This window comes from Quercus robur, chromosome 8 (assembly GCF_932294415.1).
Source record: "Quercus robur chromosome 8, dhQueRobu3.1, whole genome shotgun sequence".
In the NCBI taxonomy this organism is placed as follows: Eukaryota; Viridiplantae; Streptophyta; class Magnoliopsida; order Fagales; family Fagaceae; genus Quercus; species Quercus robur.
Window position 1 is genome coordinate 54327357 of NC_065541.1, and position 63251 is coordinate 54390607.

The following is a 63251-nucleotide window of genomic DNA, read 5'->3' on the forward strand; positions in this document are numbered from 1 at the left end:
AAAATTAAAGTGCGAAACAGTAAAGAGTTGTTTATATAGCAAAATATGCGTAATGTTGAAAGTAACAATAAAACTCTCTTTTATTGAGGACTTCTTTTTGTATTCTACTTGAGTTTTTATTGTTATGCGTCTAATTCCATATATAGCTTTATTTCTGTTCGTCCCAATTGCCCAGGAATGCTTGAGGGTTAAACGATCACTACATATAGTAATTAGCTTTAACATTAATATATAAAAATAAAAATAAAAACAGTTGCATCTAAGAACATTGACATTAATCGAATAAACATAGTTGCATGTCCACCTTAGCTTAATGTTCTTATTCTTCCTTTTCCTTTCTGGGTACCATTGTTCCAGCCTCTTCTTTTGGCGCTTAAGCCCTTACATTATATAGGCCTTCTCAGTTGATCCTGACCTTCTATTTGTTGATCAGGCAGATAACTATTCGAGTACTTGTCCCATCAGCCGCCTCCCCCTACTTTCTGTTAGTTGCAATAACTGAAGCCACACTGTTCAGGAGTCTTTTCCCATCAATGTGGCTAGGACGTTTGTTGGCGCATTCAATGCAGATGTGACGTCTTCTCCTTGAACCACTCCCACACTGTACCCCCGTGCGAGTCTCATTCTACTCGCATTTTCTTCTGGGAGCGCTTTGAAGGCTACCTTTGATGACATGTCGTTCTTCCCTTTTAGGCCTTGGGATGCCGAGGACAGGGTCATCCTCGGCTGCATCTCTAGGCTATTTGGTCTTTCACTACTTGCTCACAGCAACCACTCTCCTCGGCGCGGGCCTTGGGCCCTAATGGAAAGTGGGCCGGGACCACAAATTCTCTAGCCCCACAGGAACAAATGATGTAAATTAGTACAACGAACTGAAAATAAATGTATAATTAAATATAGTCATATACCGAATGTGTACAAAATGGGTGTAATCTTATACATCTAATTTAGCGCCCTAGCTACTAGAAGATTTATCATCGACTTTTGCAATTGGATGGTGATTTGTTTAAAACATTTTGCACGTTTTCTTTGCAAAACACGGAAGTGGAAGAGTTAACATTAAGAGAAGTTGCCTTTCTTGACTTTTCATCTTCCATGTTGATGTAACATTTTTTTTTTTTTTTTTTGGAGAAGGTTGATGTAACATTTTCGACTTGTAGCTAAGCTAGAATGAAAATGCAACTGTAAGGAAATAAAAAATTAAAGTGCGAAACAGTAAAGAGTTGTTTATATAGCAAAATATGCGTAATGTTGAAAGTAACAATAAAACTCTCTTTTATTGAGGACTTCTTTTTGTATTCTACTTGAGTTTTTATTGTTATGCGTCTAATTCCATATATAGCTTTATTTCTGTTCGTCCCAATTGCCCAGGAATGCTTGAGGGTTAAACGATCACTACATATAGTAATTAGCTTTAACATTAATATATAAAAATAAAAATAAAAACAGTTGCATCTAAGAACATTGACATTAATCGAATAAACATAGTTGCATGTCCACCTTGTTTCTCAACAATTATTATATTATTTTTAAATTTATTGTAACACATAACATGACGATTCAAGAAGATTACTACCAACGGTGAACAATAATGCTTGTGGAAAATCCTATCATTAAACGATTCTACTCAGGTACAAACACTTGCCTAAAAAACAGAAATAACAGAAGTTACGCTCTAGTTGGAATAACCCGGAGAGGCTTAGCCCTGCGTAAGGTGAGTCCAAAGGTCTCACTCTCACTCATATCCATATCTTCTGGCTTCATCTCATCTGCAAGCTTCCATTTAAAGAAATGTACAAGAGATGCCAACATTAAGGGCACCATCCGATTAGCAAATGGCATTCCAGGACAGATTCTTCTTCCAGCTCCAAAGGGAATTAGCTCGAAGTTTTTTCCTTTAAAGTCAATGTCTTGTTCTATGAACCTTTCAGGCATAAATAAATTTGGGTTTGTCCATATGCTTGAGTCTCGTCCCATTGCCCACACGTTTACTAGTATTTGTGCATTTTTGGGCACAATAAAGCCACGCATTTCTACATTAGTCTCAGCCTTGTGAGGAACTAGAAAAGGTGCTGGTGGGTGCAAACGAAGGGTTTCTTTCACTATTGCTCGTAGAAAAGGGAACTTTGAGATGTCCACTTCTTGAACTAGCCGATCCTTGCCAAGAACTTCTTTAAGCTCGTCTCGGGCTTTAGCCATTTTTTCAGGGTTATGTATTAACTCAGACAGTGCCCATTCAACAGTGCTTGATGTTGTGTCAATCCCTGCAATAAATAAATCCTGATACAAAATAGTGTGAGAGCTAGACTTATAGAGCACTGCCCAAGTTTATTAATGAAGACAAAAAATAATGCTCTTAATTAGTATTTTTTCTGCGGCTAAAAATTAATGCTAAGTTGCTAAGAGCACTCATCGGTGCTTGTATAATAAATAAATAAAAAGTACCACATTAATGCATTTTACTCCAAAAAACTAATATAATTAAGTGTTTTGAAGCAAAGTTAAGAAAGGTATTTAATTACCAGAAGCAGACGTTTGAAATCGTCGCAGCTTAATTCTGAATTATCTTCTTCAGTGAGATTAAGGAAGGAATCTAGTACATCGTTGCTTGCCTTAGAACTCTCTGATGAAGCTCTTAATTGTACTCGTTCCTTGATGATACCATCAAAAATTCCGATCAATTTTGTAAAATAACTCTTCATCCTTTTCCGTATACCTTGCGGGTCAACTAAACGAAGTGCTGGGAAATAGTCTACAATGTTGGACTTTCCAAGAAGTTCCATGATACCAAATATAAGGTCCTGGAACTCTTGGGACTGTAAATTTGAACTATACTGTGCCAAATCAATGGAAAAAAAAGTGTTTGATATGGTATTAAGTACTGTAATGAAGGCTACTCGACCAATATCAACCACTTCCCCACCACTGCAACATTGGTCAAGATGGTCAAATAATTCTTTCACCTTTTTCTGTCGAAGGGCTTGTGTGCCATCGAGTTGTTGTGGAGCAAATATTTTCGTGGCAGAAAGTTTCCTGAGGTTCCTCCAACGAGCCAACGCGGGCAACCATGCCATTGAATTTTTGGGGTGGTTAAATACTTGGATAGAGTCCGGGATAGTTCGGCTGGAGAGGGCTTGGTCATTTTTTTGCAGTGCTTCTTTGGCTATGTCTGGAGAGGATATGACTATGGTTGTTATGCTCCCAAGCTTGAGAGACATAAGGGATCCATAGGTTTTGGAGAGCTTGGCAAAATCTTGATGGGGTTTGTTGCCCAGCTCCAGGATGTTTCCGATGATCGGAAAAGGGCGGGGACCTGGGGGAAGTGTTGAAGAGCCAGACTTCCGGCCTCCTAGAGCGGCAGTGAGCACATGAATGCATGCCCACACGATGGGAAGTATTAGCCAAAATGCTAGGTGGTCCATTAACTCAACTTTGCTTTGTGTTTCTTGTCGTTGTATTTTGTGAGGTAACACAAAGTAATGGGTGTTGGCTCAAAAGTTCTATTAGAATTGTGAATATTGTATTCAATGTGTAAAAATTACATGGGGTTAGCCTTTATATAGACAAACATATGATGAGTGCAGTATAAACGTGCGTATTACATTATGTATTAGTTTAATACAAGACATACATGTACGATAGATATGAGAAAGCAATGGTTGTGCTGTCTCAAAAACTACCGGCTAGATTTTCAAAGAAACACCACATCCTTTAAGAGGCAGTGGAATCCATCAGGTGGACTTCATATATAATTTCCTAAAGATTTAATATATAAGGTTTACAAACTAACTTATTTTTAATTACAAAAAATTATTTTAAACATTTGTTCATTATGTTCTTTATAAGAAGTAATAAAATTATATTCTTACTACATCAGTTTGTAAGTTTTTTATATTGAAACTTGTAGTAACTTTAATATTTTTCTTACAAAAAATTATTATATACTCCTTAAAGTCTAGGGCAGGCATAATAATTTCTCAACGTTTGCAAGCTGCACAACAATCACAACTTGGCTTTACTAGCCATTCTATCTTTTTAAGCATACCCTTAACTACTAATTAGGTCACTTCTAGCTATATTGAAGTCTTTCATCTTTGAGAAATTAGTTGGGAAGTGAGAAAGTTACCAATAAGGATTTTTTTTTTTCCAGATTTATCATTAGAAGGAAAATGTGTTAAGTGTGATCTGGTAATTGGTAAATGACTTGTTTTAGGGTTTGTGTATATATATAGGTGCAGTTTGGATAGGGCGTTTGCCCGTCTGCGTTTTTTTTTTTTTTTTTTTTTTTATTCTCCCCAGCTGCAACTGTTGACCCGGTTTACTGTGAACAGTGCACTTGTGCACTGTTCACGGGTCCCACAAACTCCACTTTTTATCAACTTTTTCATTAAAAATGAGTCCCACAGTACTATTCACACATTTAAAAATTATTTTGCTACAGTGTTTTCAGTTTTCAGTTTTCAGTTTCAGTAAAATAAGTTATATCCAAACAGACCCATAGTAGACAAAATTGATGTACAGTACAAAATAATTTACTTTTATGATTATGTAAACAAAAAACAACAACTAGATTTTATAAATAAATGATGTAAACAAATACAGTAAACTGAAATAAGTATATAATTAAATATACTCATGGACCGAATGTGTACAAAATGCGTGTGATTTTATACATCTAATTTAGAGCTGTACTACTAGAAAGCCAACTAGCTTGGAGTTTGACACGGAGTTTGGTTAGTAAGATTTATCATCGACTTTTCAATTGGACGGTGATTTGTTTAAAACATTTTGCACGATTTTGGTAGGTTGTCTTTCAAATTCAAACTGTGAAGATAACTTAAAAGTAAAAACATGGAGATGCAAAAGTTCCTTTCAATTTCTTTACGTTTTGTCTTCCATCCGTACAACATTTTCAACTTGTCGCTTATAGGCTTATATGAAGAGTCCAAATCGTGGGTCTAATTTGATCCGCCCAACCAACATGGGTTGGATAAGTTTGATTGAGTGTGAGTTTGTTTAGTAACGCGTCTGTTTGAAGTTACATTTGCTTTTTTGGTTGGTCCCATGGCACTGTTCATGGACCAAGCAAAGCACAAAAACACGTGAACAGTAGCAAATAAATAGTGTTTTACCTTTTAAAAAGTATTTTGCTATAGTGTTTTCAGTAATAAGTTTTTAGTTTTCAGCAAATAAGCGGTATTCAAACAAATTCTGAATTGACATCATATCATATCATCTATACTACTCTATTTACGGGTTTTCCCCTGTTTGAACTGGTTTTTTTTTTTTTTTTTTCAAAATACCCCTACACCCTACGTTTAAGTAGGGTCAAACTTGGTAAAAATGCTTCTTTAACTCCCACTTAAAACACTATCTACAAAATAAGACCACACTCCCACTACACTCACGTTGGTTTTTAAACTCAAATGGCTTCTTCTTCAGTTCTCCAATTCTCTCAATTTTATGTTAATCTTCTTTTCACCATTATCATCATTTTTTCTATTTGCTCCTGCTCAACAGTATGTGTATGTCAATGTACATTGGTCTTTTCTATTTTGGTTTTCTAATTCATTAACAAATTCTTATATTCTAGAAACAAATCAAATATTTCAATCTCACCTTTAATTTCTTTCACATATTTCTTCAAGGAACGTGCACTGGGGTGTCTATCTTCAAGAATTTCGTATCTAAACTTCAAGGAACGTGCATTGAGGTGTTGATCTTCAAGATTTTTGCGTGCTCTATCCTCCAACTCCAACAGACTGTTTGGACTTTGGACTTGAAGTGTAGTCAACGGCCAAAATGCAAGTATCTTTGATCACCTCATGCTTGTTGGGTTCTATGTGTTATGTTTGCTTTTATGAGTTGTTATTCAGTATTTACTTTCATGTATTTGGTTTATATTTGGTTTCCTTACTTTGTTATTATTATCCTTTCCACATCATTATCTTATCTTAAAAAAAATAATAAAAAAAATTAAAAGTCTAACGGCCACTCACGTTTTCTTATATTTCTAATGTTTTGTTCACAACTCATATTTGAACTCTCTCAACGTGAATATAAGAAAACATTATCAACTCATATTAGAACTCTTTCAACTTGAATATAAGAAAACATTTTCAACTCATATTAGTTGCAAACATGAATATGAGTTCTTGTATTCACGTTTCAAACATGAGTTATATTTGAACTCAATCTTATATTCACGTTTCTATTTGAACTAAATCTTATATTCACATTTTTAAATATGAATTATATTTGAACTCAAATTACTTTTTTAAAACTCAAATTGATTTTTTTTAGAAAAAAAATTAGTTGAACGCTGACTTAAAGTTTAGAAAGAAAAAAAAAATCTTATTCTTTTATTGTGATTTAAAAGAAAAAAAAAAATCTTTTAACTCCCATGTAAAATACTGCCTACAAAATAGGTCCGTACTTTTCTCTTTTAATCTTTTCTTTTATTTGGTCGGTTTGATGAGTGTTTAATATTTTCTCTAATTAATGACTTTTTTTAAAAGAGTGGGAATAATGTATATTTTTGTCTCTCTTTTTTTTTTTTTTTTTTTTTTTTTTTTTTTTTTTTTTTTTTCTTTTTGTGGTTACCAAGTTTGACTAATCATTTTAGTATATGTGTTTTAAGTGGTGCTCTCTCTTCCTCAATATATTTTTTTTTTTTTTTCTGTTGCTTTTCTTACATTTAAGCCTTACTCTCTATTTTTTTGTATATTTTTTTTTAGGGTGACATATCAACAATTTTATTATATTGCATAGCAGGCACATTAGATGAATTCAGGTGAGCGAAGTGATAGTAAATCTATCAAGTAGTTGTTAATAATCATTTTTTGTAAATATCCTACCGTATGAAATTTAATATTGTCCTTTGTTTTTTCTATACTACCATTTAAGGGGCTTTTCCTGTTTGGACCAGATTTTTTTTTTTTTTTTTTTTTTTTTTTTTGCTCCAAAATATCCCTACAACCTACATTTAAGTAGGGGCAACTCAATAAAAATACATTTTTAACTCCCACTAAAACATTGCCTATAAAACAGAAACACTCTTCTGATATTTTTCAAATTACTTTATCTATTTATAAAAAAAAAAATTTAAAAATTAAAACAAACACACATTTGTTTGTAAAAATACATCTGCCGATTAAAAAAAAAAAAACACATATGCCGATATTGCAAAAAAAAAAAAAATTCCTTGCACCCACATTTTAGGGGGTGTTTGGTAGGGGTATTTAAACAACAATTTTTGTTGTTTAAATAACACAACACATATTTGCACAACATTTTTTTACTCGCACGTATTTTCAAAAAACTTAAACAACGTTACTAGAACAACATTACCAAACACTCTTTAGTCACGCACACAAGTGCGAAACACACACAGACTCTCTCTCACTAAGTTTCAGTACTGCTTTTGCCTTTGTCAGTGCATCATTGTATGGCAGCCAATTTAAATAGCTGAGGGGTCGCTTTAAGCTTGGGCAAGCGTGTTGTCAATCGGATCCGAACTTCAAACTCTAACTCTCGCGATCCACCTCTTACTACCTGCGTGATTTGCTTTGATTTATTTTTGGTATGTTATCTCTTTGTATCAGTGTTTGAAAAGTTAGAAAATATTTTTTTTAACTATTTTTTATCATGAGAGGTAACATGTTATTAACTGTCATAGAGTTAATCTTCTAATACTATCCTGCCATTTCCTAATTACTTTCTTGCTACAAGTATTTTGTAGTTAAAAACAATAAATACTAATAATGATTATAAGAAAAAAAGCCCATTTAGAATTTTTGTGCATGAGATATTTGGGTAGTCAATAATTTTGGGAATTTATGCAAAGGGAGTCGATTTCTAACGTTTTACGGTTTTAGTTAGAAATTAAGATATTAAATAAAGTATGGATTTCTCCTATCTCTTCCAATCCTGACACACCTAGCCCTGAATCTAGCCCAGACACAGTGCTTCATCACCTGAATGCAACATCAGCCCAAACATCACCTTTGCCTTACCAACCTGATTCCAATCAAGGCAACATAACAAGCTCTGATATGGGTAGAGGAGAGGAACCTTTTTTGACCAATGGTCTCCTACAAGAGAGCCCCAATTCCAGTGATACCACAAAGAGTGAATCACTAACTGCTACTATGTTTAACCTGGAAAGTTTGAATGAAGGTCGCCCTGACTGGACACGTGGGCATGCAGTTTTAACGAATAGCCAATCTCATCACTCCTTTAATTCTTACAATAACTTCTTGGTCCGGAACACTGACAGAGCTGGATTTAATTTTGAAGATGGTAGCCCAAGTGAAGGACCACAGATCAGAAGGGCTCAATCAGAGGATAATACTGTGCATATGGCCCATTACAATTATGGCTCACGGTTGGTGAGAGCCCAAAGTCTGGATACAGGATTGGAAAATACAGGTCAACATGGACCTCAAAGGCAAAACCCAATTTCAACATCTCCTGTGACCTATAATTCTGATCCAGGACAGACCTCTAACCTTCTGGGCGATGAAAGTATAGGTAATAGCAGAGGATTATCAAGGAAAAGGCTTGGCATGGAGATAGGAAGTTTGGGGAGGAACATCCGTCAAAAATTAGCCTGTCTTTGCCTCGACAATGAAAGTAACCCTGCTTTCCTTAAGGGTTATAAATGTTGTATTGTTTCACACTATGCTTATCCTGTTGATGACCATATCCCTTTTAATCCAAATGGGTGTTGGGAAGCTGGCCCTTCACAGCTTCCCCCATAGCCATGAGGATTCTAAGTTGGAATTGTAGAGGTTTGGGCAAATCTTTTGCAATTCTGCAAGTTCAAAAAATTGCCCATGATTTTAATCCTGATGTCTTATTCTTAATGGAAACTCGTCTAGCTAGTAATAAGGGTAAGGATATTTGGAATAAATGTGGTTTTTTTATTTATTTATTTTTTTTTTATGGCTGTGAGGTTCCTAGATTGGGTTTGGGTGGAGGTCTTATTCTTCCTTGGATGCAAAGGAGTTTTCTCAGGGTGGTTTATGAATCCCCTCACCTTATTCATATTGACGTTACAAATAACAAGGGCAAACCTTTATCTATTACTTTTGTTTATGGCCATCCTGAACTAGCCAAGAGGAATGAGGTTTGGCAACAATTAAAAACTCTAAAAGATATAGCTCAACCTAGTTGGCTTTGTATTGGAGACTTCAACCAAGTGCTCTCAAGAGAGGAAAAATTCTCTTTTAACCAAAACCCCATTGCTGGTGCTGAGTTATTTCAGCAAGTGTTGAGTGATCTTCAGCTTTGTGACTTGATGACCTCTAGGCAACAATTCACCTGGATGAATAAAAGGGAGGAGGAATATTTTGTTATGGAGAGATTAGATAGAGCTTTTGCCAGTACTGAGTGGATCAACCAATATCATTTATATTATCTAAGGAATCTCCCCATTATTTGTCTGATCATGGACCTATAATCCTGGATTTTGAACATCAAACACCCTTTAGAAATCGACCTTTTAGATTTGAGCAAATGTGGATCACCCACCCTAGTTGTAGAGATATGGTCAGTAAGGCCTGGGAATGGTAGTCTAGTGGGTCTAGAGCTGCAAAATTGCGAAATAAACTTAACAACACCAAAACTATAGCCAGAAAATGGAATAGAGAAGTGTTTGGTAGAGTGGAGATTAATATTAAATAAAAAATGGATCAACTTTAGCAATTGCAAGACTCTATTACTTCTCTTGAGGACATTAGAAAGGAGAGGCAGCTGAGGGAAGAGATAGAGGACTTACTTGATAAGGAGGAACTTAAGTGGGCTCAAAAAGCTAGGACTAATTGGACCCTTTATGGTGATAGAAACACAAAGTATTTTCAAACTATAGTAAAACAAAGAAGAGCAAAAAACAGAATTCTTCAATTAAAAGATGGGGATGGCAATTTTACTGACAATCTTAATGAGATTGAAAACATTCTTCTCTCTCACTTTAAGTCAAATTATGAAGATTGTAGTTCTAGAAGTGTGGATAACATCCTAGCGGAGCTCCAACCTCTCAACATCCCTACTTTAACAGATGAGCAACACTTTTCACTTAACAAACCAATATTAGACTTTGAAATTGAGTGTGCTGTGTTTCAATTAGGAGCCCATAAAGCACAAGGTCCTAATGGCATCCCTGCTTTCTTTTTCCATGCCTTTTGGGACATTGTGAAAGAGGATGTTACAAGAGCTGTCCAAGCTTTCTTTCACTCAGGTTCCTTATTCAAGCCTCTAAACCACTCTTACATTGTTCTTATCCCCAAAAAACCCTTCCCTGATGAAATTTCTCACTTCAGGCCTATTAGCCTATGTAATGTGATCTATAAGGTGATATCCAAAGTGATAGTTAATAGGTTGAAACTTGTAATGGATAGTTTGATAACTCCATACCAGAATGCTTTTATACAAGGGAGAAACATTTCAGATAATATTCTTTTGGCTCATGAGATCATGGACACCCTAAAGAAAAAGAAAGGAAGGAAATCCTCTTTTGGTGCTCTAAAAATAGACATGTCAAAAGCTTATGACAGAATCAACTGGAATTTCTTGAAAGCTGTTCTAACAGCCATGAAGTTTGATCCCAAATGGATTAGATGGATTATGGAATGTGTGTCTTCTGTGTCATTCACTCTTCTAGTCAATGGGAGTTTAACTTCAACCTTTCATCCAACACAGCGCCTTAGGCAAGGAGATCCTTTATCTCCTTATCTCTTTCTTTTGTGTGCTAACATTCTCTCTATTTCTTTGCTACAGGCTGAATACTCTAATAAGATCAAAGGAGTGAAAGTAGGTAGGAGTGGTTTTTCTTTCACTCATCTCTTTTTTGCAGATGACTCTCTTCTTTTCTTCAAGAATGACAGGAACTCTCTTGGTAATATCCAATCCATCCTAAACTGGTACTGCTCTATCTCGGGCCAAAAAATAAATTTAACCAAATCTGACCTTTTTTGCTCCCCAAACATGGCCAAGGAATGTCATGTATCCATAGCTAGAAGTTTGAATGTGAACCTTGTCCAACATCCCAGCAAATACCTTGGTATCAATTTTAAGTGGAGAGGGAATCGTATTGCTGATTTCCATTTTCTGATTGACAAGCTTCATTCCAAGCTGCAGGGCTGGAAATCTAGGCTTCTTTCACAGGCTGGCAGAACCACCCTCATCTCTTCTGTACTACAATCTCTTCTTTTATACACATTCTCTTGTTTTAAGGTTCCTGAATCTATTTGCAACAAGATGGATTCTATTGTAAGGTCTTTTTGGTGGGGTCATGAAACTGGAGAGAAAAAACGTCATTTGCTCAATTGGAATAAAATCTACAAGCCTAAAAGATGAGGGGGTCTTGGCATTAAGAAGTTCAGCCCTATGAATCAAGCTTTGTTGGCAAAACAATATTGGAGGCTTATTAAATGTCCCCAATCCCTCTTAGCTAGAACTTTTAAGGCTAAGTACCATCCTGATGAATCATTGCAAGGCCACACACCTAAAGCACACCATTCCTGGGTTTGGACAAACATTGTTCAGCAAGGTGATCCTATTCTTCGAGAAGACAGATGGTTGGTTGGAGATGGTTTTGATATACCCCTTACTCATCCTGACTGGTCGCCAAACTTAAGAGATTGTTCTTTGCTTCCCTTTTTGTAAACCGGCATAGTAGGAGATCTTATTGATCATAATTCTAGAAGTTGGAAAGTGGATTTAATTAGGAGCTTATACCATCACCCTAAAGCGGTCAACATTTTGCAAATGCCCATTTCCAAAATCAATGATTCTAAGGATAGGCTTATGTGGAAATACTCAAGGGATGGGAATTATAGTACCAAGAGAGCTTTTGAGTTGTTAACTGAAGACTCTTTAGAGTCACAACAATTCCAGCAGGAAAGGAAGATATGGACTGCAATTTGGAAAGCCCATGTTCCCTTAAGAATTATCAATTTTGTGTGGAAACTTCTCCATGACAGCCTACCTACTGTGACCACCCTACATAGCAGAGGCATTAGTAATGATGTCACTTGCCCCTTATGTAATGTTGAAAAAGAGACTCCTACACATCTATTTCTCTTTTGTAGCTTTTCTAGAGCTTGTTGGTTTGGTTCAGATCTTGGTCTGCATACTTCTGATATCACCAATGTGTTTGTTCAGTCTTGGTTAAAAGACTATATCAACTCTTACTTAAATAATGAAGATCAAAGCTCGGTCATCCTTCAATCAATGTTTACAGTTTTGTGGTTAATTTGGAATCACAAAAACAAAGTGCTTCACCAAGGCTTGAACCCGAATCCCCTAGAGGTTATTCTAACAGCCAAAACTTTATCTTGCAGGTACAGGAAAGCTTATGCAGGCCCATACCATCCTACCAGAGAGCTTAGAACAGCCAAGTCAAGACATCTCACAGCTGCAGGGCAATATCAACTCATTATCAAATTAGCTGAAGCAAGAAGAACAAAGCCATAAAGGAGAGCATATGCTTTTGTAGCTGTAAATATGCAGGGAGCAGAAGTCTTTTCAGGGGTTAATTGCAGTCTTGCCAACACAGCAATAGGAGCTCTATTTGAAGCAATGGTGGAAGCTGGTATCATAGCTAAAAACTATGGATTTCAGCATGTTTTGTTCTTAACTGACAGGGTCAATCTCCATCAAGTTTTCAAATTGAGAAAAAGCACAGATTAGTTGGATAGTAGTAGGATAGCTGATCTGAACTTTCTTTCTCAAAATGGTTTATTTTGTAATACTTTGGTTGTCCCTCATGTAGTAGTTAAGGCTGTGTGGTGTTTTGCTAAACAGGCTATGAACACACCCTTGTATTACAGGTGGTATAATCTTGCTCTATGTTACATTGTATGAACTCTTCCTTTGTTTGGTATCAAAATAAATAAATAAATAAATAAAGTATGGATTTATAATATTAATATGAAATATTATTAATAAATTATGTGGACTTTGATGGACAAAGATAGAAATAAATAATTATATACTAGAACGCGTGCTCAGATGCTTTTCTTTTTTTCTTTTTCTTTTTTGTGGTAAAAGTTAATAATTTGAATTCATTATAATTTGGAATTACTACATTTTTCAATCACAAAATACCTAGGGGTGTGATGAAATAAATATTTCATCCACAACGCATAACACTAATCACACCCCTAGGTGTGTTTTTTTCATTACATCCCTAGATATTTTGTGATTAGAAAATGTAGTAATCTCAAATTATAATGGATTAAAATTATTAACTTTTTTCCAAAATAATAGAAGAGCCTGTGCTTAGAGGCTAATTTTTTTTAATGTGAAAAATTTGTGTCTTAGCTTAATGAAAGAGATTAATTATAATAGTACCGGAATAATAAAAATTACTTATAGTATATATTTTTCTTTTTTTTATTATTAAAAATTGTTCTTTAAAAAATGGATGCTTGTCTACAATGTCAAGTGTGTAGTATTAAAGAAATAGTTAATTCTACAGTACCCTCCCTTTTTTTTGGGGGTACGATACCTACTAGTAGACAACATACTATATCAGGTTACCAAAACATCACATTTAATGGTATCATCCTCATATTGTGTAGTACTAACATCACATGTGATTGTACTTTTGTCACATTTGTTCCTTTATTTTTTCTCACATTTGATGGTACCACCCTCACATTGTGCAGTACCAACATCATATGTGACTGTACTTTTATCACATTCGGTGGTTCATTTATTTTTTTCCTTACATTTAATGGTACTATCCTCATATTATGTAATATTAACATCACATGTGATTGTACTTTTATCACATTCAGTGGTTCCCTTATTTTTTCTCACATTTGATGGTATCATTATCACATTGCGTAGTACCAACATCACATGTAACTGTACTTTTGTCACATTCGATGGTTCTTTTATTTTTTTTCTCACATTTGATAGTATTATCTTCACATTGTGCAGTACCAACATCACATGTGACTGTGTTTTATCACATTTGATGGTTCCTTTATTTTTTTTTCTCACATTTGATGGTACAATCCTCACATTGCGCAGTACCAACATCATATGTGACTGTACTTTTGTCACATTCGGTAATTTCCTTATTTTTTCTCACATTTTATGGTACTATCCTCACATTGTGCAGTACCAACATCACATGTAATTGTACTTTTGTCACATTCGGTGGTTCCCTAATTTTTTTTCCTCACATTTTATGGTACCAGTCTTATAAAGCGCAGTACTAACATCACATGTGACTGTACTTTTATCACATTCGGTGGTTCTCTTTTTTTTTTTCTCACATTTTATGGTATCAGCTTCACATTGTGCAGTACTAACATCACATGTGACTGTACTTTTGTCACATTCGGTGGTTCTCTTATTTTTTTTCCTCATATTTTATGGTACCAGCCTTACAAAGCGTAGTTCTAACATCACAAATGACTGTACTTTTGTCACATTCGATGATTCCCTTATTTTTTTTTCCCTCACATTTTATGGTACTAGCCTCAAATTACACAGTACCAACATCACATATAACAGTTTTTTTGTCATATTTAGTGGTTCCCTTATTTTTTTTCTCACATTTAAAGATTCTATCCTCACATTGTACAGTTCCAACATCACATTCTTTTGTCACATTTGGTGGTTTTTTTTTTCCTCACATTTGACGACTCCATCCTCACATTGTGCAGTTTCAACACTACATGTGACAGTTTTTTTTGTCACATTTGGTGGTTCCCTTATTTTTTCTCATATTTGACGATTCCATCCACATTATGCAGTTCCAACATCACATTTGACAATATTTTTGTTACATTTGGTGGTTCCTTTATTTTTATTTTCTCACATTTGATGTTCCATTTTCACATGAAATAGTACCAATATCATTTCTAGGATACCCTTAAAACCTAAAAAATGACTGAAATACCCTTAGAACATAAAAAATGACTGAAATACCCTTAGAACCTATATAATGACTGAAATAACCCTAAAACCTAAAAAATGATCAAAATACCCTTGAAACCTAGAAAATTACCGAAATACCCTTAGAACCTAAAAAAAGACATAAATGATCCTGAAACCTAAAAAATAACTGAAATAACGCTATAATTTAAAAAGTGACTTAAATACCCTTAGAATCTGAAAAATGACTGTAAAGCACCTGAAACCTAAAAAAATGACTTAAATGACCTTGTAATGTAAAAAGTAACTGAAATACCCTTAGGGAGCATTTGGTTTGCTATGATGTGTCCTATGATGTGATTCACATTACAATGATTTAACATTGAGGTTTTTGGTGTATTTTATTTTTTCTAATATTACCAAATTTAAAATTACAAAATTTATCACATCATCTAAATCTCATCACCTTGATAATCAATGTAATGTTGTATTATTGTATTGAGATTATAATAACATAATATTACGGTGTAATATAACGTAATATTACCGTAATGCACTTGAAACCTAAAAAATGACCGAAATACCCTCGAACCTAAAAAATGACCGAAATACCCACAAACCCTCTAAAAAGGCTGGAATACCCTTAGAACTTAAAAAATGATCAAAATACCTTTAAAGCATTAAAAAAATGACCAAAATGACCCTGAAATCTAAAAAATGACCGAAAATACCTTGAAACATAACATTCGATGGCATACTTTTTTTTTTTTCCTTACATTTGACAATTCCGTTGTCATATTAGGTAGTATTAACAACACATGTGACTATACTTTTACCACATTTGATGGCTCCCTTATCTTTTTTCTCACATTTGACTCACATTTGACGGTTCCATTATCATATTAAGTAGTACCAACATCACATCTGACTAAAAAGGAAAATTGAAGAACTCAGCATAAAAATTGAAATACTTTGTTTCTTCTTTTGTGGGTCTTGCTTAGGGTTTTGTTTAGTAGTCGTGGCTTTGGAAGAGAAGAAGCTTACAGAGAGAATAAGCGTAGACACCAAAGAGACAGAAGTGTAGAGAGAATCAGAGACTAATTCGTAGGGATTATTTATTTTTCTATAATGAGCTTAAAGGGCAAATGGTTCAAAATATGTTTCATCATTCTATTTCAAAAAAAAAAAAAAAATGTCCTTAAGCAAACACGAGAAATTAAATAAAGATGATAAAGAAAATGATTCACGATCTCGCACAACTTTTGAGTGCAATGGGCTTTGATGAAATCACTCATAAACTTTCAATATGTGCTTACATGCTTGCCAAAAACACTTTATATATGATACGATTCTTTGGGAACTAAATATAAAGAAACTAAGAACCAAACATTCTAATATTTGGTTTTTTTAGTAATAATTAAAATTTTAACAATGAATCGTCCCAAAATAAGCACAAATCTTAAAATTTACAAAAATACCATGGAAATTACAGATGTTCAAAAATAGTCCTAAAATCTATGAAATGAAAAAAAAAATACCACAAGGCCTTGAATATGACCAAAATTCCCTCATTAACATATAAAATGACTGAAAAATTATCAAACTATCCCTTAAACCTCAAAATAACAGAAATACTCATAAAACCTTAAATTTAAAAAAATGACTAAAATAAAATTTTTAACTTCCAAAATTAATAAAAAACATAAAGAAGCAACAACTTGCTAAGTGATTTGATTATACAATAACAACAATAAAATGCAAAAACAATGTTATGGCTATACAATAGCAACAATGTTTTGGTTTTAACATTGGAATTGAAAACAATTATTAATCAGATATGGCGTAGGCAGGATTCTGATAGTTTGGGTTTGGCGGGGCACAATCCAATGGAAGAGCTCCTTGACTTGTCATTCCATGGGTCCAATAGAGGCATGGTGCATTTTTCAATTTGACAAATCACCCTTACGACTGCACAACATGCATATAAATAGTTTAACATCACTTCAAATTTTATAACATATAATTTCACAAGCATTTTCTATGCATTTCCAAAAGCAGCATTAGAATAAAATATATTTAAGATTATAAACACTCCAAGGTTAAATCAAAATCAAGCAATTCAAAGCTTCTAAGCAAGCGCACAAGTTTCTATAAAACAATGTTACTTTGCGTTTACATAATAATAATGTTTGAAAACTCAACAATACAAATTTGAATGCGCAAAGCTAATAATCAACATGTCCACTAGCAAGTTAACAAAATTAATAGTATAATTACATGAATGACTCAATGAAATAATCAAGCAACTACAACACAGTAATAAGGTATTCAGTCCCCTAAAAGAGTTACAATTCTTAAATCCCCAAGTTCAACACACTTTTGATGGCTAATGCTAAGATATTTATGCCACTCTAGTAACCTGAAGCCATGATAACTCCTATGCTTGCCATTGCCAACACCAACGACATAGTAGAGGTGTATCTGATAAACATGACAATAGGAATAAGAGCATACACGTAAATTTGTGGACTTAAACTTAAGGCTACATACCAATGGCCGATGTCACCTTTTTGACCAATCTAACATAAAGAAGCCATGAAAAAAACAGCTCACAACGAACTAATGCGATTTAAATGACAGGAATAGAATCAAGTAAGGTGCAGTCCTTGCTTAAATGATATTTTGTTTGTTTTTTACTTATTAAAAATGATTGCTGGTGGGGAATAGTTGTTGATGACTATGACTCATCATAATCAATGAACTAAATGATGTTGCCGCTTTGGCAGCAATAGCTTGAGCTTGATTTGTATTGTTATATAATTTATTTTCATGACTATTATTTGTACAGCTAAATAATTAAATCAAACAGCATATAGATATTGGCTAAATGTGATGCATGTCAACTTTCTAGTACTTAGAGTTCAAATAGATCCCAAAAAATATGAAGTCCAATAATACAATTAACAGGACTCCAATTGTTGAAGGCATAGATGATTCATCAAGAAGTGATATTTCTTCTCAATTTGTTAAACTGATATAGCCATAAAAATTAATGACAAAAGCTCACAAGGGAACCATGTATCATGATTACAAACCAAATGTGTATGCAGGAATAAACAACAACAAATTCTTTTTCTTTTTTTTTCCTGAGAAATGTTTGGATTTTATGGAAACAACACAATTACAAAGCCAATTACATCAAAGCAGAAGCTACCAGCAACATTCTGCTACAAGCAAATTGACAAGAAACTTCAAGAAGTGAATATATTAAAATAAAACATTTAAAATTTAATCCTTTACACAAAACAATAGTCCTGTATAAGTTAAGACCAAAACAACAAGTACAAGGAACAACAGGTCCAAACATAATTACAAAACAGAGTTTACAACTCACCTTACCTAATAAAGACTCATAGTGAAACTAATAGTTCAATTGGACAATAGGTTTCAATAGAAATACAAAGACTTACAGCAAGGTTACCTCACCCAACTCTAAACTAAAAATGGCTCACAATGAAACTTAAGATCACGGTTAGACAATAGGTTTCTGCAGTATAGCAGGGCTCATTAACCAGTTACAGCATAGGGTTCTATTTAGCACTAAATTGCATAATTGATTCCCCAGTTACAGATGATTTATAAATAAAAACCCAATTGATCCATAGCCTTATAGGTTTTCACTAGATAGCCATGGTTCACTTTTATATCCATATGACATCACAAATTTAGACTTCATCATTTGGAAAAGATAACTTATGTGTATAATTTTGACCTTAATAATCTGAGAAATCAATCCTATCAAAAGACGACACTAAAAAGAAAACAAATAGGAAATTATTCATATTTACTTTTAAAAGAACATGTTATTAGTGTTTGGACTCATTTACAGAAGCAATAGCAATACACAGAATAAGCAAAGAATTTAACATATTTAATAAATTCATTCATAAGGATTTGTCTCTGGTAACACCCATGGATTAGGAGGGTAGGTTCTTAGTCATAACTGATAAATGGGGTAGAATTTTATCAAGGTATCCAGTTCAGTCCAGTTAGGATTGTTTCAAAATTTAATCGACCAAAACAAAGTAATTGAATAGTATGACTACAGATTTTTCTGTTCAGCCCCGTTAGGACGGTTTCAAAATGAACCCACCAAAACAAAGCAATTGAATTTTTCACAAGGTCCAGTCCACTTAGAACTACTCAATGTTGAGTTAAAAAAATAAATAAATAAAAAATTAATTAAAAAAAAAAAAAAAACCTACTCAATGTTGAACCCTAAGCAAGTTCCACCCCGCACCCAATACCCATATTCAACAAATAGAAAGGGCAGTGATATGCAATCAACAACCAATTAAAATAAAAAGTATATATTTTTTCAAACAGATTCGCTGAAAAATTAACGAAGAAAAAGGGGAAACAAAACAGAGGTGAGTGAAATTAAGTTTTTTTTCTTTTTATCCTTACCTTCACTAGTGAGTAAATTGACAGACTGTGGAAAGGAGATTGACGTACGAAGAGCACGCAAGAGAGAAGAAGCAAAAGCAATTTTCTCAGAATGAACGAACGAATCAAGCAAGCACTTTTTTCGCGCCTAAGATTATTTTTTGAGAAGATCAGTCGAGTTTGGGAGGACGCGAGAGAGAACTGATAAGATCTAGTTCTATCATTTTGCTTTTATATGCTAACTTGTCTTACCGGTAACTGGTATCTCACTAAAATTGAATAAACGGTGAAAATTAAAAACCATTAATTTTGATTGTCAAGATTTCGGTGGGTACCATACCCATTAAAAAACATAAGGGTACTGTAGAATGGGAAAATTCTTAGGTAGTCTCGGAATATAGTGAAATGGTGCTCCTTCCTCTCATGGTGGATCCCACCATGAATTTAATGTGTGGACCCCATCATGAATGTGAGAGGAGGGAGCACCATTCTTCGTGCTTCGAGAGTACTTAAGAATTACTCCTATAGAATGACCCGAAAAATTGTTTCCCCTATCCAAAAAAATAATAATAATAATTGTTTCCAAGTAAAGCTGAGCGGGAATGTGATGAGAAACGTAAGAATTGTCGAAGAAATCTATGAACTTGCTTTCATCCAGAATTGGAACGTGGTTATGGATGTGTACTAAGTGCCTATCTTTTAGGATTAAATAACAACCACTTTTAAAATTTTAATTAAAAAAAATTATGAGTATACAATGTGAGAGTCTTTAGCATATGAAAATTTTGTTATGGATGTGCACTAACTAAAAGTCTTTAGCTACCTTTTGGGACTAAGTGGCTGCCTTTTAGGGTTTAAAAATAAATAAAAAATTTGATAACTCTAATTTAAAAAAAAAAAATGATAATTGTAACATTTTATGACTAGTATATCTTTTTATGTCATTACAAAGTTTACAATCCAAAAGGAATAATTTTCATTCATTAAACTTTTGGGCTTGGGTTCAAAAAAATAATAGATGCACCAAATAAATTATATCGCTTGATATTAAACTCAGAGAATAGGTGACTTATCAAACGGTATTCTTGGTGTTTCAATAAATTAATACTATTTAAATTTTCTTTTACTTCAATTGAGCCTTAATCCTATTTCCAGCTTTGTGAAATTAAATATGAGGGTATGACAAACATTGAAAATTATATATTATACTCAAAATCAGCTACCAATTAATTTTAATCCAACCTAACAATTAAATAAATTTCTATACAAATTAAATCAAACAAAAAACTATATGCACAACGAAAAATACACAAATTTATATATCCAAAACCAAAGTACTACACAAATGTATTCAAAAGCTACTAACCTTTCCGTATTCAAGGGGTTTTAAAAAATTTAACACAAATTTAATTAATTATTTATTTTAGTTATTTTTGTATTTTTTTTTTTGTACTAAGTGGCTATCTTTTAAGATTATAAATAACTTCGTATATAACTCCCATTAAAAAATTATTAAGAAAAATAAATTGATAACATGAAAGCCATTTCTATTAAAAAGAACTAGCCTCTGAGCATGCGCTCACGCGTGTACTCAGAGGCTCTTCTATTTTTTTGGGAAAAAACTTTTAATTTGCACAAATTATAATTTAGGATTATTACATTTTTCATTCACAAAAAAATCTAGGGGTGTGATAAAACGCATAATACTCATCACACCACAAATGCATAATACTCATCACACCCCTAGATTTTTTTGTGATTGAAAAATGTAGTAATCCTAAATTATAATTGATACAAATTATTAATTTTTTCCCCAAAAAAATAGAAGCGCCTCACGTGCGTGCTCAGAGGCTAGTTATTATTATTATTATTATTATTATTATTATTATTATTATTATTATTATTATTTTGTATATATTTGTGATACTTTTAGTTTACTGTCAATTTGTAATGGTTTTATATATAAATAAATATATATATATATATATATATTTACACACGTTATATATATTTTTTGAAACATATGTCATGGTTGTTAGTAGTAAACTGTTAATTGGCTATGAAATCTAGAAAAATATTCTAGCTCAAAACCGATCAAACCACATCTTATACATCGTATCGCATTGCACCACATATGTGGCTGCAAAATTGAGGTGCGGTGTTGTGATGATTTTAGCTAAACTGCACCACAAGGTGTGATGCTAAAAATGGCCCAAAACCACACCACCGAACCATGAACACCCTTACTCTCAACCCAAACTTGTTTTTTTTTTTTCCATTTTTAAGTAAGTGCACCAAATGGTCCAAAGTAGACCAAATTGGATCAAATGGAATGAATTGGAGCGAAAAGACTGAATAGTATCAAAGTGGACCAAATGGACGAAATTGAATCAAAATGGACTAAAATAGACCCAATGGACTAAAGTGGGCCAAACAAAATGAATTGGACCAAATAGACCAAAATGGACCAAAGTAGACCTAACAGATAGAAATAGACCTGATGGGCACGAACAGAATTGGACCAAAACCATGCTAGTTAATATAAAAAACACAGATGCTTCTAAGAATATTGACATCAATGGAATAAACATAGTTCCATGTCCACCTTGTTTCTCAGTAATTATTATATTATTTTTAAATTTATTGTAACACAGCATGAAGATTCAAGAAGATTACTACTAAAGGTGAACGATAATGCTCGTGGAAAATCCTAACATTAAACAATTCTACTCACACATACATATACGGGCCTAAAGAACAGAAGTAACTGAAGTTACACTCTGATTGGAATAGCCCGGAGAGGCTTGGCCCTGTGTAAGGTGAGTCCAAAGGTCTCACTCATATCCATATTTTCTGGATTCATCTCATCTGCAAGCTTCCAATTAAAGAAATGTACAAGAGATGCCAACATCAAGTGCACCATCCGGTTAGCTAACGGTAATCCAGGGCAGATTCTTCTTCCAGCTCCGAAGGGAATCAGCTCGAAATATTGGCCTTTAAAGTCAATGTCTTGTTCTAAAAACCTTTCAGGCATAAATAAATCTGGGTTTGTCCATATGCTTGAGTCTCGTCCCATTGCCCACACGTTTACTAGTATTTGTGCATTTTTGGGCACAGTAAAGCCACACATTTCTACTTCAGTCTCAGCCTTGTGAGGAACTAGAAAAGGTACAGGTGGGTGCAAACGAAGTGTTTCTTTCACTATTGCTTGTAGAAAGGGAAACTTTAAGATGTCTACTTCTTGAATTAGCCGATCCTTGCCAAGGACTTCTTCAAGCTCGTCTTGGGCTTTAGCCATTTTTTCAGGATTATTTATTAACTCTGCTAGTGCCCATTCAACAGTGCTTGATGTTGTGTCGACCCCTGCAATAAATAAATCCTAATACAAAATAGTGTGAGAGCTAGAGTTACAGAGCACTTTGCCCAAGTTTATTAATGAAAACAAAAAGTAACGCTCTTGCGTTTGCTTTGCTGCTTAAGGTTATGCTAACAAAGAGTAGGGATTACGTGACTCCAACAAAACTACTGAACAATCTACTCATACATTTTTGTCCTTTGGACAATATTCTCCTTTTTTCCCACTTTCCAAATATTCTTGCTCGAATCAGTGCTACAATATAGTTACTAATTTTCGAAAATGATGATGATCTTGAAGTTGATAAATATGATGAGCTAGCTAGGCTACCGAGTAGTATTAGATTCCCATGACTAAATATGAATCATTTTCTCTCATTTAAAAAATGACTAAATTGTATTTATAACCTTAAGATGAACTTAATTAGAAAGCTTATTATGAGCTTCATCCTGCCCTTCTACTTCTTAAGTTACCTAAAACGAAAATCAAAGAAAAGATATAATTATGTATTCTAAAGCATAGTTAAGAAAGGTATTCAATTACCAGAAGCAAATGTTTGAAATCGTGGAAGCTAAGTTGCGATCCATCTTCTTCAGCGAAATTGAGAAAGGAATCTAATACATCGTTGCTTGCCTTAGAACTCTCTGATGAAGCTCTTAATTGCACCCGTTCCTTGATGATACCATCAAAAATCCCCATCAATTTTTCATAATAAATGGTGGCCCTTCCCCGTGCACCTTGTGGATCAACTAAACGAAGTACTGGGAAATAGTCTGCAATATTAGGCTTTCCAGCTACTTCCATGACACCACATACAAGCTCCTGGAACTCTTGGGACAATGCACTTGAACTATACTGTGCTAAGTCAATGGAAAAAAAAGTGTTTGATATGGAATTAAGTACTGTAATGAAGGCTGCTCGACCAATATCAACCACTTCCCCACCATTGCTGCAACATTGATTAATATGGTCAAGTAATTCTTTCACCTTTTTTTGTCGAAGGGCTTGTGTGGCATCGAGTTGTTGTGGAGCAAATATTTTCGTGGCAGAAACTTTCCTGAGGTTCCTCCAACGAGTCAATGCGGGCAACCACACCATTGAAACTTTGTGGTGGTCAGCTACTCGGCCGGTATCCGGGATAGTTCGGCTGGAGAAGGCTTGGTCTTTTTTTTGGAGTGCTTCTTTGGCTATGTCTGGAGAGGAAATGACTATGGTTGTTATGCTCCCAAGCTTGAGAGTCATAAGGGGTCCATAGGTTTTGGAGAGCTTTGCAACAGCTTGATGGGGTTTGTTGCCCATCTCCAAGATGTTTCCGATGATTGGAAAAGGGTGGGGGCCTGGGGGAAGTGTGGATGAGCCAGACTTCCGGCTTCCTAGAGCGGAGGTGAGCACAGCAATGCATGCCCACACGATGGGAAGTATTATCCAAAATGCTTGGTGGTCCATTAACTCAAATTTGCTTATTGTGTTACTCCACTTGGTATTTTGCGAGTACTATAAGAAAGGACTCAATTGTGTGTAACACATGGTTTCTCAAAATCATGTGACAATTCAATGAACGGGCCACAACTACAAAAGTAACAGGAATCATCACCATCACCATCACCATCAGCCTTAGCATTTTTCAGTAAATACAAGAATCCAACAGCCATTGTCACTCTTTTAATGCACCACCACCTGTTATACTTAATAATAAACAAAACTCAAAAAACCAAAAATCATAACCATCGATTGGAACAATCCGGATGTACTCTTTTAGATGAATTTTTCTTCATGGTGACATGGTTGATGATGTCAATCTTGTTTAAAGGTATCATAATCCTTCTAGAAACAAAACATAAAACATATTGTGAGAAGATCACCACGTGGCCTTAATCTTGAAACTAAATATACAAAAGTCAATGTAGAAATTGTATTGCAAACTAAATTAAAAAGAGAGTGACTTGTTGCATATGCCTTCAAGTTTGCTACACATTGATACATATAAGAAATTAGGAAAAAGAAAAGTTTGCATCTAAAGTGGAGTGAAAGAAAAAGAAAGGATCAATATAATTTTAAAAATTGATAAAAGTGGATTTATAGGCGACTTGAATTTGAGCCGTTATTATCTTGAATACCGAAGAGGTTGGTAGGATTACAAATTTTTTTTTTTTTAAGAAACAAAGTGTTAAATATTTAATTCATCAAAGCTAACCATGCAATTCCCAAGAAAAAAAAAACACACTAACAATTCACATTTAGAGCTTGTTTGGACACTCACAAAACTGAGTGATATCATCCTGTTTTCATAACTCATGATCCAAAACTGGTGGGGCCCACAGAAGAGCTGTTGTTTGGATTCCATGACTCATATTCTGTGACTCAGTTTTCATGATTCTGTGACTCAAAAAACTGAGTGATAGTAGCTGAAAATGAAAACTCAATTTTGCTGTTATCAAAACTCAAAATCGGTCACTCAATGGCAAGTTCGTAAATTAGCTGAGATTGTGAGCCCCTTCGCCAATGCATTGTCACATCCATCTCAGGCTAGTTATGACCCTTGGAGCTTCCCCTGTTCCACTTCAATTGTCCCCAAATTTTTTGCTGAAATTTTCCCCCTTTTCACTTCCCTCTTCTCACTTCCCTCTCTCAGCCTCTTCTCATTTTCACTTCCCTCTCCATCCCCAGCGAGCTAGCTCCATGGCACCACAATCTGTGTTCGAAGAACCAAAGAAGAACACTGCGTGATTGAACACTAAACCAGGCCTGAATCTTCACCGGCGAATCTACCTCTCAGTCACCGTATCCATACCTCTGTCTCCCTCTCCCAGGTGCAATATATATCTCCCAGGTGCAATATATATCTCTCTCTCCCTCTCCATTTGCCATTTCTATGGTCTGGTTTGGGTTTTTTGTTCGATGTGAATGGGGGTTTTTGATTTAAAGTGCTGATGTTGGTTGTGGCTTGTGAGACAGCATTCCTCCGTAATCTTTTGAAATATTAAGTTCTATTGGGTGCATTGATATATTAAAGTACTAATGTTGGTTTGGGTCTTTATGAATTTCTTAAGTTCTACCTTCATTTTGAACTTGAAGAGTTAAATCCTTCTTTGAAACATTTTCTGCTAGTGATCAATCCATTGCTGACTGATTTTGCTTTCAAATCCAGCTACTTCAAATTGAATAGAGCTGGGTCGAACAGTTTTCTGCAGGTCAAATTGAATAGAAGCAAGTTTGTTTGTTGATAAATGAATATGAATATGAATGTGATGACAAAGATCAATGACATTTTTCAGTAAATAGGCCAGTTCCATAGCATGTTCATTCAGAAAAGTTATTGTAGCACTTTGTGAGAGTGCACTTGTTTGGTGACACTCAGGCCCAAGGATCCCGGGCCTAAATAAAAGGTTTGGTGAACCAGGCCTTGACTCACCGCAGCTAACGAGCTATTTAAGAATCAAATGGTATACAGGGGATGCTCCTAACAATATAAAAAAATGACAAGCAAGGATATCGAAGAGTGCCAAAAAATTAACAAGGTAAATTCAGAAAGAAACAGGATTAGCAAAGCGATAAAAATTAATGCTGAGAGGATCCTGGGAAATATGAAGCATATTTCATTAATACATTGTCTGTTTAATTACAGAAAGCTCACTAGGACGTGATACAAGGTTCAATCAAGCTCAAAAATTACAGTCTTGAATGGCTATTTCAGCCTTCAAAACTTGCAAAGTTTGATTCTCTTTGAATCCGAGTATGTGCAATAGTGGCTTTTACAGGATACCGGGAAGCAATGTTTGTTTTTCCCTTAGTATTTTCTCTTCACCACAGATTTTACTGATAGTTTTTCTAGAAAATCTCTTCTTTTTTGTGTTTCTCTCTTTTTTTGCTGCCCCTTCTTCACAACCCAAGCCTTCCTTTTATAATGGAGTTTTTGGTCTTCCCGGGGAACCGTTGGTTCCCCTGTTTTACCCTTTTGCAAATAGAGCACGTCCTGTTCCCATCATCTCGGTAAGTCCCATTTCCGTTTTTTCTCATTCTTTCCTTCTTTCAGCTCTGATTCTTTTGAAAGTTCCTGGTTGGCCATCTTCTTTGGGATGTGCTAAGGTATGCCCTTCTCGGCATCCCCGTTTCTGGTGTTTTCCACTTTTCCTTTTTCTTTCCCATCTAGGCGGAATCCTATTCTGCCAACTTGAAAGCCGCTTGTTATCATTCTTTTTTTTTGTGCTTCCCTGTTCTGGTTCCCCGATGCTTTTTCTGTCTATGCCATGAGAGGTCGCTGGGTTCTACTGGCGCTCGCGTTCTTTTTGCTTTTGTTTCTTGTTTTCTTCCTCTGTCTTTTTCTTTCGAGCTGTCCTAGTCTTCCTTTGTCTTTGTGCCTGAAGGGATCCGCGCCTCTTGATGGTTCCTGAGGATCCTTGCTTCTTATCCCTTGCCGTGGTCCTCTTTTTTTTGGATGCTTCTTTGTCTGGGCTTCAAGATCCCCTGGGCCTTTTTATTCCTTCATAGGTCTCCTGCATCTGCTACTTTGGGCTTAGCTTGATTTTTCCTTTTGGGCTTGACTTATTCTTTTGGGCTTCCTTCACTATGATCCTTTTTAGACCTCAACACACTTATCAAAAACAAAAAGGAAAAAACAGAAAAAGAAAAAGAAATTTAAACTATTACTTGGTGATAAAAATTAGAGAATAAGAACTCAAAACAAATGCAAATGGAACTGCAAGTACATAGTTCAGAAAACTACAGAACAAAATAGTAAACAAAATAGCAAAAGCTTTATTTATATTTATTTATGATCCCAACATTCAACTGGCTCCATTGAGGTAATGGGTATAAACAAAAGGATCATAGCCCAAGAGAGAGGGGGTAGGGGGGTTCAAGAAAAAAGGGGGACAAATGGCCCAAGTTTAAGGGAAACAGTAGAGAATATAGTTATAATTTTGGGTTCTTTATGCAGTTAAAGGGGGTAGGATCATTCCCTTTTGGGTTCTTTATGGAGTTATAATTTTGTTAGATATCTCTATATTACAAAAGTTCCTTATTGATGTTCTGGCTCCATTAAGAAACTAATATGGTAGAATTACATGCTTTACAATGGGTAGAAATGTGCATAGAGCTAATGTTCTTGTCTTTTTCACTTAAGTTGAGTGGTTGGTTAGAGATTCAAGTGGCCCATTCATAGAACTATTAATATACAAATATATTAACATATGAAATTGTGTTGGGAAATTTGAATTAGGTGGCACAAGAAACTCAGGATGCTAACGACAACGTCATGTGGCATTCCCACATTGAACAAATTTTCATTGACATTATGGTCAATGAACAACAAGAGGGAAATATGGAACATGGTATCTTTAAGGCTAAAACTTGGCTATCAATTACGAAATCTCTAAATGAGCAAACTAGGAAGACTTTCCTCCCTAAGCAAGTGAAAGATAAGCATAATAGGCTTAGGCAAAAACAGAGAAAGTGGGGCTAGCTTTTGAGGCATACCGAGTTCGGGTGGGATGAGACAACCCAAACTGTTACTGCTTCTAAGGAGGTGTGGCAGAACGTGATTGCGGTATGTTATATTTACTACCCTAATTCTTTGCATATTTGTTTGTAATTTTCTATTTCATATTTGCAGGATTTTGATGTATATATTGTCATTTCAGGGGGATTCTAAGGTAGCTGTATTACGGAAGAAAGGGTGTCTTAATTATGACAAGTTAAGGCAACTTTTTGCCCCTAATACTGCAACCGGTTCCCTTCAAATTTCCTCAAACATGTCAGCCCCAGATAGTGATGAAGAGCGTGTTCTGGAGGAGGAACTTGCCAATGAGGCACGTCAGACCCAGTTGGATGATAATGATTGCTACAATCCCAACACAGAGGGCATAACCCAAGACAAGCCCACTATTGATGAGCAAACCCAACGTGCCGACAAACGTCCCATGGAAGAGCCTACTACCAAGGGGAAGAAGGTTGCCAAGAAGAATGATAGGGCTAGTGAGATGACCATGGCTCTTCAAGAGTACACTACCTTGGCAAGGGAAAGGTTTCCAAAAAAAAGGGAAAGTCTAGTGGTTGCTCTGATCATGTTGCTCAATCCGCCAGTGGTGGCGATCCTTGCTCGCTTGGGAGAGTTTTAGATGTGCTGAACCAGTATGAAGATCTTGATGATGACACCTATCTTAACATCGTCGAGGCTCTCCAAAAGAAAGAGAAAAGGGTGTTGTTCATGGGCATGCCAGAGAATAGGAGGAGGAGATGGATGGAGCGCCACGCTCAGCAGTCGGATAAATGATGGGGATTGCTTTTGTGATATTTTGTTATGTGATTTTGATGTGAATCACATGGTTTAGTTTTTAAGTACTATTTAAGGACTTTATGTATGTGTGCTTGGACAATGTGATAAGAATGGTTTTATTTCTATTATTCAGTTGAACACTTTTATTTAATGTAGTTTTATTGTAATGTTAAAGTGTTGTGAAATAGGCCCGTGAATTTGATGTTATTTAAATTAGTGTGTGGGCTTTATTATGTTCTTGGTGTTTTTTTATAGTATTATATTTTTTTTTATAATATTTGGTATTTAGTTCATGTTACTTACATTGTAAGGTGAGTTCAGCTAACATTATTGCAATTCCCTTAGTACTTTATATTAATTTGTTTGTTTATATATTGCAATATCTTTGGCTCTAATGCTTTGTTTTTGCAGGGTATAGGTATAACAGTCTCCCCCAATGATCCTTTCTGGCAGTATGATTTTGATGATGCTTATTTTAACTCCGACGATGATAACATGGACATTGGTGGTTGTGGTGATGACATGGACACTAGTTTTAGTGATGATGACATGAATATTAGTGATTGTGATGATGACATGACCACTGGTGCAGACACGGACTTGGAGTATGACAGTGAGGAGGAGTAGTTTTGGTTTGTATTTCCATTTATTGGCGAGATGGTGGCATATTTCCAACGGCATTACGACAAGCGCCCACAACGTACTAGCATTTTGAGTGGAAACGATTATATGGCTGAAGTAAGAGATGGCAATCCTACCACTTGTCATGACATGTTCCGCATGACACTAGATCTATTCTATCACTTGGTTGATGAGCTGAAACATTATGGGTACTTGAAGGAAGAAGGGAAGGGGAGTGTTGACGTGCAGGAGGCAGTGGCCATATTCTTGTACATCGTCAGCCATAATACTCGAATGCGGCTTGTGGTAGACAAATTTCAGCATTCCACTAAAACTGTGGACTGCAAGTTCCGTAGGGTGTTACGGGCTGTCCACACATATGGCCAACATTTAATCAAGCCTGATCCAAATGTGGTAGGTCTTCCAAAGCATTTGCGGGGGAACAACAAGTATGACCCTTGGTTTGAGGTAAATGATTTCATAATATTAGTTCTTCCAAAATGGTTGTTCACACATTACTATATAGTATTTCAACTAATCGGCACTATTCATTGTAGAGAAGCATAGGAGCTATCAACGGAACACATATTAGTGCTCGGCCTTCAACAGAAAGACTCCAACCTCACAAGGGTCGCAAGAGCACCGTTAAAACCAACGTCATGTGTGCATGTGACCATGACATGCGGTTTACGTATGTCCATGGTGGTTGGGAGGGAAGCGCCAACGACTCCAGGGTGTTTGAAGAAGCTATTAAAGACCTGAAGCATGGCTTCCCATGGCCACCGGAAGGTATGTGTCTTTAACTTAAATTCTGTCTCATAATTTTGTTACTGCATTAGTAAATATGGTTTGAATAACTAAAGTCTTTCTTTAGCCCCATCAAGTCTTTCTTGAATAACTGAAGTCTTTCTTGAGACTAAATATGCCTGAGTTGTTTATGTGTTGCAGCTTGGGAAATTATTACTGACTTGCTTTTAGTGTTAATGGATGTAATAAAAGTCAACACTAGGCTAAATTGTTATCTTGGATCATTACAGACAGCCAAGTTTCAACTCTGGATCACTCATAATGAAGTAGCATTTAAATAAAAAATAACATGTGACTTATTTATTCTTCTTGTCTGTTTAAGTTCATCATGTTCAAGTAAATGCTCTGCTTTCTTCGGATCATCTGTGGAATAAATAAATAAATAAATATATATATATGCATAAATTCCAATTGCAAGGCTAAATTATTAGTAGCACTATGTGACTAAATTGAGACTGAATATGGCTGAGTTGTTTATGTGACTACAACTTCACAGATTCATATGACATTTTTTTTCTTGTGTGTTGTTCTGACCTTTTGCTGCACTGTACTACAGCTCGGGCTGCACTGGTGTGGCAGCTCTAGTGCACCATCTGCTGCACAGCTCTGGTGCACCATCTGCTGCACTGTGTCGCAGCTTGGGCTGCACTAGTGAGGTAGCTCTGGTGCACCATTTGCTGCACAGCTCTGGTGCACCATCTGCTGCACTGTGTTGCAACTCGAGCTGCACTGGTGTGGCACCTGCAAAGCTCTGGTGCACCATCTGCTGCATAGCTTTGATGCACCATCTATTGCACTGTGTTGCAGCTTGGGAAATTATTGCTGACTTGCTTTTAGTGTTAATGGATGTTATAAAAGTCAACACTAGGCTAAATTGTTATCTTGGATCATTACAGACAGCCAAGTTTCAGCTCTGGATCACTCATAATGAAGTAGCATTTAAATAAAAAATAACATATGACTTATTTATTCTACTTGTCTTTTTAAGTTCATCATGTTCAAGTTTGTATTACCTTTTTGTTTGTATTACCTTAAACATTATAGCTCTGCTAATTATTTTATTGATTTAATCCCCTTATTATTACTAATTTAGATATGTTATTCTTGTAGGTTCCTATTACTTGGTTGATTCGGGGTACCCCATTGGTGCATCGTTTCTTCCACCACATATGGCCACCCGATATCATGCCCAAAAATTCAGGAGGAGGAGTACTAGGCAACCAAAATCGAGGAAAGAGTTGTTTAATTATAGACACTCTTCATTGCGCATGGTGATTGAGAGGGCTTTTGGAGTCCTGAAGGCTCAATTTCCCATCTTGAGCAACATGGCGAAGTATAAGCAATATCGTCAGTGTTTAGTTGTTTCTGCATGTTGTGCGTTACATAATTTTATACACATCAATAATCGAAGAGATATACTGTTTAACACGTGGAAGAACCTTGGTAGGGATGATATGCAAAATGGAAACAATGGGAACTCTCCTGAGTCGAGTGCAAGTGCCGAAAGGAGGCATGTGAGGGAGATGTCTAATGCGTCGAAGAGAGCAATGGGTGAATTCAGGGATGATATGACTGACCGCATATAGGAGGAGTACGTGCAACGTCAACGTTGATGGTTGGCATGTTTAAGGATTCACCCTTTTTGTTGGGACTTGTATAGAGCCAGTACCCAGTCCCATGACTTTTTGTTGGGACTTTTGTATAGGTCTAGGTACCGTGACTAGAAGTCACTTAGTATGATACATGATGCACCCTTTTGGACATTATGATGCATTTTTTTGTAATTTAGATTAACTGTAGACATGCTTACATGTAATGGCTAATGTCAATAACCTATTGACATTTCTGATGTAATTCTTTTTGGCAATTTTAAATTAGGCGTATGTAATACCTATTGGTAATGTAAGTACAAGTGGACATGGTTATATGCATTTTATATGTAATACCTTTTCGCAATGGAGTATTTTTCAAGGACCAATTATTGTGTATGTGATATGGTTATAGGTGGCTAATTATGTATGTGATATGGTGATTACACGTAATCAGTAATGTACATAACACAAGTGATCATGTGTTATATCACCTTGTAAAATATATAGGAACTCAAAACAGGGCATGTAATCTTTTTTTTTTTGGTAGAAAGGGAAATTCATGAAACACTAACACAGCCAAAAGAGTTTTAGGACAAAGCCTATTCACATACAAACCAGTGGCATCAGCCTCCAAAATGCTAACTAAGTCCACAGGCAAACTGGACAAAACAATGAAATCGCTCTCAAACAGGGCATGTAATCATTAATGTACATAACACACGTGACCGTAAATGGGTCATGGCACACGTAGTTATGTATGGCCATGGCCCCCAAAAATAGCAGAGAATACAAAATAAACCCCAACTACAGTCCATGACAAAAGTAAAGCTAGCCTATACTTGTAGACCTTGTCTTCGGCAATCCGGAGTGCGAGCTTAGTTTTTTCAGCCTTGCGCTTTGATATCCTTAACTGCTCCCATGCTACTGCTTCCATTGCATGAGCCTCATCCCTTTCATTTCTTGCAACCGCTGCCTCGGCCTTATATCTCGTAAACCTTTCATGGACAAGTGGTGTTGTTGCACGGCCACGTGGGCATGTGTTCTTATCCAACCATTTGAAGAACTTACATGCCTGATTGGAGTCCTGCATACAACATTGAAGGACACAATAAATATTTTGCATGGTGCTAAAGAATGAATATAATATATAAAAGCTATAACAGTCTTCATGATAATAATTAGAAAAACAAATCAAAAGAATCACGTAATACTAACCGACGACCAATGCTGACATCCATAGAACCACCTACCAAAATTACGGATAGATAGGGAGGTCCTTTCCACACACCAATCCATATTGCACATATGGCCGCTAGAAGTGGACTCATAAGTAGTGGCAGAAGACATTCCACTGCTGAAGAGTATAACAAAAAAAGAAAAGATTAGTAGCACTATGTGAAAATTCAAACAATTATACACACTAATGTGGGTCATTTTTAAGCAAAAATGTATAAATTTTACACCAATTATACACCCAATAATATGAGTGCTTTTACATATAATAGAAATGCAGAGATGATTTTAAAATCTTTAATCTTCATCCCATCAAATGAGCCAAACCTGCTGTCAAAGTTTTGTACACCCAACAATATATAAAACTAATCTTGTACCTCAATGGTTGGCACATCTTGGTATTTTTAATAGAGACAACTAGAGTTCAAATCTCTTTCTCTTTCCTTTTAATTATAATTATTGAATTATCAGAAAAAACTAACCAAAATGAGCAGAGAGATGTAAATCTCAGCACACAGCTCTCTGTGTAACACCATCATTAAGTAAATAAATATTCAAGAAGTTAGTGTCCAACAAAAAATATGCCCAACTAAGTGACACCCTAATGTAAACCTTGTCACACATGTAGCACTCCCCCCATGTGTTGCATTAACAGAGTTTATTATAAAAGACAACCTTGGCTAAATTGACTTAATTACTCGGTTTAACAAGGTGATTCCAAAGACACCACATCTATCATATAAACACCACATCTGTCCAAAGACACCACATAGTTAGCATTGGTAAAGACACCTATATACATATTGCACAACCAAGTGAAAATGGGCATATTATTAGGGACTTATTTAGATCTCTATTTGGTAGTTGCTTATTATTGGGTGACCTGCCATGCATCTTTGTGGCCAGCTATTCTAGAACAGGGAATCTACTCAATGGAAAGAATTCTTCAATCTTAGTACACTAAAAATTAGCTTGGTTTTGTCATCACTGCCATTTATGTAATTTTTTTTTCCCAAATTCATCAAACAATACAGTATCTACTAAAGTAATTTGGGCACAAAAATTGCATTTCTTTTCCTACGTTTTCTCAACAACCAAATAGCCTCACAGGGGTCGAAAACAAATGGAAGCCCCAGAATCTTCCACATTTAGAAGGATTTCACACAAAATGGTATAGTTAATAGGAACCCAAAACCACATTAAAAAAACAAAACAAAAATAAGACACCCATTTAGAAAAACAACACAAAAAATGAAGAAAATAAGACATACCTAGGTCAGCATTCAGTTCAAAAATGAATAAAATGGAGAAGAATTGAGAAAATAAATGAGGCATTCACACACAAAAAAAGTGAAGCAACTAAGAGAGAAAACGAAGTAAGGGGCAGGGGCAAAATGGGGGAAAAAGGGAACTTTAGCAACAGAGCATAAGATAAGAAAAAGTCACAAACCTGAAGGAGGAGAAGGAGGCGAGGCGAGGGAGCTTCTGAAATGGTGACGGTACACACTGATGAGGCGAGGGAGCTTCAACGCATTTTTATGGGTTCGGGTTTGGGTTTTGGGCGAGGCACTTTGTTGAAGGGGTGAAGGGGAAATGAGAAGTGAAGGAAATGGGAAATGAGCACAGGTAGACTAACAAAAGCTACTGACTTGGTGATCAGGTGTGGGTCCAACAAAAAGGTTGAAATATTTGAGTTATTTGGAGTGAAAACAGTGTCCAAACGGTAGGTAGTGAAAATTGGGATATTTTGAGTGATAAGTTATGAGTGATGAAAACTGAGTGATGAAAAAGCCCTAACCAAACAAGCCCTTAATGATATATATATATATATATATATGCCAAAAACTTTGTAGTTGAATTGACACATCTTCATGTATAAAGTGTTTGGGGTCTAGCGGGAAAAAAGTTCAAGCTGCGGAATTAGTACTTAGTAGCATATTGTAATTATCTCTCAAAAGAAAATATATATTATTTTTCAAAATGTACATATATTATTAGGTGAATGTCAATGGAATATATTTGGAAACTTTTTTAATTATTCCTTTAAACTATTCTTATTTAGTCGTTTATTTTTGAGTAATTTAAGATTATCTTATTAATTAATGTTCATATGTATTAGGTTAATGACAATTCTTTTCTTTCGAATTATTATTTTACTTGTATGTACCACCTTCTTCTTTAAAAAAAAAAAAATTTATATGTACCACCAGAAATTTTTTTTTTTTTTTGTGTGTGTGGTAATTATTAGGCATTATGTATTTGATATAATTACCGTCTGTCACTATTCTGATAAGTTAATGTCTAATTTATTTATTATTTTAGAAAAGTTAATATTTAATTAAAAGTAACATAAATTTATGATCATATTTTTCTTTATATATATATATATATATAATGCGTAATTGATTTGTTATAATTTACTATTAAACGTTGTGTGGGTGCCTTTCTTCTTAGCTCCCAAGCCCAAGGATCCTAGGCCAAATACTTGTGTTTGGGTGGACTGGGCTTAGTTCACCACAGCTAAATGGGCTGTTTTACAGACCAAGTGATGCACAAGGCAAGGGTCCTACAACGAATATGCACTGGCAAGCAAATATATATATATATATATATATATATTCAACAGTAAGAGTAACAGCAAAAGGAAAACAATGTAACAAGGAAGAAAGAAATACACAATAACCGTTAGGGATCCCCAAGTGAATATGAAATTATTTGATTATTTTTTTAATTATGGTTACAATGCGCTCACTAAGACGTGTTACAAGGTCCAAATAAGTTCAAAAATTACAGACTTAGATGGCTATTCAAGCCTCCAAGACTTGCAAAATTTGAATCTCTTTGAATCCGAGTATGTTCTATAGTGGCTGTATTGGGATACCAGGAGTATTTCTCTCTTTTTACTACTTTCTCTAAGTTTCGACAAAGTTTTCTCAGTGATTCTGTTATGGTTCACTGCGACCCGATTGCCCCTTTCAACGCTGGCTGTCTTCCCCTTTTATAACGTCCTGGTAAGGTTCCAGAGTACCACTAACTTCTCTCTTTTGCTCCCCTAGGCACCAGAGCTCGTGCTGTGCCAGTCACTCAGAGGGTTGGTCTTTTCCTTATTCCTCATAATTTTCTCCTTTTGGTGCTGTCTCCCTGAAAGTCCCTTGCTAACTTTCCATTCCGAGGCACCCTTAGGTAGCTGACCTCAACTTTTGGCTTTTTTTACCTTTTTAGCTTTTGGCTGTCCCTTTCCTTGTCATTTTGCCCAAGTAATCGGAATCTTTTTCTGTTGGATTGAAGGTTTTCTCAGGCACTTCCCCTTATAGTTCTTCATTCTGGGTTTCCTGAGGTACCAGCTTTTTTGTTCATGAATTGTCACTCTCCAAGCTTTCTGGTTCTTTGCTGCACCACTGGGTGCTTGAGAAGGACACATATGTTCTTCATTTCTTGTATTTTGTGGCATCCCTTCCGAGTTGTCTCCATCCTACCTCAGTTGTGCTGTGCGTCCCAGGGATCCCGAGCCTTTGGTAGCCCTTGGGGATCCTGGCCCAGCTCTTTCTACTGGACTCTCCTCAACTCCTTGATCCTAAGAGGCTAAGTCTTTTCTTTCCATGGGTTTTTGGGCTTCAAAAATTTTGGGCTTACCGTCCTTTTTCTTTGTGGTGAATTCATCCCTTTTATGATTACTTGTCATGAGGTTGGCCCATTATGTTGTTTCCTTAGGCCTAGGTGTCATGATTTTTTTTACCTCAACATTTAGACCCCCAAGCTCCTGGTTCATGATCTGCTGAACCCTTTGAAAGGCCTCCTGCTTCTCAGTTCCCTAGGTGAACTCAGCCCCCTTTTTCAACAGTTTGGATAAACCACTTGTGACTGAAGCTAATCCTGGCACAAACCTTCTAATGTAGGAGACTCTCCCTAGGAAGCTTTTAAGCTCCCTTACTGTTATAGGCCTTTTCAGTGTTGCAATGGTTGTGGCTTTTGCTGGATCTACACTTATGCCTCTATGGTGTACTAAGAACCCAAGAAACTTTCCAGCAAACATTCCGAAGGCACACTTTATAGGATTCATGTTCAGTTTGTACTTCCTACATATTTCACAAACTTGTTCGAGTATCTGAAGATGTCCTGCCCTGGTTTTTTATTTCACCACGATATCATCCACATAATCTTCCATTTCCTTATGCATCATGTCATGGAAGATAGCTGTCATGGTTCGCTGGTATGTGGCCCCTGCATTTTTAAGGCCAAAGGGCATCACAGTGTAATAAAAATTCCCATTTGGAGTCCTAAAAGCTGTCTTCTCTGCATCTTTGGCAGCCATGCGGATTTGGTTGTAGCCACTATACCCATCCATAAATGAAAACATAGAACTTCCCGCAACTGAATCCACAAGGAGGTCAATATTAGGTAGAGGGAACTCGTCTTTTGGACATGCTTTGTTCAGATCGCGAAAGTTCACACAGCAACGAATCTGGCCATTCTTTTTCTTCACAGGCACTATGTTGGAAAGCCACTTAGGATGCTAGATGGGCTTGATAAAACCAGCTGCTAGCAGCTTCTTGACTTCTTGGGTTATCTGAGCTTCTACATCAGTGTGAAAGACCCTGGCTGGTTGGGTTACTGGTTTGATTCCTGGGTCTACATTGAGAGAATGAACCACCAGCCCTGGATCTAGACCAGGCATCTCATCATAGGTCCATGCAAACACATCCATGTATTTTTTGAGCAAGGCCGCTAATCGCTCCTTTTCTTGTGTTGTTAACTGACTACTAATGAAAACAGGTTTCTGGGATCTCAGCTCAGCTCCCAAATTTATTTCCCTTAACTCTTCCTCATGCTGAATTTGTGCCTCTTTAGTTGGTTCCCCTAGGACTTTTTCTTAAGCCACCATACATTCTGGTGGTCTAGGACCCTCCTACATGATGCATTCAGGCCCCGTGCACCTTCATAAATGATAAATTAACCTTCCTCCGGGTTCTCGTACTACTACACATTCCAGGGATCCTGAGATGCTAAGCTCCCTCCTTTACCTTTTTCTTTCCAAGAGGTTTCTTAAGTCACAGGTACCCCTCCTTCTTCTTCTTCTAAGATAGGTGCTCCTGGGGCTCCCAGCGTGGGGCTCTCGTTATTTAGTTCTAACTCATCACAAAACATTGTTTCCACGAAGTTTACCTCTCCTTGGTTGAAAGGGTTATGGTTGGCAAGGATCCTTATGGGCCTCCCATTCAATCTCCCTTTAACACATTAATGGTACGTGGATGGAATAAGGCGGTGTTTGTGGAGCCATGGGCGTCCCAACAGTACATGGTAGGAAACCTCTGAATTGATCACATGAAATCTGGTCAGGGCTACTATTGGCCCCACTCTTAAGGCTAGCTACACATATCCCTTAGTTGATTCTGCTGATCCTCCAAATCTTGTTATCTCCATGGGAGCCCCTAGGATCTTCTTGCCAGTCAGGCCCACGACTTTCAGGGTACTCAAGGCTATGAGGTTGAGTGATGCCCCTGTGTCTACTAATGCTCTTTTGACTTGGACACCATTTATGGTGGCCATTAGATAAAGGGGTCTACGATGGTCTGGATGCTCGACTTCCATGTCTTCATCAGTGAAGGTTATTGCATTGGTTGTCTCTAAGTAAGCTCGACTAGCATGGGATTCTATCGTGAAACATTCCATCCCTGAATCTGCTGCTATACTCATGAGAGATTCTGTGGCCACCCTTCTTACTTCTGACCCAAATCCCAATTGGTTGAACAGTTACCTAAACTTAGAGTTCTTTTGGAGAGTCCTGACTGTGCTTGGGTGGAAGGATCCTGCAGATTCTTCCGCTTCTGCTGGGTTCCCATGGATCACTACAGCCACTACCCATTTTCCCTTTGTGGTTGGGTAGGGGATTCCTTTGCACTTCGGGTTCCTTCTGAGTGAGCTCCAGGGTTCCCTCACTTAGTTTCTTGTGAAAGAGCTTACGGAGGGTACAACAGTCCTTGGTGGAGTGCTTGACGTAGTTGTGGATCTTGCAGAACAAAGGATTCTTCCTTTCTTCTTCGGTTGGTGGCCTCGACACAATGAATGGCCTAACAATTCCATCTCCAATCCACTTATCCAAGACATGGTTCAATTCCTCTGCGGTACATGGAATCACTAGTGGTTCCTCGAACACTTTCCCTTCCGGCCTCTTTTTTTTCTCCCCTACCGATGCTGTCATGGCCTAGGGTACTGGCATTCTCTTTATTCTCATAGTCTGTGTTGTCCTTCTGGTTCTCTGTAGTAGGTCAGCAAACTGAGTGATGCATAAATTTTCGAGGTTAAGCCTGTAATCAAAGAGCATGTTCGATATGTATGTCTCCACGAGCTCTTTCTCCTCATGATCTCCATAACAGTCTAGAGAAACATCTTCAAATCTTTTGATGAACTGGACAGGATCCTCTCTAGGTCTTTGCCTTACCATCTAGAGGCTTTGGAAGGTAACCTTGTCCTCTCCGGGGTAATACTTTGCACAGAACCTCTCCATCATTTCGTCTCAGGCCTTAATGGACCCAGGCCTCAGCGTGGTGTACCAAGTATATGCTCTGTCCACTAGGGACTTAGCAAACTCTCTTAGGCACAATTCTCTATCTCCTGCATAGGGGCCCATAGTGTGAATAAATCTACTCACATGTTCCATAGCACTCCCATTTTTTCCATCAAAAGGATGGAACTTCGGGGGTTCATATCCTTTGGGATATGGTTTGCCAAGGAGTTCAGGTGGGAGTGGGGGATCCCGAGAAAATTGCTTGGGGATCCCCGAGAGTTTTTCCCTTTCTTGCTCCAAAAGGGCACTAACATCTGCCAGCGTCAGGTATTGGGGGTTGCCACCCCCTCCAACTGTTGACCCTCCCTCCAGTTGGGCTCTATCCTAATTAACCACAGGGGGAATATTGTCCCTGATTTCCTGTGTCCTGCCCTCTTTAAGAAGGCGAATTTCTTACTGCAAATCTTTCAGCATTTCTGCCATTCGAGTCATAGGGTCTGGCTCTTGTCTTGTGCGCCTTTGGCCTGATACCACTTCCTGTTCTACCAGAGGCACCTCATTCCTCTGTCTAGAGGCTACTTTGTTCTCTCCTACAGGCTTAGAAGCCGCAGGTGGCACATCGGTACCTTTGCTGTTCCTTGGCCTCGGACCCATGCTCTGCGAAAGGACTGCTTCTTCCCTCTCCTTTTTCCAATCCCCAGTGAAGTCGCCAAAATGTGTGGGTGCCTTTTTTCTTAGCTCCCAAGCCCAAGGATCCTGGGCCAAATACTTGTGTTTAGGTGGATTGGGCTTGGTTCACCGCAACTAAATGGGCTGTTTTACAAACCAAGTGGTGCACAAGGCACGGGTCCTACAATGAACATGCACTAGCAAGCAAATATATATATATATATATATATTCAACAACAAGAGTAACAGCAAAAGGAAAACAATGTAACAAGGAAGAAAGAAATACACAATAACTATTAGGGATCCCCAAGTGAATATGAAATTATTTTATTATTTTTTTAATTATGGATTACAATGTGCTCACTAAGACATGTTACAAGGTCCAAATAAGTTCAAAAATTACAGACTTAGATGGCTATTCAAGCCTCTAAGACTTGCAAAGTTTGAATCTCTTTGAATCCGAGTATGTTCTATAGTGGTTGTATTGGGATACTAGGAGTATTTCTCTCTTTTTACTACTTTCTCTAAGTTTCGACAGAGTTTTCTCAGTGATTCTATTATGGTTCACTGTTACCTAATTGCCCCTTTCAACGCTGGCTGCCTTCCCCTTTTATAATGTCCTGGTAAGGTTCCGAAGTACTGCTAACTTCTCTCTTTTGCTCCCCTAGGCACCAGAGCTCATGCTGTGCCAGTCACTCAAAGGGCTAGTCTTTTCCTTATTCCTCATAATTTTCTCCTTTTGGTGCTGTCTCCCTGAAAGTCCCTTGCTGACTTTCCATTCCGAGGCACCCTTAGGTAGCTGACCTCAGCTTTTGGCTTTTTTTACCTTTTCAGCTTTTGACTATCCCTTTTCTTGTCATTTTTCCCAAGTAATCGGAATCCTTTTTTGCTGGGTTGAAGGTTTTCTCAATTCTTCATTCTGGGTTTCCCGAGATACCAATTTTTTTATTCATGAATTGTCGCTCTCCAACCTTTTTGGTTCTTTGCTATACCATTGGGTGCTTGAGAAGGACACACATGTTCTTCGTTTCTTGTATTTCGTGGCACCCCTTCTGAGTTGTCTCCATCCTACCTCAGTTGTGCTGTGCGTCCCAGGGATCCTAAGCCTTTGGTAGCCCCTGGGGATCTCGGCCCAGCTCTTTCTGCTAGACTCTCCTCGACTCCCTGATCCTGAGAGGCTAAGTCTTTTCTTTCCGTGGGTTTTTGGGCTTCAAAACTTTTGGGCTTACCGTCCTTTTTCTTTGTGGTGAATTCATCCCTTTTATGATTAATTGTCATGAGGTTGGCCCATTGTGTTGTTTCCTTGGGCTTGGGTGTCATGATTTTTTTGGACCTCAACAAACGCTATCATTTTTTTAAGGAAAACTAATAGGTAATAACTCAATGGAAATCAAAGAAAATGTAAAAGAAAGCGTTTTTTTTTAACTAATTTTCTTTTCTTTTTTTAAATCTAAGATAGAATTATACTCTAGTCTACTCCTCTAAGTGTATGTATGTGAAATTCCTTCTTGGAGACTTGACTCTTGCCCTTTAGACCCCACAAGCACTTATACTTATGGAATAACCATCACACAAAGAGTGCTGTTTTAAAGTAAAGTAACAAAAAAAATTGGAAAAACAAAGAATTTTGGGTTACTTTATATTTAAATTATTGGAACAAAAATATTAGGAGAAGTTTTCTTTTAGAAACATTAATAATTGAATAGCAGCTAGAAGGAGAATGGTTATGAAATACGAATTTAAATATGAATATAAATACCATAATAAAGAAAGGCATTTACTTAATTCAAAGTTTTAAATTATGCCACATGTCTAGTGTCAGGGCTAACATACTGACATGGACAAATAAATTTTTGAAATATGACATTGTTTGTCCATATAATACCAATTAAATATAGGAAGTTGTTAAAATGTCATTGTAGTATATATACTTTGAGAAAGGAACACGTGTCATCGTAGCATGCATCCACAATGGAAGTTGGTTCTGTATCATTATACAATAAAAGTAAATGCAAGGAACAAAGTTAGCACTTGGGCACAGCATTGGAAGGCAATTTGTCATGCTTGGATCTGTGGTAACTTAGGGGCTGTTTGGTACCATTATTTTAGTAACGTTGTTTGTATTTTTTGAAAATAAGTGTAGGTAAAAAAATGTGTAAAAATATGTGTAATGTTGTTTAAAAATTAGAAAGTGTTGCTTAAACTACCATACCAAACAGCCCCTAGTTATTTGATTCAAGCATTGAAGCTGAGAATCAGGCTTGTGATCGTTGCCATTTTGGAATTGAGACATGAACTACACTGCGTGTTTCATTGGTAATAATTTCTCAATATTTGCAGGCTGCACAACAATCACGAAGGGATTTACCAATTTCCAATTAATTTTTGATTAATTCTACTCTACTATATTATGCTATTCCTCTCTCCCCTCCCTCCAAAGTCAAATGGCATTAACCAGATGTTTCTGTCATTTTAAGCGTGCAACTATACATGTGATGTGACTCCTTTAGAAGTCATCATCTTCGAGGACCTTATTGAGAAGTGAGAAAGCAATTGATATTTTTCTTGTCACGTCAAATATTTTCTTTTTAAGAAAAACGTGTTAAGTGAAAATCACTTGTTTTGGTTTTGTCTGCTATCAAAGAAATGATGTTGAAAACATTTTCCCTTCTTTTTTTTAATGTTTTCATCATTAATATATTGTATACGGTGGTGGAATCGGGAAAAAAAATTCAGTTGGGCCAAATTATAACACTTTGATATGCCTTAACATACAGTACCACTTGAAATATGCTAACATACAAAAACTACATGAAAAACTTTTTTTAATGAATGGCAAAGGTCTCTTCAAAAAAAAATGAATGGCAAAGGTAGAAAATGTCCCAAATGTTTAACCCTTAAAATTAACGGTAGCATATATATATATATATATATATATATAAAAGAAACAGAAAAGCGGACACACTATTTTCTCAAAAAAAAATATAAAAGGACATGCGATTAGAAATATCTGGTGCAAGGTAGTTTGAGGCCTCTTTTTTTTTTTAGAGAGAGTTTCAATTTATGGTATCCGCTCTTGATAATAGCTCTTTATTATCAGACCAAGATACCAATCAGTTTTTGGTGCAGGCAAGGATAAAACCCCAAATCTCTTGTACAATCATAAAAAACTTTATCAGTTGAGTTAATTGATACCCACAGGTAGTTTGAGGCCTTAGGTGAAAGTTTTTAAAAGACTTTTTATATTTAAGTATCACTTAAATAATATTTAGTTTGTTTTTTATATTATAATTTTTTTTAATTTCAAATGTATTATTAATTCTTACTTTTTAGGAGCCGTTTGGTACATGTGTTTAAATACATGTTTTCAGTTTTTAAACAACATTACACACATTTTCACACATTTATTCACCCACACGTATCTCCAATTCACCCATAGTGAGCTAGTTATACAACTCTATGGGTTTTACAAACTAAGGTTTCACCAATAAAAAATAAATTATTAAAATATTCATTTATTATATTATTTAAGAAACAGCAATCATATTCTTGCTACATCTTTTTGTAGGTTTTTTGCTGTAAAATTTGTGATAGCTTTATCATTTTTTCATTCACTTAATGGTGGTTGGATTGGATTTCTATTAATTCATAATATTTTTGGAAAAAAATGTTAAAAGTCATTACAAATTTTAATACAAAAAACCTACAAATTGATGTGACAATGAAGTGACACATCAATAAAAGAATAAATGAATATCGTTTTCTTTTTTTATAATTGGTAAAATATCAATTTATATAACTTACAAGTTTTGAAGTAAAACTTGAAATATGCTAACATAACTTTAGTTTTTTAGTTCTTCTTTAAGAGTGAAAAAAAAAAAAATGTACACAACTCACATATATTAGGGTCCATTTGAATACAGCTTATTTTGCTGAAAACTGAAAACACAGTAGCAAAATAATTTTTAAATGTGTAAATAGTATCGTGGGACCCATTTTTAATAAAAAAATTGTTGAAAAAAATGTTTGTGAGTCTCATGAATAGTACACGGAACCCATTAAACAGTGCCATTCTAATGCAATGTGTGGATGTTCAAAGTGGTAGTGCACACAGGACCACTGGCAAGTCTGTGTTCACGTGCTTCTGGTAAAAAAAAAAAAAAAAAACACGCAAACATAAAACGCCCTTAAAACGCGCTGCTTTCGTCTGAATCCAAATGTTGCTATATTTTTTTTGATTAAAATAAAATTACAAGTAGCCCCATATTTAAGGGCCTTTCTTATGTTTTTTTATTCTAAGGGCCTTTCTTATGTTAAGGGCCTAGGGCTAGCCCGCTTTCCTTGGCTTTTCTTCTTCCACGCAGAAACATTTTCCTTTTTTTTTTTCTTTTTTCTTTTTTTTTCTTTTTTGATTAGAAACTCTGGAAATTTTCATTAAAACGAAACAGCATTCATGCTTGATACATCTTTTGAGACCTGCATAGCTATAACGGGTGGGATATCCTCAACCCATACAAGACTATCTAAAACTGTAATGGCATTTTTTGCCCTGAGATGGGCAGCCACGTTCCCATTGCAACGAACATGGACTGTAGACCAAGTATTGAAGCACTTGAGACTTTGCTTGGTTCCTTCAATCACCTTTTGGATTGACCAAGGTGGGTGAGTAGCGCTCAAAAGGGCTGAGATTACTGTAGATGAGTCGCTTTCAAACACAACATCCTTCAAACCCAAGTCCCACGCAAATTGAATCCCCACTTGCATTGCCATAGCTTCTGTTTCCAAGGCCTTAAGAGGAAGCGCCAACCTTTTACTCATCGCCCTCATCAGCTGTCCCTCTGCATTCCTAATCACTACACCCATACCACAATAGCCCCTCTTCTTACAAACAGCCCCGTCCACATTGGCTTTATACCAGCCATGTTTTGGTGGTTTCCAAGAGGGAGTAAAGGGTCTAGAGGACTTACACGGGGGGGGGGGGGATTTGCATAACGAAACTCCTTCACATATTCCTCCATATCACGGCAAAGTCTGTGAGCAGTTTTACGCTGTCCCCCAAACCTGACCGTGTTCCTTTGATTCCATAATCCCCATGTCGTGGCCACAAACAGCTCCCAGTCAATCTCGGGCTTTTTGTTCCTAAGCTCCCACACAACCTCCAAAAACTCCTCCGTTAAGTAAGGCAATAGAGGCAGCTTGAGTCTTGATTCTCTCCAAACATCAATAGCAAATTTGCATCCCCACAGAACGTGTTCAACTGATTCACATTGCCCACAATAGTCACACCCCACCTCAGTATCAACACCCCTTGATTTTAACTGGTGTTTTGTTGGAAGGATATTCCTACACGAGCGCCACATGAACTGTTTCAATTTGTTTGGGCAATTTAGACTCCACACTAGCCTCCATAATACATGCATACGCATGTTGTCTGAAGTACTTCCCTTATCCGCTTTGTGGTTTTAGGCTTTTAGCCACTTTTAAGCTACCCTATAGGCACTTTTCACTGATAATTTTCCGTTTGTGGTCCACGCCCATATCACTGAATCCTCTACAGGCCGAGAACTTACTCTCATTCCCAGAATCACATCTGCTTCATGAGGCAAGAAAGCTCTCCTCACCTTGTCTATGTCCCAAGATCTTGTCTCTTTGTCGATGAGACATACAACCATATCTGATTCAAGAGGGACTTTTGGGCTTACCACCAAGAAAGAATCCGGAATATGGATCCATCTATCCTCTCATATCTTCACACTCTCTCCATCACCCACAACCCATCTAGCACCATTCACCACAATATCCTTAGCAGCCATTAGACTTCGCCACACATATGAGGGTCTACTGTTATAAATAGATCTTCAAACTTGTCATGAATGATTAGTGAATGGTTATGTTGATCTTGAGACATGCATAGACTTGTGCCTATATGTCTTCCCACTCTTTATTTTTTTATTTTTTTATTTTTTTATTTTTTGCTAAAAAGAGCTCACCAAATGTAAATCTCCAAATGTAAAGAGATATTAAGCTGCAAAAGCCTGTCGCACATACTAGTATTCGACTAGGATAAAGGGAAAGCGACCAAAAATAAAGTGTATGATTTTTCAAAAAACCAAAGGCTATCTTATCAAGGTGAAATATCAAATATCATTCTCACAATGAGAGGTGATTGTTTCAAAAGGATCAAAAAGATCAAATGTTATGATTGAAAGTGGAGCCAAATGTAAAGCTCCAAGTTATGTTATCAAGTCTTGTGGGAGGTCATATATGTATACTTCTATAATTGAGATGAGTCACATGATCTAGTGCTAATTGTGTATACCTTGGTTGAATTGATCATTGAAGCTTCACATTAGACTAAGGACTATCTCATTGTTGATATCCACACACAACACACAAGTTTATGTTCAATGAATATCATATTCATTTGTATGATTGTACTTGATAAAATGTGTTTTCACATGCTCAATCTTTGTTGATTCAAACAAAAATTTTTTTTTTGAGTGTTTTAGTTGTTTTTGGAAAGTATTTTGTTCTTAAAAAAACTGAAAATTTCAAAAACAGTGTTGCCCTGTTTTGGCGACTCAGTCGCGGGTCAGACAAGTCGCATGCCACAATCGTGAGCTCGCGGGTCGGTTTTGGCGACTTGTTCGCTAGTGGAAGGCCCAGTCGCGAAGGGTACACAGAGATTTTCGTGGCTCAGCTCACGACTCCCTCACGAGTGAGACTTCCAATCACGAAAAACACTTAGCAAATTTTTGGGTTTCCTTAAACGTTGAATCAGCAAAGTACTTTGCTTTGAGCACCTTATGGACTAAGGTATTTGGGTTTTGTTGAATTCGCCACCCTTACTTGGCAAGTAGAGCAAGATTAAACGCTTTGAGATCTCTGAAACTCATACCCCCTTCCTCTTTCGGTGTACAAAGCTTTTTCCACGCAATCCACGCCAACTTCCTCTCTTTATCTTTTTGTCCCCACCAAAATTTGCTCATCATGGCATTAAGTTCCTTACAAAGCGTGTCCAGCAGTTTAAAGCAACTCATGGTATAGGTAGGAGTTGCTTGAGCTACCGCTTTGATAAGAATCTCTCTACCCGCATTTGAGAGCAACCGACCTTTCCATCCGGCTATTTTTCTTCCTACTTGATCTTTGATGTGACTAAAAGCCTTCCTTTTTCCTTTCCCCACCAGTAGAGGCAACCCAAGGTACTTCTCATGATGCTGAATAATCTGGGCCCCAAATAATTGTTTCACTTAGGCCTGGACATCTCGGCTTATATTTTTGCTGAAAAATAATGAGGTCTTTTCCTTATTCAATTTCTGCCCCGATTCAGCCTCATATTCTTCCAAGACTTTAAGAACCCTTTTACCTTCCTCCACTGTCGCTCTACAGAAGATTATGCTGTCATCGGCAAAGAAAATGTTGGAAATTTGTGGTGCCCCCCTCCTAACTGAGACCCCCCTGATGTTGCCCTCAATCTCTTCCTTTTTCAACCTGGCAGACAGCCCCTCTATGCACAACAAAAATAAATAGGGAGATATTGGATCACCCTGTCTGATCCCCCGTGATGGAATGATCTTGCCTTTTGCCTCCCTATTTATTAGGACCGAGTAAGAGACTGTAGAAATGCACATCATCATAAGGGATATCCATCTCTCATGGAAGCCCAACTTCCTCATTATCATCTCCAAGAATTGCCATTCCACTCTGTCATAAGCCTTGCTCATATCGAGTTTCAAGGCCATCAGAGCCCCCTTGCCTTTTCTCCTCCCATCAATGCAGTGCATAGTCTCGAATGCCACTAGCACATTATCAGTTATGAGACACCCCGGGACAAAAGCACTCTGGGACTCATCAATAACCTCAGTAAGAATCCTTTTCAAACGATTAGCAAGAACCTTAGATACAATTTTGTAAATAACGTTACACAAGCCGATAGGTCTATACTTAGAAATTTTACGGGGAGCTTTAGTTTTAGGAATAAGACAAATATAGGTTTCATTCACACCACAAGGCATAACACCAATATTGAGGATTTCCAATACACAATCAATCACATTAGCACCAACAACATCCCAATATTTCTGGTAGAAGATAAGAGACATACCATCTGGGCCTGGAGCCTTTGTTGGATGCATTTGGTGAAGAGCATTCCACACTTTAGAATCACAAAACTCAGCACACAAAGCAGTATTCATATCTAGAGTAACTTTAGGAGTAACGGTACAAACACATGCATCGAAGCTTGAAGGGTTGTCTGACCTGAAAATAGACTCAAAGTAATCCAGGATAATACCCTCCATTGCACCCAGATCCTCCTGCCAAGTGCCATGAGAATCCAAAAAACCCATTATGCTATTCCTCCGACATCTTTGGCTGGCGGTAGCATGAAACGATTTCGTGTTGCGGTCACCCCACTTCATCCACAATGCCCTTGATCTCTGTGCCCACATCACCTCCTCCCTGGACAGAGCTTTATTAATCTCCTTCTTCAGTTTCTGAATCTCATCCACTCTATCATGGAGGCTATTTAAGGCTTCGAGGTGTTGGAGCCACTCCCTTTTCTGCTTTATAGCATGCCCCACATTGCCAAATTCCTTCCAATTCCACCGTTGGAGTTGCTCTTAGCACCTCTTAATCCGATCAGTGATTTGGAAGTTTAGGTCCCCCCTAACTGGATCCCATGCCGCCTCCACAACTTAGCATCAACGAACCTCTCCATCCAATCCCCATTTGCCACCACACGATCCAGCCGCAATTTCGTCCTCTGATCTCCATGCCTGCCGTTACACCAAGTGTATTTCTGCCCATAGAAACCCAGATCAGCTAACCCACACCAATCAAGGTAGTCACCAAAAGCCTCCATCTGCTTTGCTTCTCTGTCCGCCCCACCCAATTTCTCACCCGGATGCAAGATTTCGTTGAAGTCTCCAAATACCACCCATGGCATGTTGCACTGCGCATAGAGCGCTTCAAGGAGCTGCCACGACATGCTTCTCTTACTAACTTCAGGATGACCGTAAAAACCAGTCGCCTGCCATGGTTCGAAGGAGACAACCCCGTGAACCACGACATCGATGTGGGAGTTGGAGCAGCTCTTGAACCTCACATCGGTGCCTTCTCTCCACAATAACACTAACCCGCCACTCCGACCATCACTAGGCACAATTATTCCTTGAGTGTACTCTGTTTTTCGCTGAATCCCCTTAATTCCATTCACACTCGGCTTCGTTTCACACTCAGCTTCGTCTCAGCTAAGAAGACCAGTGTTGGGTCTTTAGATTTCACCTCATCGGTGAGAACATGAACCGTCAGGGAAGACCCCAAACCCCGGCAGTTCCAGGCGAGTAAACTCATTGGGCTCGGCGGGGCTGCATCGCAGCCACCGCCTCATCGCCATCCATATGTTTGTGTTGGACAGAGACATTGCTCACCTTTGTTTTCCCTTTCCTTTTCTTCTTACTGAGGGCATTAGGATCGAGCTCTTGAAGAGGCATTGGGCCCTCCCTTTTTTGACTCCTTGGACTCTCATTCATACAAGACCCATTGGCCTTCACTTCTGATGCAGCCACCGCCTCATCGCCATCCATATGTTTATGTTGCACAGAGACATCGCTCACCTTTGTTTTCCCTTTCCTTTTCTTCTTACTGAGGGTATTAGGATCGAGCTCTTGAAGAGGCATTGGGCCCTCCCTTTTTTGACTCCTTGGACTCTCATTCATACAAGACCCATTGGCCTTCACTTCTGATGCAGCCACCGCCTCATCGCCATCCATATGTTTATGTTGCACAGAGACATCGCTCACCTTTGTTTTCCCTTTCCTTTTCTTCTTACTGAGGGCATTAGGATCGAGCTCTTTAAGAGGCATTGGGCCCTCCCTTTTCTGACTCCTTGGACTCTCATTCATACAAGACCCAGGCCTTCACTTCTCTCGCAAGCCTTTTCCAGTGCTTGCTGTTTGGGCCGAGCTTCTTAGAAACCCAACCTTCCTTTGGGTCATAAGACATTGCTACTGGGCCTATTTCGGGGTTTGGGCCTTCTTCCTTTCCTTCAGACAAGAACTTTGGCGCCAAATTAAATTCAAAAGCGGGCTCGTTCTTTTGGACCATATCTTTTTCCCACTGCATATCAGATAGTTGGTCTGCCTGTACCTCTGCCAAAACCCATTCCTATCATCCAAATGAGTTTCCTTACTCTTCAACTTTTCCACCAACCCACTAACCTTACCATTTCCGTGTAAGTCCATCCCTGCCTCTCTAATTTCTTCTGACCTGGGGACATCCCTCATCTGGTCACTAGGCTCAGCGTTTGAGGGAGTGCTCACGTGACCCACCTCGCCACCTTGCTCCTCTACTGGCCCACTGGGATGTTGCCATGGCTTTTTTGGCTCACCGGCGACGAAACTACGGCGGTTTAGCTCCCTTGGTCCTACACCCGTTTGGTTTAAGTCCCATCCATTTCGCCTTAACGGCTCTCCCCTCAACCAAGCTCCGTATTGCATGTACCCCTCCGCCAGTTGATTTTTCTTCGTTGATTTTTCTGGGCACTCTTTCACTGCATGGTTTAATATTCCACACTCATAGCAGAAATTAGGGAGTCTCTCATACTTGAATTGAACCCACCGGCTCTCCCCTCCCTCAATGATAACTTTCTTCCCACGAACTAGCCTCTTAGAGACGTCAATACGAACTCTTACGCGCAGACACTTCCCCCATTGGACCCCTGAATCTGGCACATCAACCTCCATTACCTCCCCTAACTTCGTTTCGATCGTCTAGCCCATTTCTTTTGTTCTGCTCTTTAGTGACAGATTAAAAATCTGAACCCAAAATGGCGACCACCTCTCCAGGGGCACATATCCAGTACCCTTTGTTTGTCCTTCGTGTCCCCAAATTCCACCATGAAAAGCTCATCTTCTATCTCAGAGATTTGAAGACTCTTATTGGGCTTCCATAGCATTCTCAAATTCTTCCTTAAAGCATCCAGGTTTATACTTCTTTGGGTTAGGACTTTCAAAACCACACAATTTTTCCCTAGAGCTCTGGCTGCCTTCGTACAGCTATTCCCCAGTTCAATCCCATCATCTTCTTCCACGGTGAAAGATAGTTTACTCCACAGCTGTTCAAGTTCCTCTGCCATGGATCTCGTCCCTTCGTGTTGTTTTTCAGACTCCCGACAAGTTTCCACTAGATACAACGAAAGACTGTAGACTAAAATACTAAGGAACTAGGAAATAACCCCACCTCAGGGAGGTCACCTCAACTCCTGTAAGCAAGCTACAAGACGAAAACTGCCGCCACATGCATAAGCGCATGAGGGCACTAAGAACTGTTTCAATAACAAGGGAAGAGCTAGCATCCGAATGAAACATTTTCATGTAGGTAGGTCATAGGCTTTTAATGCATTCTGTCGCATCTGCTTTGTGCAGTATATAGGTTTGTTTTTCATGAGTTCCATACATTATTCATTAATTTCATTCTCCGTATATAGGCTTTTTTTTTTTTTTTTTTTGATACTCTTTCAAAAAAAATAAAAGAGTATCCAAAAAATCTTATCCCAAAAAAAAAAAAAAGTGTATCCAATCATTCATCAAAAGAAAAAGAAAAAAAAAAAGTGTATCCAATACGTGTAGAACCTGAGCATTTTTAGCCTTCTAAAAAAAATCATTTTTAAACATAAAAAAATTATTTTATCTATTTTAAGTTTTAACACATCACTTTATAATATACTCTACATCATATCTTCTATTATTTTATGTTTTATTTAATTTTTATTTAATTTTTTATTATTATTTCTTTTTGGTTCCCAAGTCCCAACGTCACACAAGAGCAAATTTCAGTAATGCTCAACCGGTCAACAGAAATGAGAGCAAAGAAGTATGAATAAAAAATTCCAAAATATTGATAGCATACTTGTTCATACTATTCTATTATTATATCGATGCCATAGCAAAGGCCAAATTTGACACATCTCATGAATGTAATTTTTTGTGTTTGGTGTGCTAAATGCTAAAAATTTAGCATTCAACACATTTGATGCTAATGCTCTAAGAGTATTTGCATCCGGAATGCTAAATGCCATATGTATGGTTTATTTAGCATTTTTCCTTCAGAAACCTCCCACATTCGAAATTGCAAAAGTTAAGAATTGTAAATTTTTTTACAATCTTGCTATAGTGCCATTCTTCATGTAAAATGACATTGTAGCGCTATTGTAAAAAAAATATATTAATATTTTATTCTACTTTTTAATTCCCGAAATTTCTCTCTCCTTTCTCTGATTATTTCTCTTCTCTTCTCTCTCTTCCTTCTCTCTTTCTCATCTACTCTCTCCTGTCTTTAGACCTAAACACCATCCTCCTCCCAAATCCAAATTCACACATCAATGATCAAACCTAAACAAAACCACATCAGAGACACCATCAGACACCATCCTTCTCCTCTCTCGTGTTTTGTGTTCTAGGTTTTGGAGTTCTGAGTTCCTTTTTTTTTTTTTTTTTTTTTTTTTGGTCGTGACCAATGCCTATAGAAGAGGTGGGTATGGCTAAGATTGGTTCATTTTTTCTGGTCGGTTGCAATCCTCTCTCGTGTTTTGTGTTTTGGGTTTTGGAGTTCCAGGTTCCGGGTTCTGTGTGTGTGTGTGTGTGTGTGATTTTTTTTTTTTTTTCCTATTGTGACCGATGCCTATAGAAAAGGTGGGTAGGCTAAGATTGGTTCATTTTTTCTGGTGGGTTGCAATCCGAGTCGTGTTTTAGGTTTTCTGGTGGGCGACGTGTTCATGGGTTTCCGGCGTGGTTTGCAACGACAAGGTTTGCAGCAACGTGGTTTGCAGCAACATTTTCTGGGTTCATCAGTTTGTTTCCGGCGTGTTCATGGGTTTGTAGCTAGGTTTGTGGGTTGTGGCAAAGGTGGATGAGGCAAGCAAAGGATGGTTGTGGCAGAGGTGGGTTCTGTGTAAATTATGACTTTTATTTTTTTTTTTTGTGGGTCATCTTTTGGATTCAAAATTTGCTATTGGTTTGATTTGATTTTACAATGGATTTTTTTTGTGAGTTCATGGTGGTGGAAGGGGGTGGGGTTTTTATTATGGGTCATATGTGGGTTCATGGTGGTGAAGGTGGGGCGGTTGCCGTGGTGATGGTGGTGGCGTGGCCATGGGTTTTAGTTTGGGTATGTTCTTCGTGGTGGTGGTGGTAGCAGGAGGTTGCAGTGGCTATTTGGGTTTTTGATTTTATTTGGGTTTTGGGATATATTATTTTATTACGTAGAAATATTATTTTAATGTGTTGTATTGTAAAATAAAAATTGGGATGCTAAGAGTATTGTAAAATTGTATTGTATAATTGATAAAATGGCTTTTTGAGATAGTAAAATAGGATGGGATAGAATTCCTGGATGTGAATGCTCTAAGTGCATAAGCACTTTCAGAAAGAAATAACTCAAATAAGTACATAAGCTAGAAAGCAAATGCAAGTGTAAGGAAATAAAAAATCAAAGAGTGAATAATGAAGAGTGTAGTATGTAGCAAAGTATGTGTAATGTTATAAGTATCAATAAAACTCTCTTTTATTGAGAATTTTTGTGTGTAATCAACTAACATTTGTTACACAGTATTTGATACTTTCTTTTTTAAGAGTAGTAAAACTTTTTCATTTTCAAAATTTTAGCTGGATATGGTGCAGTGTAGTGGGAAGAAATGGGAAAAATGAAACATTTCCCATTCTCAAAAGGTTAGTAATGTGAAATTTTCATAAGTTCACCCCCATAAAAAAAATAAAAAAATCTTTTTCTGTTTCTAAATCTCATTAATGTATGGCGAATAATACATACAAGGCATGCAGAGCACCCCAATGCTAAGGACAGAGACGAAGCTAGAACTAAGAATTAGGAGGGGCGGCTTTGTTGTTGGTTGTGTACAATGACTTCAGCCTCCTACTTTGTTGCTACTTAGTTGTTTAGCTACTAGTTATTAAATTTTTTTTAAAGGGTCAGATTGTTTGTTTTAGATAAAATTTGTTGACAAGACTTAATTATTTTTTTTTTAGTTTTACTATTGGTAATTTTTGTTGTTGTACTAATTTTTTTGAGCTTGTATATTACTTTTTTAGATTTTAGACTTATAAATATTTTTTAATTAGTCTTTTAAACGAGGAAAGTGTTTGAATTACAAACTTTTTTACAATTTTCTAATAATGTAAGTGATGGGCTCAAATGCGAACCAATAAGAATTTGCTACCTTAACAATTTGTAAAAATGTTTTAGAAAAATTTGTGACTATAACAATACTCTTAAAAGAATCAATGGTATTTTTAAGGGGGAAAAGTGTAATTTTATAAAATAAAATTGCTAAAATTAGTACCCATGTATATAATAATATTTTTTTAAAAACAAAATTGGGGGGAGGGGGGGCAATGCCCCCAAGTCCAACCATGGCTCTGTTTATGGCTAAGGATATGGCAAAAAAACGGCTATGCCTAGCCAATTAATGATGATTGATGGATAATAAGGAAAACCATGAAGTTTGATTCACATTTTGAGTTTCTTTTGCAAATGGTGTATAAACAACAATCTCTTTTCAAAGAAGAAAGTAGGAACAAGGGAATGAATGGGAGAAAGTTGAGTTCAGCACCTGAATGTATTAGCTCCTTATCTTCTTGTAGAAAAGTAGGGGAGCTAAGCAAACAATTTTGATCCTTTGCTGTCTTCTTATTAGATATTGTTAGGCGAGGATCGGGGGTGTTTGGGTATAAAGATTGTGATAAGGCATATTATTTTGGAAGAAATTCTATGTGGAATTGATGGATAATATCTGCCACACCATTAGCATAAACATTACTCTTGACCCGCACCCGGGGGGGGGGGGGGGGGGGGGGAGGCTATTTCACATAAAGTGATACATACATTATGTCACGTCCCGAATCCAACTATAAAGATGGCACATGACAACTGCCACATGCTTATAAAGTAGGCACGATACAAGTGTGCAAGGCTTTCTTAGCAACTAAAATTTTTCCTCAAAAATTAAATCAAATAAATCTAAAATACCTCAAAATTATTTCTTTATGAATAGATGTCCAATAATTTAATAGGAACAAAATCCAAACCTCATGTACATAATGCCAATTGGCCAATAAATATAAAACTATTAGAAGACCATCCAATCCCAAAATCACCAAGCTTCTTTTCCTGCTCACAACACAATATCAAAGTTCCCAAGACTTGCTATTCTTCACAATATGAAACTAGAGGGTGAAAAGGGGTGAGCTGACAACTCAATAAGTGACCAAAATCCTAATAAGTTCTATCAATCAATAGATCTGTAAAGTAATAAGATGTAATATGAGTCTTCAAAAGTTATGATATACTAAGGGTTTTCAAAAATAACTAAAAAAGTTTCATAGTCTTAAAATAATAAGTTACAAATAGATCACATACTTTAATCTTACAAATATATCATAGATGGTTTAGAAAGTAGTCAATTTTCCATATATTAAAAGCTATAACTTACAATATTTTCCAAAAATACATAAGTAGTTTTAATGACTCAAAATAGTTCAAATACTCAAACATTTCCAAAATCAAATATGTAGTTTTAAGAACTCAAAATAGTTCAAATATTCAAACGTAATTCATATTCTTAACAATCTTATGACTATGGTAACGCTATATCCCCGTGACTAGGTATCAGAGTACCAATGACTAACCCTCATTGGTTGAGTATCAGAGTAACAATGAATAATTCTCATTGGTTTGGATATCAGAATACCAATGAATAACCCCCATTGGTTTGGGTATCAGAGTACCAATGAATAACCCCCATTGGCTGGGTATTAGAATCAATTCGTAGTCAGATTGTCCATAATCGCATATATGAAATCATAGTTTCTAACAAAAATATATCTTATTCAAGCATGTATATAAAAATCATATACTTAGTATTAAAATATATTTATAATAATCCTTTACTTGAAATGAGTAATACAATATAAATAAAAATTCTAACAATTATAAACAATTTTTAGTAGTTAAAAATACATTAATATAAGTAAAATAAAACACAATTATGATAAGGTTACTTACCTTAGCTAACTCACCACAAAGAACTTCTCCCGAACACTTTCTCTAAAATCCTTAGATATCACCTAAACAATTTTCAAGCACTATACTCAATAATCAAATAATTCAAGAAAAACTTATAAGAGCATTCATATCCGGACTGCCAAATGCCATATGAAAATCACCCCGCATCCAAACTTGTAAAAGCTTGGTGTTGCAAAACAAAATAATAATTTTTTATTCTCCCCTATATATATGCCACTTTATCTCTCTTCACATTGTCTCATCTTCTCTCTCTCTTTAGAACATTCTCAGTCTCATCTCTCTCAACAATGGTTCATTTTTTTTGGCGTGGTCATGGGTCCGACGGAGTGGGTCGAGATGGTGGTTTGGCAGTGTGGTCCTAGCTGAGTGGGGCGTGGTTCGGCATGGTGGTTGATCGAGTGGATCGAGATTGTCGAGCAGTAGAGATCAGCGTGGTTCATGGGTTTTGATCGAGCAATGGAGATCAAGTGGGTCGTGACTAGGTTGGTTTGGATTTGGATTGGTTGGTTTGGTGGTGGTGTGGTGATTGATGATGGTGGAGCAATGGAGGTGGGGGTTGCCATGGGTGGTGAAGGGGTGGGTTTACTGGTATAGGTCTAGGTTTACTATCATGGGTGTGGGTTTGGGTTTGCCATGGGTCTAGGTTTGCCACCGTGGGTTGTGGGGACCGTGGGTTGCTATTTTTTTTTTTTTTTTTGTGGTGTTGATGGTCGAAAAGGGTGGTGTTGATGGTCTGGTTGTATTTTGTTTTTTTTTTTTTTGGTGTTGATGGTAGATTATGGGCTGGTGGTGGTGGTGGTGGTGTCAGGTGTGTGTAGTGCAGCGGTGGTGGGCTCGTGGTGATAGTGGTTTCAATAAATTTGTGGTTGTTCTTGAATAGAAAGAATGAGAGAGAAAATAAATAATGTGTTGTATTGTAAATGATGGTGATTTTGGGATATATTATTTTATAATGTAGAAATATTATTTTAATGAGTAGAATAGGAAAATAAAAGTTGGGATGTTAGTAGTGTTGTAAAATGGTATGGTATAAATAATAAAGTAGGTTTTAAGATAGTAAAATAGAATAACTTGAAGATTTCGAATGCGAATACTCTAATGGTACCTAGCCAAAAGAGAGACTATTAAAAATATACCATAATTTTTCACTATTATTTCAACGCAAAAGTCCACATATTCATCACATATTTATTCTTTACTTTCTGCCACTAATAATACACTAGGATAAGACCTATAGAATAGGTAGGATAAGACTTAGAAAATAGGTAAAGGTAAAAGTCAATCGTAAAAGAAGAGCAACACGTGGACTATTCTTTAGGTATCTCTCTCTCTCTCTCTCTCTCTCTCTCTCACCTGCCACCATTATCATCTTTTGAGATGTTGACAACTCCAAGTACAAGCTAGGCCATGTGCCTTACGGAACGCCATTATTTCTTTCTTTTTCTTTTTTTTTCTTTTTTTTTTTTTTTAATGATGCAAAAGTTAATTTACATGACGGCAAGGTCTATTAAGGAAATTTTGCTTCAACAACCCAACTAAGTCCAATCATAGGCATTCAAAAAAAAAAGAAAAAAAGTCCAATCATAGGATGGAAATTTGCAAAGTTTAAGGCCTATTTGTTAGCTTAGTTTTAACACACATTTTCACATTTTAAACAACATTACACACATTTTAAAACACTTTTTCACCCACACATATATCAAAAACACCCAAACAACATTACTCAAACTCTTCTACCAAACGGGTCCTGGCACTACTGCAGAATATCCTGAAGATCCATCCTACACTCATCTTTTTTCTTTTTCTTTTTTTTTCTTTTTTTTTTAACTTGTCAGAACTCAACTCATCAAATCAGTACTATTCCGATGATGCAGAAACTTGTCCCACCAAGCCTAAAATTCTACATATTCTATCTCCACTCAACGCTATAGAAGGCATAAATAAGATTAAGTTACTGAACATAAAAAAATCACAGCATCTAGTTTACCAAAATAAATATAAAATAGTTTCACTACTAACCAAAATACTCACATAAAAAATACTCTAATTTCAAATAAAACTTAGATTTGACAAAAAAGAGATTCTTAAGCTCTTACCTCAATTGTGCAGTCAAATCTTCTCTACTTGAATATTTTGGGTAGTCTCCTCTCTCAAAACATCTGTCACTATACGCTGACTTTATTTAGACTATATATAACTAGAGTTTCAACCTTATTTTCTAAAAAACCCCTCAGAAATATTAATTATAAAATTGACCTCATAAACAAATTTACTTAAATAACCTTCCTTTTAATCTTTTTTTTTTTTTTTTTGGGTATTACACATTATGTTCAAGAGTTTTTTTACCAAACTCAAACTTTGCTTTGTGTTTCTTGTCTCACAAGTTGTGAGGTATATAAGAAAGTAGGCCGTGTTTGCTACACACAAACTGTTCTACACAACTATTTCACATAAAGTGATACATACATTATGTTCAAGAGTTTTTTACCTAACTCAATCTTTGCTTTGTGTTTCTTGTCTCACATGTTGTGAGGTATATAAGAAAGCAAGCCGTGTTTGTTACACACAAACTGTTCTACACAATTTTACATAGTTTAAAATAATTAAATCGTGACTCAAAGTCACAATTTCTTTGGAAGAGTTTTTCAACCCAATCCAACTTACTGAGTTAGGTTGAGTAGATAGATTGTGCTTACATGTTCATGCCTTGTAAAAAATTGGGCTTTTATCAATAATTTGCATTTTTTTAAAAATTATTACTGTGGGACCCAATAGTTTGTGGGTTCGGCCCGCACGCTTATAGGGAGTTCACGGACCCCAAACTGAAGGAGGCCAGGACCCAAACCCAAAAATAGTGAGCCTAAAGGGGCCCGAAGATACGTCCGAGGACCGCTCAGTCCTCGGAAGACCCAAAATCCCATTGACGAAAGTGGAATACAAGCAAATTTAAAAGATCCGAAAATATCTAGGGGAAATTGTCCTTAATACCCTTCATTGATATGACATTGCACCTAATAGAGCCGGATTCCCAGGCTTTATTGACCATCTCCCACAATTTCGGGATTAGATTGATGGGACAAATCTCTGTCCTGGAAAAGTCGACCCTACACGTGGACGGAGGATAATAAACGTAGGCTAGTATAAAAGGAAAGGTAAACTAATAAGGGAAAGATCCATCGCACTTCCAGAGAAAAAAACTTCAGGAGGGAGAATGCCCGGAGAATATATGCGCATCACCCCGAAAAACCCACAGTCGGGTAACCGGAGAAAACATTAGTGCTCCTCGGACATAATCCGAGGAGCCAAATCTCTCAAGTTGCAAAAGGTGTAAGGCCTGAATATCCAAACTAAAGCCTTTTCTTGCTTTGGGTTCATCTAAAGCCCGGCCTGAACTAACGCCCTGTGACCCAACCCTAGCCTTTCAAGCCCACTCTCTACAAATTTTATTGTGAGGGATCCATCATGCGCGAGCCCAACGCCATCGTTGTTGGGCCGCTAGAGATTCGTGTCCCTACAATTGGCGCCGTCTGTGGGAAGGCTTGCGCGTTGGCGCGAGTGGCGCATAAGTCAGTTCTCTAGCAAGCAGAGATTCACGAGTCTTTCTCATCTCCAGCGACGTGCGGTTGTTGCTCCGCCATAAACTTCTGCTAGGGGCTACGCCTTGCACCGCTAACGGCGCGGGCAGCTCCAGGGGCTTCCGGCCTCAGGCCAACTCTCCCCTCCCTGGCCCAGGGGCTAACCTTCGAAAAATAAATAACTATAGAGAAAAGACTACATAAAAAAGAAATCTTACAAGTTTTGGACAGAACCAAGGCCTTGCATGGTCCTCGGATCCAAGCCTATGGGGAAACCAAGTACAAAAAAGAGATCTTACAAGTTTTGGACAGAACCAAGGCCTTGCATGGTCCTCGGACCCAAGCCTATGGGGAAACCAAGTACAAAAAAGAGATCTTACAAGTTTTGGACAGAACCAAGGCCTTGCATGGTCCTCGGACCCAAGCCTATGGGGAAACCAAGTACAAAAAAGAGATCTTACAAGTTTTGGACAGAACCAAGGCCTTGCATGGTCCTCGGACCCAAGCCTATGGGGAAACCAAGTACAAAAAAGAGATCTTACAAGTTTTGGACAGAACCAAGGCCTTGCATGGTCCTCGGACCCACGCCTATGGGGAAACCAAGTACAAAAAAGAGATCTTACAAGTTTTGGACAGAACCAAGGCCTTGCATGGTCCTCGGACCCAAGCCAATGGGGAAACCAAGTACAAAAAAGAGATCTTATAAGTTTTGGACAGAACCAAGGCCTTGCATGGTCCTCGGACCCAAGCCTATGGGGAAACCAAGTACAAAAAAGAGATCTTACAAGTTTTGGACAGAACCAAGGCCTTGCATGGTCCTCGGATCCACGCCTATGGGGAAACCAAGTACAAAAAAGAGATCTTACAAGTTTTGGACAGAACCAAGGCCTTGCATGGTCCTCGGACCCAAGCCTATGGGGAAACCAAGTACAAAAAAGAGATCTTATAAGTTTTGGACAGAACCAAGGCCTTGCATGGTCCTCGGACCCACGCCTATGGGGAAACCAAGTACAAAAAAGAGATCTTACAAGTTTTGGACAGAACCAAGGCCTTGCATGGTCCTCGGACCCACGCCTATGGGGAAACCAAGTACAAAAAAGAGATCTTACAAGTTTTGGACAGAACCAAGGCCTTGCATGGTCCTCGGACCCACGCCTATGGGGAAACCAAGTACAAAAAAGAGATCTTACAAGTTTTGGACAGAACCAAGGCCTTGCATGGTCCTCGGACCCAAGCCTATGGGGAAACCAAGTACAAAAAAGAGATCTTACAAGTTTTGGACAGAACCAAGGCCTTGCATGGTCCTCGGACCCACGCCTATGGGGAAACCAAGTACAAAAAAGAGATCTTACAAGTTTTGGACAGAACCAAGGCCTTGCATGGTCCTCAGACCCAAGCCTATGGGGAAACCAAGTACAAAAAAGAGATCTTACAAGTTTTGGACAGAACCAAGGCCTTGCATGGTCCTTGGACCCAAGCCTATGGGGAAACCAAGTACAAAAAAGAGATCTTACAAGTTTTGGACAGAACCAAGGCCTTGCATGGTCCTCGGACCCAAGCCTATGGGGAAACCAAGTACAAAAAAGAGATCTTACAAGTTTTGGACAGAACCAAGGCCTTGCATGGTCCTCGGACCCAAGCCTATGGGGAAACCAAGTACAAAAAAGAGATCTTACAAGTTTTGGACAGAACCAAGGCCTTGCATGGTCCTCGGACCCACGCCTATGGGGAAACCAAGTACAAAAAAGAGATCTTACAAGTTTTGGACAGAACCAAGGCCTTGCATGGTCCTCGGACCCAAGCCTATGGGGAAACCAAGTACAAAAAAGAGATCTTACAAGTTTTGGACAGAACCAAGGCCTTGCATGGTCCTCGAACCCACGCCTATGGGGAAACCAAGTACACAAAAGAGATCTTACAAGTTTTGGACAGAACCAAGGCCTTGCATGGTCCTCGGACCCACGCCTATGGGGAAACCAAGTACACAAAAGAGATCTTACAAGTTTTGGACAGAACCAAGGCCTTGCATGGTCCTCGGACCCAAGCCTATGGGGAAACCAAGTACAAAAAAGAGATCTTACAAGTTTTGGACAGAACCAAGGCCTTGCATGGTCCTCGAACCCACGCCTATGGGGAAACCAAGTACACAAAAGAGATCTTACAAGTTTTGGACAGAACCAAGGCCTTGCATGGTCCTCGGACCCACGCCTATGGGGAAACCAAGTACAAAAAAGAGATCTTACAAGTTTTGGACAGAACCAAGGCCTTGCATGGTCCTCGGACCCAAGCCTATGGGGAAACCAAGTACAAAAAAAGAAATCTTATAAGTTTTGGACAGAACCAAGGCCTTGCATGGTCCTCGGACCCGAGCCTCTGGGGAAACCAAGTACAAAAAGAAGTTTTGGACAGAACCAAGGCATTGCATGGTCCTCGGACCCAAGCCTATGGGGAAACCAAGTACACAAAAGCACCATCGGAGTTCCGTACTTCCCAGTCGATTGCTCGGATGGATTATTTCGAGATTATCAACCTTGGACGATGCTCACGCGCTTACCACGGAATATTCAACTGTTATCCCGGTTAGCTACCTAAGTTTGACTTACTATGAATTATCGATATAATGCCTGGTAATATTGATAAATTGGAGTTAGCTAGATTATGTTTCAAACTATTTTTGCTCTAAATATTCTGAAAGAAACACACGCATGGGGCACACTCACTCACAAAGTGGTGTAGTCAAAAGAACAGTGTCCAGAACAAGTAAAGAAATTTCCATTATCATTAAAACAAAGAAGTAGTACAGCGTACAATGAAAAGCTGGAGACAGTTTGCGTCAAAACTCATTACATAACCGAAAAGAAAGGAAGATACAAGAGAAAAAAAAAAAAAAAAATGAAGCTGAGGAAGTAGGTCAGAGGAGAGGTCGGCTACAGCCCCAAGACCTTGTTTTTCCTCAATGCTTTCACATGCCCACAACTCAAACAGCAAAAGAGACCCAACTTGAGCCTGACACCGTTGAAGGAAAGGTGCAGGGAGTTGGAGGTTGAGGGGCTTTCACTAAATATACGCCTGCCGCAAAGCAGAGGCGCTGATGGCGGAAAATCTTTCTTCTGACACGCCAAAATTCTGGCATGAACAGAACCTGCTTCGGATTTTGACTAAAAGAGGGAGATACACCCTT

General features: G+C 37.3%; 2 protein-coding genes and 1 long non-coding RNA gene across 3 annotated transcripts; all 3 read right to left on the reverse strand.

Moving 5' to 3' along the window:
* Nucleotides 1–1501: 1501 nt before the first annotated feature.
* Nucleotides 1502–3519, reverse strand: LOC126697066 (cytochrome P450 76T24-like). The gene is made up of 2 exons (XM_050393896.1): nucleotides 2523–3519; nucleotides 1502–2280 (listed from the first exon to the last, which is right to left on the reverse strand). The coding sequence occupies exons 1-2, from the start codon at nucleotides 3420–3422 to the stop codon at nucleotides 1669–1671; spliced, it is 1512 nt and encodes a 503-aa protein (XP_050249853.1). The 5' UTR covers nucleotides 3423–3519; the 3' UTR covers nucleotides 1502–1668.
* An 18380-nt stretch (nucleotides 3520–21899) lies between these two features.
* LOC126697067 (cytochrome P450 76T24-like) lies at nucleotides 21900–24171 on the reverse strand. Its single transcript, XM_050393897.1, has 2 exons — nucleotides 23240–24171; nucleotides 21900–22720 (listed from the first exon to the last, which is right to left on the reverse strand). Exons 1-2 carry the CDS (start codon nucleotides 24140–24142, stop codon nucleotides 22115–22117), a joined length of 1509 nt encoding a protein of 502 aa, XP_050249854.1. The 5' UTR covers nucleotides 24143–24171; the 3' UTR covers nucleotides 21900–22114.
* Nucleotides 24172–32563: 8392 nt separating this feature from the next.
* LOC126697068 (uncharacterized) lies at nucleotides 32564–34775 on the reverse strand. The gene is made up of 2 exons (XR_007646141.1): nucleotides 34674–34775; nucleotides 32564–33341 (listed from the first exon to the last, which is right to left on the reverse strand). It is a non-coding gene; the product is annotated as an uncharacterized LOC126697068 (long non-coding RNA).
* Between the last annotated feature and the right edge of the window lie 28476 nt (nucleotides 34776–63251).

Bases quoted from the DNA above. Each gene is read 5' to 3' on its own strand.
- LOC126697066 (XM_050393896.1), bottom strand. From the start codon at position 3,422: ATGGACCACCTAGCATTTTGGCTAATACTTCCCATCGTGTGGGCATGC. The intron at 2,281-2,522 runs GTAATTAAATAC...ATTTTGTATCAG, and splicing joins ATTTCAAACGTCTGCTTCTG to GATTTATTTATTGCAGGGAT.
- LOC126697067 (XM_050393897.1), bottom strand. From the start codon at position 24,142: ATGGACCACCAAGCATTTTGGATAATACTTCCCATCGTGTGGGCATGC. The intron at 22,721-23,239 runs GTAATTGAATAC...ATTTTGTATTAG, and splicing joins ATTTCAAACATTTGCTTCTG to GATTTATTTATTGCAGGGGT.